Genomic DNA, 72,089 nt, shown 5'->3' with positions numbered 1-72,089 from the left:
TACAGTAGCTGTAGAATAGCTGCCTTGACAATACACTATAACCAGCTGCCTTAAATTAAAATCAGATCTAGACATCTAAAACTTGTCTGACCTTACCAATTGGCTTGAGCAGTTTTTCTTTCATACTGTTGTCCCTTTGGCCTGAGTGATAAGATACTATTTGGAGCCTTGCTTCCATGAGGAGAAGAAATTGGTACAAGTTAGGCATTTCTTAGGTGCAGTTGTTTTTATTCACAACTTCCAAGTCTGCCTTTCCAGTGAGTCCTGTGGCACAAGGAGCTCATGATTGGTTTCTCTTGCTGTCTTTTTCCTCTCACACACATACAGCTTGCCAAGCAATCTTAGGCTATGTTTACACTTACCATTTAAAGCGCAAAAAGCCCCCCCCCTTTTTTTTGCACTAAAATCGCGGGAGCGTCTATAATTAACGACTTTTTGCAGTGAAATTCAGAAGTTTCACCACAAAAAGAAAACCACCTTCACGAGAAGCATATAGCTCTTTTTGCGCTCTTGTGAAAGTGAAGACACGTTCTACCAGTGTAAATTCCTTTTGGCCTCTGAAGGATATCCCACAGTTCCAAAAGTGACCACTCTGGCCAGCATCTTGGCTGCTCTGATGCAAGATAAACGGACGTCTGCCCCTCCCCCTGTAAACCCCAGGAAGTTTGACGCTCCCTTTCCCTTTGTTTGTGGATGTGGCAGAGAGAGCAGCCAGACAGCAGGGTTGTTTTTTTGTTTTGTTTTTTTAAAAATACCATGAAAGAAACAAGGAAGTAATGGGGCTGCTGGGACATGAAGCAGGGCAGCACGGTGCACTTAGCAAGGATCCAGAATGTCTTCTGCTCACCCCGCCCCCCTTCCCACAAGACCTATCGGGAGAGCTGCGCTGTAGGATAGCTGCCCTACAGCGCTGTTCTTGTCGGCGATGGAAGTGCTAGTAGTGTAAACGCTCTCTGACGCCTGAGGAATTGAGTGAGTACACAAACCAGCGCTTTACTTTCAGCAGTTCCCTATCACAGCGCAAAAACTCTACAAGTGTAGACATACCCTTAGTCCCTGCATTTGCAACCAGTCCCAGGGAAACACCTTAAACCACACAGTTTAGCCCTGCTAAAGCTTTGTCTTGCAGTCAGTTGCCTTGGGCAGTAGCTTCAGTTGTCTCCTACTATCTCTCCCCATTAATGGGCTTAATTGCTTCGTCCATTTAGATTGAAAAGAAGGGTAGCGAGATTACCCATTGGCTTTCAGCAAGCCTATAGATCAACAACCCACTTGATGGCATCCATGAACATTTTCCAGCATAACAATACATTATGTTTGCCATAAAAGATGGCATCCTTGATTTTAAGTTAATATATCCCCACATCTTACTCTTAAACAATGTTACAGAGCCCACAAAATTAGTTTTCACAGACCATTCACTCCCACCTCCCTCCCTTTCATATAAAGAGTTCTATGGGAGATTTGTGCTAGTGATCTGTATACAGCACCTGAATACTAGCAAGTCCTGGGCAGGATGTACATGTAGAGATTTCTACATGTATATGGAATGTATAGAGAGATTACTATCTAGATCCATGTGTACATACATGCACACACAGTTTACTAGGAACACTTTTCAAGAAATATTTCAGTTTTTAAATCTTGTATTGACAGTATTTCATATCCGTCCACCTGTAAGGCTAGGCTCTCTTAGTATGAGGCATTCATGTATGCAGGTCTGAAGAAGACTTAAAATTCACTCATTTTCTTATCTCTAAAAAATTATCTGAAAGAGCTTTTCCAGTCATAATATTGTTGTTTTAAAGTACAATATCTTGAATCAAGGGCTAGAAGAAGGACAGTGTTGCCCACTGGGAAGCTCCTCCTCTCCAGTAATATAAAAACTCCCAATTCCAGCCCAAAGTGATACCAAGATATCAGCCCTTTAAACTTGCCACTGGTATGGAGTTGAATTTTGACCTACCAGCACCCCTGGCTAGTGTAATTATGTGGGGACAGCCCACATAAAGGATGTCAAAGGAGAAGGAAGTGCTTCTCTAAGAGATTGTTCTTTGTTGTTCTTTTCTTTAAGAAGACACCTATTAGAAATTGCTTCGAAGTGTGGAATGTTTAGAAGAGATCCTGACAGAGATGGATGAGTGAACAAAGTTTAGGGTAGATGGTAAAGTATATGATAAATGCTATTTCTTACCAGCACTACATATGGGATAGATGAATGGATAACAGTTTAGATACAAAGTCAGTGGAAATTCTGCCTGAGTAAGAAATTGTCACTGGGATCATAATTTCACATGTATGTAGCCATTAGAAGTGCATGTTTTCCTGTGAAATGGTAATAGAGAATTATTATAATGCATCAGTGCTGTACACATCATTCCCTGGACAAGAACAGTGCTGAAAGACAGACTGGGTAAAAGAAAAAAGTTCTGTGAATTTAATTTAATTCTTCTCATGCTGGCAAACTTCATTTATTGTGTTAAGCATATTAGACTTATTTTTAGTTAATGTAACAAGGCATATAGTATTCCAACAGTTTTTTATTTCACAATACAGTAATAAAAATATTAACACAATCTGACATTCTCACACAATGAAAAGTCGCTGAAACTGTTGAAAACAAATACAATAGACATCCCTTGGAAAATTTAGAATGGCCTCCCTATGCTTTGGTGGAACCACTTTCAACCTTGCTCCCAGGCAAATGGCAAAATGACAAATGTTTGAGTGGAAAACACTCAAACTAACCTGATGCTTGTTACTCAGAACTTGAACTAACGTGATCCATCAACTAATGATGTTTGCAATCATCCAGTGTCATGCTTTACGTACTAAATGGCCATGGCATGAACACAGAAATTTTTAACTGTGATGCTAGAGATTTTGTTTAATAATTACAAAATATACAAGTGTGTTGTTTTGCAGTTTAAAAACTGCAGATATTTGAATTATCAAGTAATAGTGCAGTGTAAGATAAATAGTATTTTATTATGATATATCGCAGATGTACAATTGATTTAGTACAGCATGGTCTCCATCTTAATCACTTAAAAAATAACAGAAATTAAAGACAATGCTCACCTGTTACCAGTGATGAGCTGCCAAAATCTTAACTGGTTCCCTATAAAAGTTCCAATTTAAGGGATGTGCCCCAGTATGTATTTTTTGTACCAACAGGGTTACCATACGTCCATATTTTCCCCGGGAGGAATTTTTAAAATTTAAAAATTCCTCCCGGACAGTGATTTAAGAACCAAAAAGCCTGACCTGTCCGGGAAAATACGAATGTATGTTAACCCTGCCTAAAGTTCTTGTTTAAAAAGATGGGCCTGAACTAGAAATGAGCTCCGTTTCACATGTGTGGGTCCCCGGGAGTGTGCTAGGGTGACCAGATGTCCCAATTTTATAGGTCTCTTTTGGGGTCTTTTTGCAGGCAGGGCAGGGGGAGTGACAGGGGCTGGCTGCAGGCAGGGGGCACGGGGCTGGCTGGAGGCGGGGGCTGGCTGCAGGCAGGGGGTGGCTGGAGGCAGGGCAGGGGGTGCGGCAGGTGCTGGCCGCAGGCAAGGGGTGCAGGGGTGGCTGGAGACGGGCTGGTGTGGGCAGGGGGTACTGGGGGTGCGGCAGGAGCTGGCTGCAGGCAGGGCAGGGGGTGGCTGGAGACACAGGCTGGCTGAGGGCAGGGTGGTGGGTGCTCACGGGCAGAGCAGCTCAAGCAGCAGGACGCAGCCCAGGCCCAGCAGGGCAGCTGGGGACCCACCAGGCAGCAGCAGGAGCCCCAGGGCCAGGGGAGGAGCAGCAGCAGCAACAGGGCTCGTGCCCAGGACCCACATGGCTCCTGCAGCGCAGCGCCCCCAGAGGCCGGAGGAGGAATTGCATCACTTCCCAGCAGGAGCCCATGAAGGCCTCAGCGCCCCCTGCAGGGAACCGGGTTAACAACCGGTTCTAAAACTGTTTCAAAATTTAACAGCCGTCGTGCGAACCGGCTCCAGCTCACCACTGCCTGTTACCCAAAACACCCAATACTAGTGCAAGACTAGGTCATACAGTGTATTCTCTCCAGTGCTTTATCTAGTCTAGTTTTTAAATGAGATGAGCAATGGCTCTTCCGTTGCTTCTCTTGGGAGACTATTACATAATGCATTCAGCTGTTTCTCTTGCTGTTCCTGATATTCAGCCAAAAATGTCTTTGCTTAATTCATTCTGTTCTTCCTAGTTTATACTCGGACCACTTTAAACTACTCCACTTCCTTCTTGGCAGCAGGTTGTGCAACCCCCTCAGAAATAAATGGGACTGGGGCAAGTAAGAATGCCCCAATGTACAGACTGGACATTTGGGCCCTGGGTAAGTGGTTAAATCTGCCAGCTCTGTATGGGGTGGACTTTCCAGGGCTAACTACTTAGCCCTTGCCTTGCAAGCCCTACTCATAATACAGTCTCAGGCTTACTTTGAATCCCAGTCTTTCTTTATTTAGAAATAAAACAGTAGGGGGTACTTAAGAACTGGAATGTAGAAGAGTAGATGGCAGGAGAAGTTCTAATGGCATAAAAGATGTGAGTAAGCGGAATGAGGATGTAGTGCCCCACCTTTAAAAGCTGTTGATTAAATAAGAAAAAATTCAAAGCTGGCATGCTAGAGGTGAATAGACTAACATTTAAAGCTTTATTAAAGCAGAGCCCTTTGCTACAGGTTCAAAACTGCAGCATGCACATTCTAAGTATAAACTATAGCTCCAGTAGTCTCCCTTATCAAGATAATGTGGTGATTGGAATGGAAAACCCGTGGAAAGGAATATGAAAGTCTCTTCAGAGGAAAACAGTGGTACTTTGTGTCATTGATACTACAGTTCCAGTACGAGTCTGAGGAACTATTGAATTCTAAATCAAGTCATCACAATCTTGGACTCTATTTAGAATTTACTGAGTAATTCCTAAAAATAATATGGTAATTGCTAATCCATAAATTGCGAAATGTACTATTCTTTCAGAATGTCTTTTCCATTTATGCAGCTTGGCATAAATAGAAAAGACATTGTATGTATCACACATTTTGATGTCTCTGATAATTGAAGGAGAATTTCATGTTATACTCGGACAATGGATACAACTGTATCTAACCAGGTTACTTCGTTTTGTAATCAGTTTAGAATAGCTATTGACGTCACTGAACAAAAACAGTGTCCTTAGATCAGATGCTGAGCTCTGTCCTTATGACTCCAATAAAGGAGAAAATTCAGACTGCATGCAATGTAGAACTGTTTTGCAAAGAAGGCTAACTGTGAATGTGTAAGCATTTGCTGTAGGAAAGGCAGAGTTCTGAATACAAACCAATTGATACAAAAGGTGTATTGGTAGGAAAAGTCTTGAAGGATGTATGTAAACACATATATTAAACACATTTAAACAAAATCTAGGGCTTTCATTCTCTTTATAATTTTTTTAATGGGTAAAGTCTAATGGAGAATATATCAACCTACTACCTGAACACAGGAAGAAGAGATGTAGTTAATAATGATTTTGATCTACCCACATAGTTAAAGCCTCAATGCCAAATTGCAAAAAAAAAAGTAAGTAAAATTACGCAGCTCATTTAAAATATTTAACAGCCTGATTATTTAATTGACAAACTGGCAGTTGGCTGAAGCTATGTGATCATATATACAGTATGATGATGAAGTCCTTAAGTATCACAACCTAAAGATATATGTAGCTGCATATCATTCTAATATGTTCACAGGCATCTCATTCCATCATATTCACTGAGAGTGGGTTTCAGTTAACCCAGTAGGTACATTCGATCATTATGAGACTGAGGCAGAGCACAGAATCTCGACTTTTATCTATACTAGACAGAACTTGCAGGTAAATTTATTTTAACTTACTGTTTCCATGCACACGAAGTTATCATGGCTTGTAGAACTCTTGTAATTTAGACTGACTTTTTCAGGGCTTTTACAGGAAGATCTCTTCCCCATGGCCTCCTGGAACTGGGAAAAGAGGGACCCCAACCCATCCTTCACTTTGAAGTTGTAATCTCAGGCCCTCTGAGGTGTCCAGAACTGGAGGTAGGGTTAGTGGAGGGGGCTAGGGCCAAAGCAGATGGATGTTTTCTGTTAACCAAATAGGAGGAATCAGTGATAAATGCCAGCCAGATGTGTGATAAAGATGAGGAGATCCTGATTTCCTAGTGGCATCAAGTTAGCACTACAGACTTTCTGGTTGGTAAGATGCTCTGTAGCATGAATAATAATTAGCATCGGTGGAGTCCCTTATGATTCATGAAGGAGCACCAGTGCCTTGGAGTTTGGCAGCATAAACCAGTCTCACTGTTGCCAGACAGAGAATGAGGATATTTGTTTCCTTGAAGAGTTTTGCCGCTGACAAAGATGGTGGGCTAAATCCTTGTGGTCCCCTCTTATCAACCACCTGCTTTTATCTCTGGGTGGCATTACGCCTGCATGGCTAGTTCTATGCCACCTGCTTCTAGCCCTGCCCCTCAGCATGGAAGGCATGTCAAGAGTGTGAAGAAAGCCTGAGCAGTAGAGGAGAGGGCATGGCCAGAGTGCACTGTGTTCCAGCGATTTTGGGTTGGTAGGATGGGCCCTAAGGATGGGCCCTTCCAGCCAATGCAAATTAGAGCAGCCTTGGGCTAAACTGGCCCCCCAGATCTGGGAGGGGCAAAAAGGTTATGGAAAACCACCTTCCCCCCTCACTCTACGTGCCATGCATAATTCAGGTGTACCTGAAATTCTTGGGATTTTTAATTGCCCAAAGAACTCCATGGTCTCAAAGAGTCTACATTTAGCACCAAAGTCACAAAAGAGATATTGGGAAATATTTACAGAGCTTTCCACATAGGATGATATTTTTAAAAAGTTGTTTGAATGGGAACTGTATACCAAAAAATCCTTTGCAGACAATTGGAATTCTCTGTGGGCGTGCATTCAAACCTTCAATTCTCTGAAAATCAGTATTTATTCTAGTAAGATAATGGTGCCTGGACAGATCATTTGACTTTTTAACAGCCTGTTACAAGTGCATACTGAAGGAATTATGGCACTTTCACACTTGTGGCAATGTACAATGAGTGCTGTTTTGGAAGTCTATAAAAATTTGGTAGAATCAGGCTCTGGAGTTAAATATGAAGCTCAGTCCAATACCTAGCCTTTTGGGACTATATGTATTAATGGAATCTCTGCCCCCACCCCCCAAAAAAACCTAATAAACCATCTACCACTAATATCTAGACCTGCAATCCAGCAAAGCACTTAAGCACGTGTGTTTAAGCATGTGAACTCAATGAGACTACTTGTCCTCTTAAAGTTATTTATATGCTTTGTTGGCTCAGGGCCTAGAAACTATTCAGTATAATGTTTGAGTCCCATTCTACCTTCTCAAAAAGTATGCTGCTCAGTTCATGATAAAACAGTGCTGTCATTATGAAAGTCTGAGTGTTCAATGTAAATACTGTACATTAGGATTCACTGAAAGACTAAACTTGTAGTGACTTCATTAGGGACTCCTGCTGTCCTGGAATTATATTTTTTGCTCAGTTGTAGAGGCCGTCCATTGACATGTATGATAAGCAGTTACCCAGTTGTGATGGAATAATGTTTTTATGCAGTATTGAATGGTAATAGTCACTTCAGATGATTATACAAAAAACCACAGCATTACAGAGAAATGTACAGCTACTTCACTGCCACAGAAGTACTTACATATTTGGTCCCCTTTGCTGCAATAAGAGTTCGATGTAGCAGGAACGGGGAAGTGGGGGAGCTTGCGGTTCACAAATTCCTTATCCTTTTCCAAGAAAGCAAAACAGTACCCCTACCAATTCCTTATATGGTTACATTCAGTCAAAGCTGGCTCTGCTCTAGTGCCTTATAAATGGTTTTTATTTCCCCTTATGCCTCTAGGAGGGCATCATAACAAGCTTACAAATGGCTCCAAAATTAATCTCCGTTAGAATGGGTAGGTGCTTCAGTCACAGTTCAGCCATTAGGACACCACCACTGAGCACTGCAGACCTACATCCTGATATCTAACCTGCTGACAGGACCAAGGCTCACATTGATTCCAGCGGTGATAACCTCGGAGTGTTTTAACCAATAGCCAGGGTTTTCTTTTGTCCGCTGTTCCTTTCTATCTCAATCACTTTTTGCTCAAGACTGTGGGCAGGAGCAGCCCAAGCAGTTTCACCAGCCAGGGTGGAAAAGGTTTTCAGCACCTCCCCACACCCTAGCTTAAAAAAAAGGAGGAGGAGGGAGGGCACTTAGAGAGCAGAAACATTTGGGCAATCACAATGAAGAGGAAAAAAAACAAAACAGTACACCACCCTGCTATTGCATCTCCTGGAAACTGATATCCAGGGCTACTGCCCTGTGTGCCCAACCCGAGAACTAGCCCTGACTGTGGGGAATAGGTGTTAGAGTGTAAATGGGGGTCACCCATAAGGTAAGATTGATCAGACCAATGGTCCACCTAATCCAGTATCATGCCTACCACACTGGCTTTATTCCAGATTTATCAAAGGGAGATTAAAACCCCATATAATGCACTGGCTGATCCTACCACATGGTAACAAAAGGGAAAATTCCCAGTTCTGATGTTTATGCACAGAAGCACATTGTCATTTTTATCTTTGTTAACTTCACTGCAGATGCTCCTTGTATTCACAGGAATTTCAACTCTTACAATACTGAACAGCAGTGAATTTCACAAGTGCTATTCTCTTTTCTTCCTGTGGGACTGTACCTACCAGTTCTGAGTTTTAGTCTGCTTTTTTTGAAGTCCATTGTCCTTATTCTGCAAGTCTCACTCCTTCCTTTCCTTAGAATCATGAAATCTATCATTTTGTGATCACTTCCATCCACATTCTCTTCCACTTTTAGATTCACAACCAATTCCTCTCTGTTAGTCAGAATCAAGTCTAAAATGGCTGTTCCCCTGGTTACTTGCTTTGTCTTCTCAAACAAGAAGTTGTCCCTACCACATTCCAGGAACTTGTTAGACATTTTGTGTTTTGCCATGTTACTTTTCCAACAGTGTCTGGGAGTTAAAGTCCCTATCATTACTACCAGGTCTTGTGTTTTGGATATTTCTGTTTGTTCTAGAAATGCCTCATCGACCACCTCCTCCTATATTAGACCCCCTTACCATGACATTACTGGTAGTTTTGGTGGGTTTTTTTTTAATTTTCACCCAGAGATTTTCAACGTGTTTGTCTCTCATTTCCTCTGGACTTCAGAACAAGTGTAGACATTCTTAATATAAAATGCTCCTCCCTTTTTTTCTGTCTGTCCTTCCTGAACAAGCTGTACCCCACTTATACCAATATTCTGGTCATGAGATTTATCACACCAAGTCTCTGTGATGCCAATTAAGTAATTTTGCTCATGTACTAAGACTTCCTGTTCATTCCCCATACCCCTTGTATTTGTGAATAGACATCTAAGATGTAGAACAGATTCCCCCCACTGTTTTCCTGAGGGGGAGAAGGGATTTGAACAGGGCTCTGCCACCTCTCAGGTGAGTGCTCAGAGGCTTTGGAACATTCTGAGGTAGGCTCCCCTCAATCTCTCCTATTGAAGTTGTTTCACTTTAATACTTCAATAATTGAATAATTAAATAATTGGGACAGTGAAAGAGTTACTATGACTGTGTAGCCTAGTGATTAGGGCATTCACCTGAGAGGTGGCAGAGCCCTGTTCAGATCCCTTCTCTTCTTCAGAAGGAGGTGGGATTTGAAGAGTGGGTGTCTCGCATCCTGGGTGAGAACCCTACCCAGTAGGCTAAAGGTTATAAGGGGAGCTCTTCATTTTGACCCCTACACACAACTTAGGTGGTCAAATGCCAATCTTCCCCAAGTTTGTGGATCACAAGCAAAGGTAGGCACCTATTTCCATGAGAGGGTTGGAGTTTAGCACACTCCCGTCTGGATGGCATCTGCTATAGGCTAGGTTAGGTGGTTCCCCACCTCATATGCTGGCTTTGTAGATTGCAGTCCAAGGCATGTATCTCTTCCCCATTCATAGTTAAGCACCTTAGCTCCTATACCCAAACTTTATGGATTGTAGTGTTTTTCCTGTGATTTTTCTAGGCACCTAAAAATTAAGTGCTGCAATGCTCAGCACTGCAACACCAAAGTCCCTTCATGGATTGGGGCCTCAGTGTTTTTTCTTCAAGTCCCAGCTCCCAGAATAGTATGACTATGTGATAACTTCAGATTTTATTTCAAACCAGTAACTGTCTAGCCCTTACATTTGCAGAGAAAAGGTTGCAAATGTAAACCCTGCATCCGATGAAGTGAGCTGTAGTTCACGAAAGCTTATGCTCAAATAAGTTGGTTAGTCTCTAAGGTGCCACAAGTCCTCCTTTTCTTTTAATGTAAACCCTATTACTCAAAGGCAAAAATTTAGTTTAAATCTCATTTTTAAACCAATTTCTTGATTTTTTTTTTTTTTATTATGACTCATGATTTACCATTTGGAGTTGACTGCAAGTCTATTATATTTGTTCAGATTTGCAAGATCGTATGTAGGATTTAGACCTCTTTTTAATTCATAAGGATCTTTCTTTACTATTTGTGTCAGGTACTGAGTTGGGGCTTGTCTACACTTGAAAGTTTTAGTGTGTGAAATTAAATCACAGTGGTGATTCCTAAATAACTCCATGTGTAGACAAGCCTTCAGTAAATACATAATTCATATTTGTAACATTTCATTCTAGGTTAGGACTACAGCCTCCTGTGGTATGGAATTGCAGACTATAAAGCTGCTTGACATAACTGCTCTGTCCAAAAGCATTATAGCCTGACCTGGTTAATGTGAGTTTGGCTTCTGAGCATTTGAAAAATGTAGTTGACTAAAGCCAAATGCAGGTATTGTTAATCTATTAAGGTGAAGAGTCTTTGTAAAAGGAGTTTAGAAGCTGTTCTCTAAAACTGATTGTATCATTATTAGAGGGCACTCCATTTCTATTAATCTCCAATTTGCTATAAGATTGTCTCCTTCCCTCTAGTAAAATTTGCATCAACATAGAGAAAGTGTTATTTAGCCACAATAGTTGTGCATATGCCTGTTACTAGGGGAAAGTGTTAGCTGCATGCTTGTGGAGGGCAAATGATTAGCCATTAGGTGTGAGGGCCACATATTAGCATGGTGCCTCTTAGTTTTGTAAGGGCAATCATTTCCCATTAACAGGTTCTTCCTGAGTTCATTAAATTGCCTCATTTAGAGGTGTATTTGGTCCTCCTTCTGGACTGGAAATGGACTAGATGACCTTAAGAGGTCACTTCCAGCCCTACATTTATATTATTCATTTGGATAGAAAGCCTCAAATTTAAACTAACCACTTTACTATAGAGACAAAGTGGGTGAGGTATTATCTTTCTTTGGACCAACCTCTGTCTAGTGAAAGACAAACTTTAAGCTACAGGGAGCTTGGTGTAGTTCAAAAGCTTTTGTTTTTCATCTCCTCTACCTTGGCTCTCTAATATGCTGGGACTAACAATGCAAACAATTTACTGTAGACTTTTAATGCAGAAGTGACGTGTTAATAAAAATTAAAGGGGAGAGATGTGGCCAAAACATCGCACCCGATACTGGTAAATTCAAATACTAAGACAGGGTGAGCACTGCTATGAAATGATCGGGTGAGAGCTAGGGCCGGTCCCAAGAGCACGGGGACTTGTACTCTTTTTTTACTTATGTGTTTGTGCCTGACAATACTTGACCTTTTCAACTCACGTGTGGGGAAAGGCCATAGCGCGACCTCCCCTGGTTAGTAAGGAACCGGGGCATAAAACTATAAACAAGATCACCTCCTTGTATTTAAGAAGGAGGGGCGCGTGCAGCGCTCACAGGGGCGGTGTTACACAGACTAGAGCCTGCACAATCAGCGGTGTTGCGGGCTCACTAGGCTGGAACTGGCTGTGCAGTTGTGCGTGCGCTGGTTGCGAGATGCGGCTGTACAATGATCCGTGCTTGCAGCACCCAGGCGAGCCTGGGGGTGCCCCTGTTCTTTGCACGGTGCCGTGCGGGGTGCCGACTGTTGCTCGGTGGTGTGGGGGCAGGCGCCCGGCAGTTGAGGGGCTGCTGTGCACGGTGGTGGCCCTGGCTGCAGGCGCTGGTCTCTGGAGCGCCTCCCTCCTCCCTTACACACACACCCGGCCCTGTTTTCATGAATGAAATCCAATGCTCCGCTATAAATAGCACGGAGGGGACAGACGTCACCAGGAGGAGAGTGGCAGCGGCTCCCGCCGCGGAGCGAGGAGCTTCGCTCCTGCCTCAGCCTCCTCGTGGGGCGGGCTGGGGAGGGAGGAGCGGGGCGGGAAGCGGCGCGCGCCCTGGCCGGACAGCAGCAGCGGTACAAAGGGGCGCGACGGCGCCATGCTGCCTCCTTGCAACGCCGCGGTGGCCCCTCGCCCTGCGCGCCCCGCCTGAGGAACAGCCGCCGCTGGGTCCGTCCGCCCCCCCTGCCCAGCCTGAGGGCGGCGAGGCAGCGCGGCCCCTCCCGGGTAGGTGCCGAGTCGCCCCGTGCGCGGTTGCCCTAAACTTCTCGGCACGCGGAGCCTCCCCGGCCGCCCGCCCCAGCGTGTGCGGGCACAGCCCTGGCTGGCTCGGCGTAACGGAGCCTCGGCTGCAGGGCTGGCTCGCTCTCCGTCGCCCCCTGAGCCTGCCCACGGCAGCCGGCTGGGGCGGGGGCAGGCCGGCGCCGGGAGGGAGCCCCCCGCAGGTGCACGGCCTCCCGGCAGCTTGAAGTGGAGGCGCTGCCCCATAGCAGAGGGTCCTGCTGTTGAGCAGGAAGGGCTCGGCGGGGCTCGTTTTCCCGCCAGTGAACGTGCCAAGCATAGGCAGAGGGGTGCAGTGCGGGCAACACCTGCTTGCACTTGGCACATGAACTGTAGCTTGCTAAGCAGCCCAGGGGCTGAAGGGTGGTTTTGTCCTGCTGTGTCTGCGGAGTCTGTTGTGGGTTGCTGTGACAACAGCTGGAGGCTGCCATGAGGGGCTTGCACGGCACAGATTATTTGGTGTCTGATCTGGCAGAGCCTGGTCTGGGGAAAGGTACCGCTATAAACTGATTATTAGGTTAACATTATGGCAGTTTGTCTACCTAGCCTGGCAGCAAACATCCAGACTGAAGAAATGTCCAGTTATTGAACTGGTGCAGGGTAGACACGCTGAGAGTTCAGACTTGACTTTCACTGGTCAAAACACCAGCTGTGTCTTTGGAGCTGGCCTTACACAACTACTTATTAAACAACAATATCCTTGAAGTTCTACATATGGTTACAGAGAGAACTACAAAGTGACGCCAAAGTCTTCTCAATGGCTCTGTTCATCCTCAGCTTGTGTACAATTCCTGGACATTCAGCTGAATCAAAGCCAACCATTCAGCCTGAGGTGGAAATTACTTTGTTCAGCAAGCTCTCAGATATTTATCAGGTTCAGAACTCTTTCTAGGAAAAAGGCTTTTGGGGAGAATCCTGCCAAATAGTGTGAGGTCTGGAAAACGAGTATGGACTATTTTCAGTATAAAGATTAGTAGAACAGAGCATATTAAATGTGAGTTACATTGCGGGGGGGGAGGGATGCTGGTGGACATACAGTATTACCCATGGAAAGAGAATTGGTTAATTTCTGCTTTATATTTTCTGCACTTCCTGTATGCCTGGTTCTGCAGTCATTGTACATGCAAATTGCCAGTTACCTCATCAGGAATTACACTCATGCTAGGGATGCAGAAATGGGCCTATTAACTTTTTTTAAATGATTATTTGGTGAACTGAGTGAATTCATATAGCGGAGTTCCCCATGATAGTAAATATTTTTGGGGGGAAAATCAACTTGGGGCCCTCTACTAGCTCTGGTAAAGTTCCTTTTGCTGCTTCAGGGTACTGTGTTTGGATCCCAGAATGGAAATGATTTATAGTCCGGTGCACATACCAGAGAGGGGGAGACCCAGGATCTAGTCCCCCTGCTCCAGTCACTCTTTCTTTATACGGAGTGCAACAGTTTCAGCTGGAGAGATTGAGGGAGCAACACATCAGAATATCCCGTGGCTCAGTGGTTAGATCACTCTCCTGAGAGGTGGGAGACCCCTGTTTATATCCCTTCTCCACATCTGGCAGAGAGGGGGGAATTGAACCTGGGTTTCCCACATCCGGTGTAAGATCTCTAACCACAGAATTAAAGGTTATCAGGTGGACAGCGTTTCTCCTCCAGCCATTTTGTGTGGAGTGAGGCAAGGGCCTCTGCTCCACTTTGTCACATAATCACCTCCTCGTGATCAGAGTCTTCCAGAAGTGATCTGTTGCTTAGGTACCAGCTCACCTGGCTAACTGTTTCTTCTGAATAGTTGCCAACTCTTTGTCCAAGGGTGCTCTGTGTGAATAGAGGACCATGAAGGTTTAACAGCCCTCCATTGTTAGCACAGTGTCATTATCCCTTGTAGGTTTCAGAGTGGTAGCCGTGTTAGTCTGTATCAGCAAAAACAACCAGGAGTCCTTGTGGTATGCCAACATTTTTATGGCTGACTTAGAACAATGCTTCCTCAGCTTTCATCCCCTAGCCCCCCTACTCTACTTGCGCTACACTGATGAAATCTTCAAAATCTCTACCCATGGGAAGGAGGTCCTTGAGGAATTCCACCAGGATTTCAACAATTTCCACCCCACCATCAACCTCAGCCTGGATCAGTCCACATAAGAGATCCACTTTCTGGACCTGAAACCTACTGACCACTATACTTACCTCCATGCCTCCAGCTTTCATCCAGACCACACCACATGATCCGTTGTCTACAGCCAAGCTCTAATATACAACCACATTTCCTCCAGTCCCTCAGACAGAGACAAACACGTACAAGATCTCTATCAAGCATTTTAAAAACTACAATACCTGCCTGGTGAAATGAAGAAACAGATGGACAGAACCAGAAGGGTACCTACTACAGGACAGGCCCAACAAAGAAAGTAACAGAACGCCACTAGCCGTCACCTAGAGCCCCCAACTAAACCTCTCTGGCGCATCATCAAGGATCTACAACCTATCCTGAAGGACGATCCCTCACTCTCACAGACCTTGGGAGACAGGCCAGTCCTCGCTTACAGATAGCCCCCCAACCTGAAGCAAATACTCACCAGCAACTACACACCACACAACAAAAACACTAACCCAGGAACCAATCCCTACAACAAACCCCATTACCAACTTTGTCCACATATTTATTCAAGGGACACCATCATAGGACCTAACCACATCAGCCACACCATCAGGGGCTCGTTCACCTGCATATCTACCAATGTGATATATGCCATCATGTGCCAGCAATGCCCCTCTGTCATGTACATTGGCTAAACTGGACAGTCTCTACACAAGAATAAATGGACACAAATCGGACATCAATAATTGTAACGTTCAAAAACCAGTAGGAGACTTCAATCTCCCTGGACACTCAATAACAGACTTAAAAGTGGCAGCTCTTCAACAAAAAAAACTTCAACAACAGACTTCAGTGAGAAACTCCAGAACTGGAATTAATTTGCAAACTGGACACCATCAAATTAGGCCTTTAATAAAGACTGGGAGTGGATGGGTCACTACGAAAAGTAATTTTCCCTCTGCTAATACTAGCACCTTCTTGTCAGCTGTTGAGAATAGGCCACTTCCACCTCAATTGAATTGGCCTCGTTAGCACTGAACCCCCAGTTGGTAGGGCAAGTCCCATCTTTTCATGTACTGTATATACAGTAACTCCTCACTTAAAGTCATCCCGGTTGACTTTGTTTCTTTGTTAAGTTGCTTATCAATTAGGAAACATGCTCATTTAAAGTTCTGCAATGCTCCCTTATAACGTTGTTTGGCAGCCACCTGCTTTGTCCACTGCTTGCAGGAAGAGCAGCCCGTTGCAGCGAGCTGGTGGGGGTTTGGAACCAGGGTGGACCAGCAGCTCCCCACTCCCCTAAGTTCCCTGTATAGCAGCCGCCCAGCAGGCTACCAGTTGCTGGCAGTTCAACTGCCCCTCTCCCCACTGCCATGGGCTGCTCCTGCCCTCTGTCTTGGAGCTGCTCCCGGGAGCCTCCTGTTTGCTGTGCAGGGAGGGAGGAAGAAGGGGGCTAATGTCAGGGTGTCCCCCTCCCCCATTCCTGCCCCCCGCTTACCCCTTCCTAGAGCAGGGTGGGGAAAGGACAGGGCTCAGGATGGAGAGATACTGCTGGCCGCAGCTGCTGTCTCAACTTCCTGATTTTTTTTTAAAGGCGCAATGCACCTCTCTCGCTCTCTCTCTCTCTCTCTCCCACACACAGGGTGTGTATCTCTGTGTGCCATGCTGTCTCCCCTCCCTCCATTTGTGCTGCCTTGTAGAGTGTGAGGCTACATTAACAACAATGTGTTAACCTTTGAGGGCTCAGATGAATGCTAGTTCATCATTTAGCAGTAAGGCATCCCCTGGGAAATATCCCACCCTCTAACTTCACCACCTCAGCCGAGCTTCACAATCATCATTGCTGTGAACAGTATTAAATTGTTTGTTTAAAACTTATACTGTGTGTGTTTGAGATATATATAGTTTTTTGTCTGGTGAAAAAAGTTTGCCTGGAACCTGACCCCCCTGTACTTACTTTAATTCTTATGGGGAAATTGGATTAACATTGTTTGTTTCGCTTAAAGTCACATTTTTCAGGAACATAACTACATTGTTAAGTGAGGAGTTCCTGTATATACTGCTTACTGTAGTTTTCACTCCATGCATCTTATGAAGTGGGTTTTAGCCCACAAAAGCTTATGCCCAAATAAATTTGTTAGTCTCTAAGGTGCCACAAGGACTCCTCATTGTTTTTTACTGTCCCTTGTAGTTTCAGTCAAACATGGAGGTAAAAAGACAAGCAGATAAGCTCCTCATTCAAAATTGAGTTTGTAGTTAAGGAAATATATATGCATGATATCAAACTGGAATTCATAAATTGTACAGAGGTAGATTCCCCAAATTGTCACAGGGTCCTGTAGAGATACAGCAAAGTACTAATATAAAAAGAAATAGATATCTCAAGAGAAATTAGCCCCACCTGAGTGAGTTTTGTAAAACTCCTGCCATGTTAATACCCCAAACTTTGCTATAGTACAATGGTTCTCAACCATGGGTACACTACATGCCCCGGGGGTACACAGAAGTCTTCCAGGGGGTAGATCAACTCACCTAGATATTTGCCAAGTTTTACAACAGGCTACATAAAAATCACTAGCAGAGTCAGTACAAACTAAAATTGCATACAGACAATGACTTGTTTATACTGCTTTAAGTACTATATTTTAATTGATTTATTTTTGAATTGTATGGTAAAAATTAGAAAATAAATTTTTCAGTAATAGTGTGCTGTGGCACTTTTGTATATTTGTCTGATTTTGTAAGCAAGTAGTTTTTAAGTGAGATGAAACTTGGGATTAAGCAAGTCAAATCAGACTCCTGAAAGGGGTACAGTAGTCTGGAAAGGTTGAGATCCACTGCAATAGTACAGAGGTGGGTAAACTATGGCCCACAGGCCACATCTGGCCCACCTGCTCGGCCCCTGAGCTCCTGGCCTGGGAGGCTAGCCCCCAGTCCCTCCCTCACTGTTTCCCCATCCTGCGCAGCCTCAGCTCAGCGGTCAGAGGGCGGGGAACAGGAGGGTTGAATGGGGGCTGGGGTCCTGGGGGTGGGTCAGGAAGAGGGGGGGGGTTGGATGGGGTGGCGGGGGACAGTCAAGCAGGGGTTCCAGGGGTGATCAGGGGACAGGGAGAAGGGGTGGTTGGATGGAGTAGGGGTTCTGGGTGGACAGTCAGGAATGGGGGGGGGAGTTGGGTGGGATGGCAGGGGGCAGTCGGGGCGGGGAGCAGGGGGTGGTAGATGGGACACCTGCCATGCTGTCTGTCTGCCATGCTGTCTTCCCTCCCTCCATTCGTGCTGCCTTGTAGAGTGTGAGGCTACATTAACAACGAGTTAACCCTTGAGGACTCAGCCAATTGCTAGTTCATCATTTAGCAATAAGACATCCCCTAAGAAATATCCCACCCTCTGACTTCACCACCTCAACCAAGCTTCACAATCATCATTGCTGTGTACAGTATTAAATCGTTTGTTTAAAACTTTATACTCTGTGTGTGTGTGTGTGTATATATATATATCTGGTGAAAAAAATTTCCTTGGAACCTTTCCCCCCTCCCCCTCCAGTTTACATTCATTCTTATGGGGAAGTTGGATTCGCTTAACATCGTTTTGCTTAAAGTCGCATTTTTCAGGGACATAACTACAGTGTTAAGCGAGGAGTTACTGTACTAGACATTACAAGCAAAATTGTCCACTGACTTTAGTTGCTGGGTTTGCACAGGGTGTAAGTGCACAACGTAGCCCTGAGCCTGGTAATATGATTGACCTAAAGTCAGCCATCACAAACCCCTCCAAGTGCTAAATATTCCAATGACTACGCAGGTCTATTGGGTTATTCCTGCCATCATTTAGGTGCATTGCTCATTATTTATATTTCTCTTATACACTTAAAAACAGGAGTGAATAAAACAGTAGCTAAGGTTTTTCCAAAACATTACTTATAAAACAAAAGGAAAAATATGAGAAATGTCACTTAGAGCTCAGCAACAAGGGTGAATTAGCATTTGAGAACAGAATTTTGCTCAAAATCTGCTGAGGATCTTCAGAAACTCCATGCTTTGGCTACTGCTATCCTCTGTTGTATTAACAGGGGCCAATTAGAAGGGGTTGATATAAGATAAAACATTCCATTATTAATCTAGCATATCTTCCCAACAGCCTAATTTAATATCTTCTAACTGGTCTCTTCTTCAGTACAAAATGACAGGTTTCAGAGTAGCAGCTGTGTTAGACTGTATCCGTAAAAAGAAAAGGAATACTTGTGGCACCTTAGAGACTAACACATTTATTAGAGCATAAGCTTTTGTGAGCTACAGCTGACTTGCATCCGATGAAGTGAGCTGTAGCTCACGAAAGCTTATGCGCTAATAAATGTGTTAGTCTCTAACGTGCCACAAGTACTCCTTTTCTCAGTACAAAATGAATCAGATCCTACTTTGGTGTAAATTGGTGTAACTCCATTGAAGCCAGTGGAGCTATTCCAATTTATACCAACTGAGGATCTGCCCCAAAATTACTGTTTGCCTTATCTTGTCATGTGATTTAACCCTCATTACACCTATCCCTTGTTGCCTGTCTTTGGTACTGGCTGATTCATTGATGCTAACAAAGTAAATTTGTTATTACTTCCCCTTTTGCCCTCTGCCATTTGATAATTTTCCTCTTCTAGGTTACACCTCATGAAAAGGTTTTGTGACAGTCTTTCACCAGCTGCTGCCGTCTGTCAGGTACTTGATACCTTGCTGTGGTTTCTTTCACCAATATATTTGGCATAGTTCTGAAATCATTAACTGAATTGTATCAGGTTTCTCAGACTGCAATTGGTTTTATGGCCCCTTCCTTCCCGCTCCTCCCCTTGAATCGAAGATGCCTGTGATTTCTGCCTTTTAAACAGATGTACCAAATCTATAAGTTCTTTTTCTCCTTTCACATATGCTTATAAATCCATTTAGTTTCTAAAACAAAAAAGGGTTTGTTTTATATTTCAAAGTGAAAACAACTCCTTTGCTTCCCTGGCTCTATTGCATATCTGCTTAGGCTTTTGCCAGCCTTCTGATACCCTAACAGTTTTCAATCTAATGCAATGACTTCAGTTCCCGTAGAATTTAACGCTTTTGCATTGATTCTAAATCTCCAGCTTCTGTGTTTGCACTTTGGTATGCATATATTAGGGTAACCAGATGTCCCGATTTTATAGGGACAGTCCCGATTTTTGGGTCTTTTTCTTATATAGGCTCTTATTACCCCCCACCCTTTGTCCCGATTTTTCACATTTGCTGTCTGGTCACCCTAATATATACACTCTGCTGCACTTCCTAATCACCATTTGTGGTACCAAGTTATATATTGCTTCTGTAAAGGACTCATAGTAAGAAAAGTACACCCTTAAAATAGATAGTACAGCCTTGCTGGGGGAAAAACCACAAATAAAGCCACTTCACGTATTTCCAGGTATCTGTTTCTCAGTGAGTGCTTTTCAAGGTCTCATTAATAGGTTTTGTGGTGGTTTTTTTTTTGTTTTGTTTTGTTTTGTTTCTTATGCTAGGATTTTCAAAGGCATCTGAGGAAGTGAAGCACCCATCTCCCATTGAATTGCATACATTCCGGTGTTGCTCTCCATTAGATTTCTTTGAAAATGCCAGCACTAGTCTCAGTAATGGAGGATCTGTTTGCTCAAGCGTATCCCTGTCCCCCGTGTCCAAAATTGTAAGTTGAGTCAGACAGGGTTGGAACTATTGACAGTTCACCTTTGGGAGAGAGGAAGGCAGGGCCGCCTTTGATGAGCATCTGAGGCTTTCAAATCCTCACTCGCAATCTTCAGCTCAAGGACTCGATCCTGCAAGTCCGTAGTACTAAGCCTAGTAATTACTATGCCATGAAGCAGCCTGGTGAAGTCAACTGAACTCCTCACAGTAATAATTACGAACCCTACTAGTAAGTGTTGCCAGGATCCGACATAAATCACTGAGTTGATGCTTGAGACCGGGGTTCTCAATTCGGGGGCCACAAGCAGATTTCAAGCAGGGCCAGAGTTAGACTTGCTGGGGCCCAGAGCAGAAAACTCAAGCTAAAGCCTGAGCAACTTAGCTTTGTAGGGTCCCCCCAGTAACGTGGGGCCACGGGCAATTGCCCTTCTTGCTACCCCCTAATGTCGGTCCTGGCTTTTACATGCAGAAAAACAGTTGGGGCACAGATGGGCCATGGAGTCTTTATAGTATGTTGGGCGGGGAGGGGCTCAGAAAGGAAAAGGTTGAGAACCGCTACTCTAGACTGTTGGTGAGTATTCTATGCTGGTGCGGGGCGGTTCATATTTGGCTACTGCTGTAAGAAAAATTGGGGTATGTTCTTTATTGGTTAACTTATGCTTTATAATCATCATAAACTGGTCACAGATCTCAAAACATTTTACAAAGGAGATCAGTATCATTACCTCCATTTTACAGATGGGGGAAACTGAGGAACAGAGGGGGAAGTGGCTTTGCGAGGTCATTCAGCAAAACAGACACAGCGCCAGGTCTCCTGAGTCCCTGTCCAGTGCCTATCCTCTAGGCCACACTTCCTCCCCATAGTTAAAGATATGCTATCAGTGTTAAAACCACTGCAATCTGATTTTTTTTGTCCTATCGATTCACGTATGGTTTAAGATGACTATAAATTAAATTGCTTAGAGATTTTTTCCCCCCTTTCTTTCGTTCATCTATTTTGTGTACTTGATAGGGAAACTAGTTATTATTTCTGGTTGGAAAATGGTAAATATTTTCTGTGAAAAGTTTCAGAAGAAATGAAAAAAATGGTTGTTTTTGGTTTCTGAAAACTGAAAATATGTATTTTTTTTAAAAAGAGAAAATTTGGAAAGAAATGAAAATTTTCCACAAAAATATTCACTTTAAATAAAGGCCATTCTTGTATTTTAGGAAAAAGTTTTCAAATGGAAAAAAATAACTAGCTCTATAGATTGTGTACAACGTGCATTTCTTCCCATGAAGTTAGCCAATCAATCCCTGATCCTGCAGTGAGATCTATGGAGGCAAATTCCTGTGCCCATGTAGTGCATCACATGGGGATAGGAGCATACCTGCCGGGATCTTCTTGCAGGATCATGGCTGTAGTACATCTCCTCTATTGTTTGTGTGGGTCCTTTACCCAGTGACAGGAGAGAGAGAATAACTTTTTAAAAGAAGAAATTTCACTTGTAAAATCACAGCTGTTGGCAGGCGGGTTCATGGGTAGGAACTGGAACTGCTTAAGTTTTCTTTTTTCTTGACTAGATTTTAAGATAATGTTTCTTTAACAGGCTTTTGGATAAAAGTGCTTTAGAAATGTAAACTTGTATTATTATTATTATTTATTATTAAGGCCAGTTGGTTGGAAGAATCTGCATGTTGTAGCAACAGCTCTGGTTTCCATGATAATAAAGGATACTCATTCAACAATGAGAAAAAGTAAGAAAAACCCCATCAGCAAATGGAGATAGAAGAGGAGAAAGAAACAGGTAGCCATAAGCATTAGTGCAGCCCATGAACTGGAGTTATAACTTTACACTTTATTGGACACTACCTGCTTTACATACCATACTTCAAGTCAAATAGATTTATCTAGGAACTTGGCGCTCTCTCCTCTCCTGTTTCCTCTTAATTTTCCAATAATCCCAGATGGTGATTTGAAAATATAAACATCCGAAGTGGTGTCTAAGATCCTTCCCAATATTTTCATCATTGATATCAGTCTGCTTCATTGTCCTCAGAAATGTACTAGCCAGATGAATTCTAAATTGCGTCCTTTGCAAAGAGCTATCTTTATCCAGTCTGACACTGTATCTTACTTCTGATAAATTTTTAAATGCTACTTGTTTGATCACAGTTACACTTTATGCTAGTTTTTCTGTCAAGTGATCTCTGTCCTTTGTCATTGCCACTGGGCACATTTGAACAACTTTGGGGGTTTTTGTTTTGTTCAACCCTATTTTCTTTCTAGATAGCATTGAAGCATAGTTTATTTCTTGGTCCTGGAATTTTTTTGCATGCCACTTTCTGCCATGTCATTTGCTTTCTCATCTAGCCCTAACTAAAAAGAACAGGAGTACTTGTGGCACCTTAGAGACTAACAAATTTATTAGAGCATAAGCTTTCATGGGCTACAGCTCACTTCATCGGATGCATAGAATGGAGGAACACACACACACACACACACAGTTGGAAGTTACCATAAAAACTCTGAGAAGCTAATTAGTTAAGATGAGCTAGTATCAGCAGGAGAAAAAAGCTTTTGTAGTGATAATCAAGATGGCCCATTTAGACAGTTGACAAGAATGTGTGAGGATACTTAACTTAAGGAAACAGATTCAATAAGTGTAATGACCCAGCCACTCCCAGTCTCTATTCAAACCCAAGTTAATGGTGTCTAGTTTGCATATTAATTCAAGCTCAGCAGTTTCTCATTGGAGTCTGTTTTTGAAGCTTTTCTGTTGCAAAATTGCCACCTTTAAGTCTGTTACTGAGTGGCCAGAGAGGTTGAAGTGTTCTCCTACCGGTTTTTGAATGTTATGATTCCTGATGTCAGATTTGTGTCCATTTATTCTTTTGCGTAGAGACTGTCCGGTTTGGCCAATGTACATGGCAGAGGGGCATTGCTGGCACTTGATGGCATATATCACATTGGTAGATGTTTCAGAGTAACAGCCGTGTTAGTCTGCTGCAGTTTCCACGGTATGCATCCGATGAAGTGAGCTGTAGCTCACGAAAGCTCATGCTCAAATAAATTGATTAGTCTCTAAGGTGCCACAAGTACTCCTTTTCTTATTGGTAGATGTGAGGTGAACAAGACCCTGATGGCGTGGCTAATGTGATTAGATCCTATGATGGTGTCACTTGAATAAATATGTGGACAGAGTTGGCATCATGCTTTGTTGCAAGGATAGGTTCCTGGGTTAGTGTTTTTGTTGTGTGGTTGCTGGTGAGTATTCGCTTCAGGTTAGGTGGCTGTCTGTAAGCGAGGACTGGTCTGTCTCCCAAGATCTGTGAGAGTGAGGGATCATCCTTCAGGATAGGTTGTAGATCCTTGATGTTGCACTGGAGAGGTTTTAGTTGGGGGCTGATAGTGACAGCTAGTGGCGTTCTGTTATTTTCTTTGTTGGGCCTGTCCTGTAGTAGATGACTTCTGGGTACCCTTCTGGCTCTGTCAGTCTGTTTTTTCACTTCAGCGGTGGGTATTGTAGTTTTAAGAATGCTTGATAGAGATCTTGTAGGTGTTTGTCTCTGTCTGAGGGATTGGAGCAAATGCGGTTGTATCTTAGAGCTTGGCTGTGGACAATGGATTGTGTGGTGTGTCCTGGATGGAAGCTGGAGGCATGTAGGTAAGTATAGTGGTCAGTAGGTTTCCGGTATAGGGTGGTGTTTATGTGACCATCGTTTATTAGCACAGTAGTGTCCAGGAAGTGGATCTCTTGTGTGGATTGGTCCAGGCTGAGGTTGATGGTGGGATGGAAATTGTTGAAATCATGGTGGAATTCTTCAAGGGCTTCTTTTCCATGGGTCCAGATGATGAAGATGTCATCAGTGTAGCACAAGTAGAGTAGGGGTGTTAGGTGACGAGAGCTAAGGAAGCGTTGTTCTAAGTCAGCCATAACTAGTTATCCTAACTCCAGTTTATATTCCCAGATATTACCAACCTTTCTACACTCAAATCTAGACACTTTCCTGTTTTGTTTTTTGTTTGGCATTTTCATAAATATAAAGAGAAGGGTAACCACCTTTCTGTATACAGTGCTATAAAATCCCTCCTGGCCAGAGGCAAAACCCTTTCACCTGTAAAGGGTTACGAAGCTATGGTAACCTCGCTGGCACCTGACCCAAATGACCAATGAGAGGTCAAGATACTTTCAAATCTGGGGGAGGGGGGCGGGAACAAAGGGCTTTTCTGTCTGTGTGATGCTTTTGCCAGGAAGAGATCAGGAAGGCAGCCTCAGAACTTCTGTTAGATTAGTAAGTAATCTAGCTAGAAATGCGTTAGATTTCGTTTTGTTTAATGGCTGGTAAAATAAGCTGTGCTGGATGGAATGTATATGTCTGTTTTTGTGTCTTTTTGTAATTTAAGATTTTGTCTAGAGGAATCTCTGTGTTTTGAATCTGATTACCCTGCAAGGTATTTGCCATCCTGATTTTACAGAGGTGATTCTTTTACCTTTTCTTTAATTAAAATTCTCCTTTTAAGAACCTGATTGATTTTTCATTGTTCTTAAGATCCAAGGGTTTGGGTCTGTGTTCACCTGTACAAATTGGTGAGGGTTCTTATCAAGCCTTCCCCAGGAAAGGGGGTGTAGGGTTTGGGGGGATATTTTGGGGGAAGACGTCTCTAAGTGGGCTCTTTCCCTGTTCTTTGCTTAAAATGCTTGGTGGTGGCAGCATACGGTTCAAGGCAAAGTTTGTACCTTGGGAATGTTTTAACCTATGCTGGTAAGAATAAGCTTAGGGGGTCTTTCATGCAGATCCCCACATCTGTACTCTAGAGTTCAGAGTGGGGAAGGAACCTTGACAGGAATATCAATAGTTACATAATTTATTACACTGTAACAATTGTATCTGAAGTTTAAACTGGTGAAAACCTTACCTGAAACAGAGTGTAGCTGTGACAATACAATTTCAAAATCTCATGTCTTGTACATACTCCTGGCTTTAGTCAAAGCTGTGCCTTAAGTTCTTTGGGTTGCATTTATAAGTAGTGAATCCACACCTTTTGGTAACTGTGGATGGTATAATTGAACACTGGAGCCTATTTTTATTGGAGGTTTCTAAGTGTTTGTTCAGACTTCTGGTTGTTGAAAACTTTCCAATAATTAGGAACCTTTTAAAAATTCCTTTTTAAAATCTAGAGAATAGCCATTATAGATGGTCTGCATTTCTTCATACATCTTGAGTGAAGTCTGGAGTGAATTTAAAAGAGCTGCAAATTTTTTCTGATTTATTTTAATCTCAGTTTTGTACAGTATTGAGTCAAGTTAAAAATGTCTTCACTAGGCTACTGTTGATCTACTACATAGAATTCAGGTTTTCTGGGACCAATCTCTGATACCTTTGCTTTAATTAAGTTAGTAAAAATATCAAAAAATAAAAAGAACTTTTTCATTTAATTGACGTTCTTCCCATATATTCCTTTTTAGGATTCTCAGATTTCTCTTGTGCTTTGTAGGTTTATTATTTTTTATCTAGACTTGCCTATTCATTTTAAACCTACCTTGTAATTATTTTGTTTTGTTTTTTTTAACATCATAGGCTCTTTTTTTACTTAACATCTATTTTGTGACAGGATCTAGCTTATTCTCACCAAACCAGTCATTTACATTTTTAATAAATTATGTTATAGTAAAAGTGATCCAAATAACAGCATTTGAGATAAAATTTTCAGTATGAGAAACATTGTTTTATCACAGACCCCTGTTCGTAGTTTTAACGAACAAAACACACTGGCTAGCTGTTCTTCTTCAGTTTCCTTTCCAGCACTTTAAACATTTCTACATTTCATCTGTGACGCCTCATCCATGCATGAATAAAATATGAAGTAATTTAATACTTCTTGTGATGTCAGGAGTTACTGCTTATACTGAGACCTGCAAGAAAAGGTATTTTTAAATGTTTCCAAGTAAATCGTATACTGTACTTTTTTTAGCTTGCTTTTTCTAAACTCATCAGTGCCCTGGGTCTGTCTTTCAGGCTGGGACACATAATTCCAAGAAAAAATGGCTTATTGTCTGTAATTTTGGGTAGATAAGGTGGTAACCATTGGTTCCTTTGCAGATAAGCCCTACAGCTGGAGAGTGAGGCAGCTGAGGAACTGAATGACCCGTTGTTCCCAGTGCTATTTACTGTGGCCTTGATCCTACATTTAGATCCATTTGAGCAGAGCCTAGCAACTGGTGGAGCCCCTTTGGTTCAAGGCTTCACGCAAAGGATCAGAGTCTTGTATGGGATTTGCTCAACGGCCAAGCAGCCAATAGGCAAGCACTCTTTCAAGTGTGTGGGGCAACAGACGGATAGTATGGCTTGCAGTTTTAACTTGGGCACAATTGGCCAGTTAGCCAAAAGTCCCTGTCACTCTCCCTAAGATGGCTGCTTTCCTACTGCTTGTGGAGGTGGAATGTAGGTTCGAATTCAGATCACACTTGTTAGGACTTACTCTGATGGCTTAATTTTCTCTAATGTACAAACTGTGCATATGCTGTGTCATTTTCTTTCATTCCCTGGAGACCTGTTGTTAAAGTTGCGCCAAGACACCCCATTGTGCTAGGTGCTGCAGAAACACCTATGAAAGCATGTTCCCTGCCCCAAATAACTTATTGGACTCAAAGGCCCCAATCTTGCAACTGTCTTTTCAGACAGATTCCTGTCCCCATATAGAACCCTCAGCCAGTGGCGGGTTAGTCACTGGGCCTACGGCACCTGTGCCCAGGGTCCCCAGCCAATTTTGGGTCCCAGGAAAAATGGGCACCCATATGCCCTGACCCGCTCTGCCCACCCGGTGCTCCTGCCGGGAAGCGGGGGAAGCCCCCATGCCCTGACCCCACTCCCCAGCAGGAGCACTGGGCGGGCGGAGGAAGCTCCCTGGCAGGAGCACTGAAAAGCTGTGGTGGGGCAAGCCCCAGTTCCCCAGCAGGAGTGGCTGGGCTGGGGGGGTGGGGGGAGAGGGGGGCTGCAGGTGGAAGGGGTGTGGACAGGTCCCCACTTGCTCTGGCCCAGGGACCCACGAAAGATTAATCCGCCTCTGCCTGTGCACATTCAGGTGTGAGATGAGGGCCTAAATTGTGTCCTCACTGTGAGAAAACCATCTATATGCTGGTGCAATATCAAAATATTTTGACAAGTTACCCTATACGAAATGTCTTCCAAAGTGTAATAGCTACATCAATAGATCAATGTGACAGAAGAGTGACACAGCCTCACTCTAGTCTGGTAATAAATGTCTGTGCTTCAGAAGATCCCTTTATTTCCCTCCTCCCCCCACCCCCAACACACACACAAATATGGTAAAAAATGTAACCATTATTTAAATTCTGCCTCCACAATGCACATCCAGTATCTTAATTGGTTGGGTAATATTTAGTCCCAACACTGACTTTTATTGCTGTAGGTCATATCAGCTGAAGTAATGAAAAAGCACAGTTAAAATTAGTCACAGTCCAATAGTTACTGAAAAATTGTACTTATTCTTAAGTGTCATAGAAAATAATGGATTTGAGACTGCAAAGAAAGAACAGCAAAATAGCATTTATTTTTTTAATTGGCGTTATGATTTAATGTTGGATGAATGAATTGTGGTTTAGAAAAAAGAACATGTAAAGTAGAATCATTCACTATCTTAATTATATCTGTTCCTTAATTTTAAATGCTTTCTTGTGAGGAAAAAATATTCTCTCTATAAAAGATTACCTGTATTTTGGCAATTAATGAAATCTGCATGTAGGTTCCTCGTTTGTTTGTATGTTTAAATCTGTTCGGCAACCCCTACTAAATATGGTTGTGCCTTGTATTTTCTCTTATTCTCCTTCCTTATTGATATTCAGCAGCAGACACTGTGTCAGTAAACAGATTACTAGAGATTAGGAGAGCAAAATCAGGTACTCTGAACGATGATCCTTCATTTATATCTCTCAGAGGGAAAAATGGCAGATTTTTCAAGGGACATATTGGACTTCATTTTAAAAAATATCATCTCCCCTTCTGATCCCCCCCCAACCCGCACTCCCCCTCACCGTCCCGGCAATATTCCCACCCACTCACTAATTTAACACACACACAAATGTTTATGAAGGAAATCTGTCCATTTTCAACTTTCCACAAGGACAGTGTTTTTAAAAAACAAATAATATATTTCTGCTTTTTAGCAAAACAATTCCAGTATCTTACAAACAGATTTTTCTAATGAGATGTACAAGTTCTAGTTAGACTGCTTGATTTTAATATAGACTTTAATCTGGTTTGTAAACATTCTAAAATGTTTTTTGTAGTTGTTTACTTTCATAAAAGAAAAATTGTTGACTGTAGAAATATATCTTATAAAAACAGAGAGAGGATATATGACATATGCAGGATACAGTAATCACTGAGTTGAATTGGATCAATATAAATTATGGGGTGCAGAAAGTCAGAGCTCTTCTGTCATCTCACAAGTAAGATATTTGTACATTTTTAGTTGTAATTTATATTGTGTATATATCTGGGTGATTCAGTTTTCATCGTGCTTTACGTACTTAAGAATATAGTTAGAACTTGTCTTTTTAGGTTGACTCTCATAATCCAAAACTTGAAAGGACAGAATGCAAGGCAAAACTTGTAGTACAAAAAAAGGTTTATGCCAGAATTCCTAAGGTCAAACCCACTGAAGTCTAGTCTCCTCCGCTTCTCAACATAAAAAGTAGTTAGTGAGATGTAAGTTTGTGCTAGCAGACCTAGCTTCACCAAGATTTATCTTGAGCAAGCAGGTCTGTGTTTACAGAAAACCAAGGAGATAATAACATGCTAACTGGAATAAGCCATTCAAGGTAAAAAATGTTTCAGTAACTGTGTGTCCTATATGAAGGAACTGTTCATCAACTTTAGTACAACTTGCATAAGCTTTGTCTTAAGACTTCTTTCTTGTCTTTAGCAAGTGGAAGGATCTTATTGTAAATAACACAACTTCTGTTATATTAGAAAACAAATGTAACTATTTTGTTGCAGTTCTTGATAAATGGACACTGACATGGACTACGAAAGACCCAACGTTGAAACCATAAAATGTGTGGTAGTTGGCGATAATGCAGTGGGGAAGACTCGCTTAATTTGCGCAAGGGCATGCAATACCACTTTGACACAGTATCAGCTCCTGGCAACTCACGTACCAACCGTCTGGGCAATTGATCAGTACCGTGTCTGCCAAGAGGTAAGGATTTTCCAGTTTATTAAATGTGTAGTGCACACAATAAGTTTGTATTGTTATTGATCAGCTCTTTAATGGTCAAGATATGGTAATGGGCAACTCAAAAATAAAAAGTATTTGAAGCTACCATCTAACATGCAAGGCATCCACTTTTTCTCTAAGCCCACAATTACATTCCGAATTTTTTTGTGACAAGAACATATTTAAAATACTCATATTGTGCTTACATATTATAAAGTTTAACACTGTGCTAGTTTGGTGTAGCATGCATCATATCTTTTTTACAAGGAGAGTAGCAATTTTACCTGTAGTGAGTTTTTTAATTGAGGGAGGAAAATATAATGTCTATTCTATTTTAGGTCCTTGAACGCTCCCGGGATGTTGTTGATGAAGTGAGCGTTTCTCTCAGACTCTGGGATACTTTTGGTGACCATCACAAAGACAGACGATTTGCTTATGGAAGGTAAAATGAGCCAAGTCTAACTTTTAAATAATAGGTGCAGTAATATTTAGTAGAGAGAAATTTGCAGCTCTGAATTTTGAAACATGAGGCCTTATAACCATCAAGGGTATTCATATTTCTGCCTATTACAAGGACGATAACTGTAAGGATTAAACAGATACGCATATTTAAAAGGCAGTACAGTTTTACTATTCTGCATTTACTTGAGAAAAATGTTAAGCCCTGTTAACAAAAATATTAACAAATACTGTAAAGTTTCAGACTATTGTGTTCACAAAAATGAGGCTGTGATTTTATGAAAATGAACACCAGTTTTCCTTGCTTAAGTAAGCATCATGAAGTATAATCAATTCACTTATTACTGAGCTAACAAACAGGTTTGTTGGGAAAACATAATCTCTTGTGTTGCAAAATATATATATAAACAACTGATCTGCCGAGTTGGGTGGGTCATTCTCTTAGGACCGGATTTAAATCCCAAATCGCTAAAAGATAGGAGTCTTTTTTTTTTTTTTTTTTTGGCTGTTTTCTTAATTAAAATAAAAGGGAAGTGTTCTCTTACATGAACACCAAAGTCTACACAGAGTTCTCATTGACACATTAATCTTGTAAATGTTGAGAATTTATCAGTAGGGTTTTATCAAAGTGCAAAATGTGGCCTAATTCTAACATCTCTGACAGTCTTTCCATTTAAATCAGAGGGAGTTGAATCTGGCCCTTGATCAATGCAAGCAGAAGCGCTGCTGAGTAGCAGGAAATTCAGTATATTATAATGTGAATCAGCTACCTGAAATAGGTATATAAAAGGCATATAAAACTAAAAATGGATGTCATAAACTTTTTTTTTATGATTGAGACACATACAAGGCCTTATTTTTTGCACGAACTGTCAGTATTTCTTTTCCTTCTGAAACTTCCTTTTTCTTTTCCCTGTCACATCTGCTCCTATCTTATTTCAGCTGATATTTTTCAAGACCTCTTTTCTCCAGTTAAAAATGTTATATGTATAGTATCTGCACCAGTTTTGCACTTCATGTCTGTAAATAGTTCTTTCTTTGTGGCTCCGTTTTCAATGCACCTGAAGTATAGAGAAGCCAGAGTTGTGTGAATCAGTGTTAGATAAAATGAGTAACTTTGAAGGGAGTTAGCCTACTCTGGTGTGTGTGTGTGTGTGTTTGTCTCTCTCTCTCTCAAGATCGCCATAACAAGATTGTCTATCAGCTGAACCAGCTGAGTAATGGTAACATCCCTTGAAATTTTCACATTGTAAAGCTCCATATGCAAGTTTATAGTTTTATGTATGTAAATCCTTCTTTATATCCAGTGTCATCTTAAAGGAATGTTTTATCAAGAGCTGTGAAGTAAAAAGTGCTTTCTATTGCAGAGACGTTGTCTTTTGGCCAGCAGTGTGATTTTTGAAAGACAGTTAAGTTCCCATTTCAACAAAGTACTTAAACATGTGTTTAAGTGCTCTGCTGAATCAGAACCTAAAGTATAGCATGTCTTGATTATATAAGGTGTCCATTTTAACAATAAGTTATTGATTTAAGATAAAATTGACCTTACTTTCCAAACTCATTCAAGTGTTTATGAAGGTTTCAGGTATAAACAATTTTTATTTTAATATTTAGAACTTTATGAAGCCTGACTTTGTAAATATGGTTGTACCTCGCGTTTCTTCTTCCTCCCTGAAGTACCGACGTGATATTCTGTAGCAGACACTTTGTCACTGAACAGATTACTAGAGACTAGCAGAACAAAATCAGGCATCTTCTGAACTGTGATCCAACGTTTACTGAGTGAATGGGGCAAACCACATACTTAACTTCTAATCTTTCACGCACAAAGGGACTTGAGTACCTTGAGTTCAGTGGGGCTAGTTACATGAGTAAAATGACTCTCACATATGTTTGCAGGATTGGGCCCGTCGTGTGAGACACATGGGAACAAGGTTTGCTGAAAAGAGTTTAGCTCCGAAAGAAACTGCTTTAGGGCTTGTCTACATTTAACAGGGGATCGATGCATGGCAATCGATACATTGGTAGTCAATTTATCGGGTCCAGTGAAGACCTACTAAATCAACCGCAGATCCCTCTCCCATCGACTCCTGTACTCCACCGGATCAAGAAGAGTAACAGGAATAGACGGGAGAGCGTCTCCTGTTGATATCGCGTAGTGTGGACCCCGCAGTAAGTAGATCTAAACTACGTTGACTTGAGTTACGCTATTCACGTAACTCAAATTGTGTAGCTTATATCGACTTTTCCCTGTAGTGTAGACAAGGCCTTAGAAACCTATCATGCTGGCAGTAGCGTTCCTTCTGCCAAGTCTCTTAATGCATTTGTGTGTAATAGCAAACTGGTGTATCTTAAGAAAACCATTTGGGATCCATTTTATTAATGGAATTTCACTGGTCAAATTTTATAATAGCAGGCTCTGCTTACCCTGTTCATTTCTATTCTGTTCTAAAATGATTTAATACAGTGTTAACATATTTAGTATGTTTCTTTTAATATTTTTTACAACTAGGAGCCTTTATAAATTGCAGATGAGTTTATTGCTTATATTCATTTACAGAATTTGTTTTCAAATTATCTTCTGTACTTTGAAGTGTGTTCTCATAATTAAGTCAAACCTTGCAGAACAGTGAAAAGCTGGCTAGTTCGAGAACACTTAATACTAAACCTAAAGGTGTCCAGTCTTCTCTGCCTGGAAGATTGTTTAATGAGATGTCCCTTCAAATACCCTTCAAAATTGTTGTTGTTTTATGCAAAGTAGATTCTGTTATGCTCGTGGTGCATGGAGAGGTCTGAGTCTGTCAGCCAAGACCTTTAATTGTCCTAACTGTGGCATAACAAGCGCTATCAAGTTCTCAGTGTATCTGCCTCTCTTTGGGGAAGACTGCTCCATTAATTTTGCAGAATTATATATAAATAGGTTATGCTGTAGGTGACATGATGAACAAGTGATAGGATTTATCTTGGGGAGAATTTCTTCCTGCTGCTTCATTTTTCATTGAGATGAGTAAAAAGATGGAACAGTTAATCCCTTTTTTTTTTTTTTTTTTTTAAAGATGAGGGGTTGGGGGGCAGAGTATCAATCCTAGCCTGTATTTTACTGCATGTTGTTTAATTACAGATCAAAATCATACAGGACATTGGGAGGGGGAAAGGGAAACTGACAGAAATATTAAGAAAAAAAGACTGAGAACAAAACTTGGTTGGAAAGATTTCTAAAAATGTTCTTTATTTCTTAACTCTGGATAGGTGGGTTTTCTCTGGGGTGCTTCTGTTCTTTCATTTCAAGTAGGTTCCAGTTTGTGGTGATGGATACTCATTAATTCCTATTGTCCTGAAGGATTCAATTTTATGCAAAATCTGATAAAGAAATGGTAAGATGGTATGGTCTGAGGTATAAGCAGACCATACCAGGTATGGTATAAACATAGGTTTCAGAGTAACAGCCGTGTTAGTCTGTATTCGCAAAAAGAAAAGGAGTACTTGTGGCACCTTAGAGACTAACCAATTTATTTGAGCATGAGCTTTCGTGAGCTACAGCTCACTTCATCGGATGCATACCGTGGAAACTGCAGCAGACTTTATATACACACAGAGATCATGAAACAATACCTCCTCCCGCCCCACTGTCCTGCTAGTAATAGCTTATCTAAAGTGATCATCAAGTTGGGCCATTTCCAGCACAAATCAAGGTTTTCTCACCCCCCCACCCCCATACACACACAAACTCACTCTCCTGCTGGTAATAGCTCATCCAAAGTGACCACTCTCCCTACAATGTGCATGGTAATCAAGGTGGGCCATGTCCAGCACAAATCCAGGCTTTCTCACCCACCCCCGCTTTTCCCGGGGGGACACACACACACACACACACACACACACACACACACACACACACTCTCCTGCTGGCAATAGCTCATCCAAACTGACCACTCTCCAAGTTTAAATCCAAGTTTGACCAGAACGTCTGGGGGGGGGGGGGGGGTGTTAGGAAAAAACAAGGGGAAATAGGCTACCTTGCATAATGACTTAGCCACTCCCAGTCTCTATTTAAGCCTAAATTAATGGTATCCAATTTGCAAATGAATTCCAATTCAGCAGTTTCTTGCTGGAGTCTGGATTTGAAGTTTTTTTGTTTTAAGATAGCGACCTTCATGTCTGTGATTGCGTGACCAGAGAGATTGAAGTGTTCTCCGACTGGTTTATGAATGTAATAATTCTTGACATCTGATTTGTGTCCATTTATTCTTTTACGTAGAGACTGTCCAGTTTGACCAATGTAAATGGCAGAGGGGCATTGCTGGCACATGATGGCATATGTCACATTGGTGGATGTGCAGGTGAACGAGCCTCTGATAGTGTGGCTGATGTTATTAGGCCCTGTGATGGTGTCCTCTGAATAGATATGTGGGGTGGGAGGAGGTATTGTTTAATGATCTCTGTGTGTATATAAAGTCTGCTGCAGTTTCCACGGTATGCATCCGATGAAGTGAGCTGTAGCTCATGAAAGTTCATGCTCAAATAAATTGGTTAGTCTCTAAGGTGCCACAAGTACTCCTTTGGTATAAACATAGAAACTTTGATATCCAGATCTGTGTCACTTTTTCATCCAACAACGATTCTGTCTCAGTACTGTACTGTCACCTAAGATTACAGCCTGGATGGGAGAAATGGATAAAGCTCAAGCTGCAACCACGTACAAATGTCCCTAAAACATACCTAACTCATTTTATGTAGGCATAACAATAAAGTATTGTACACTGTTTTTAATTTGGCATCATTCATAACTCTATAGCCTCTTATCGAGTCTAGTTTTGAAAAAGAGTGCTGGAAGTGAAAATGGAAAAAGAATTGGTTTGCCAGATTTTTTTTTGGGGGGGGGAAACATATTTGACTAAAATTCAGTTAATTTCCTGCAGTTATTTGATGTAGACAACACTAAAGCATGTGTGCACATGCACATCTGCAAGGAGTTAATTCCATTTCAATCAGATATTTACTTTCATATGAGTATGTGGTCTGTAAACTAGTTCAATCATGATAATTTATTTAATGAAACTTAAGTATAAGTTCTAGACCAAACAAAATCTGTTCAAACCATATGGTGGGAAATCATCTTTTCCCACATCACTTATTTATGAACATGTGGATGGGCCACTACAAGGCTGCTGACAGGACCTTTTTAAATATATGTTGACAATATTGCCTCCTCTGTGACCTGATTTCATCTGTCTTCCAAGTCTGGAATGTAATCAGTCATAGGAGCACATTCACTCAACTCTTAGGTGTTTAAGATTCCCTTTACCACTAAGTTCAACATAATTGAATCCATAGAAACATATCTCATTGGCATTGTAAGTCTGTATTCCTTGGCAGATGAATTCATCATCAACAATCTCTTTAGTTCTGAGGGACTTTAAATAAAGGAAGTGGTGGTGGTTGCTATCAAATCCACAATTTTTCACTCCCATGCAATGAGCAAAGGTTCCTGCCATAAACACTCCAACACCTTCACAGAATCTTGGTTCAGTGTGTTTTAGTTTGATCACTGCCCTCTATTATATCCTACCCATGCTTAAAGTCAGAGGGAGAGCAGCTCCATTGTCTCTGCTTCAAGGAGATGGAGGGCTCAACATCCTCTCGATTTCCTTGTTTTAATACATACTACTCTCTTACAGCATCCCCTCCACCTTGGCTGGTGAGGTGAGCAAGACCTGGTGACTGGCTGAGTTGCTTCTGGGGCCCTCTGCCTTCCCAGCTGTAAATAGAGCAGTAGCAGCACCTGAGAAGAGTGAATGACCAGCTGGGAGTTCACATCTTCCACCTCCTCTGAAGGAAGCTCTGTCTCACATCCTTCCTTCTGGCTCCTTATCCCCCACAGAGGAAGGTGGAAGAGGGAAACCCTGCCACCAGCTCCCTTTCACCTTTCAGGGGGAAGAAAGACAGATCCACAAATCTATACTTTGCTTAAAACTCTACTGTATGTTTTAAAATGTCTTGCAACAGCCTGCAGTCTGAGAAGTTTTATCAGAGTTTCTCAGATGCTCTGAGCTAAGGCCTCTTCCTGCACCTCAGACCAGCTATATTTATTTCTGCGTCAGTACAGTTTCTCCTTCTGATCAAGTATAAATGTGAGAGACGAGGTGTGTGAGGTAATATCGTTTATTGGACCAGCTTCTGTTGGTGAGAGAGAGAAGGTTTCAAGCCACACAGAGCTATTAAAGCTTGTCTCTTTCACCAACAGAATTTGGTCCAATAAACGATATTACCTCACACACCTTGTCTCTCTAATATCCTGGGACCAACATGGCTACAAGTACACTACATACAGGTATATATACCATATATCTTTTTAGAGGAATTGGGGATCGTCTTCAAAGCAGTAAATGCTTCACACAAGCAGATACTCTTTTGCTTGTCTGGCAGTGGGCCAGCTACTGGGGACAGAAACTACTTTCAGATCTATTTAATCTTTTGTTCCCATTCTTTTCCTCTTGCTATGTCTCGTCACCACAGATGATGTTGCGCAGCATCACTGTATCATGTTAAGATGTGATGACAGCCAACAAAATTGGTGAACTTCCCCTTCTACTCTAATCTATTTTAAAAACTAAAAATACCCAAATATAGAGGGCTGTGTTTTATAGGCCATTCAAGTTCTTCATCAGGTAGTCTTGGAGGAGACCTACAGAGAAGTGTTTAACATTTGAGACAGTCATCCTTTTTTGTACTATTTTAATTGGGCTCAGTTTGGACCCAAGGAAGATTGCATAGTAGACAGATCAAGTTTAGTGGTGATGACATTCAAATGAGCTTCTGAAATCAAATTTTATTTTTCATTTATGTCTTTGTGTCTCATATTGTGTGTGTACATACAAGCACACACTCATTAAAGTCTTTTCTGTCATCACATGTATTAGAATTGGAGGCTCTCAACCTGTCCACTGAAATGTTTGAATACCTAGACCATTCAAATTGGTGAAGTCCAGTTATTTGTCCTCCCCACATTACACCTGTGTCTTATCTTACTGTAAGTAGTGAATTTTTATGAAAATCTGTTATGGAATTCCTATTAGAGATCAGCAATTCTTTCTCCTTTTAAAAGACCTGGTGCCAAATGAATGTCAGTAGTGTATGATGTGGCTTATCTTGAGACCTGTATAACATAGCTAGAATAGAGAGGCTCTGTTGCAATAGTGCAGAACTTCTTTGACTGCAATGAAAATGTTTATATACATAAAATACACGCATATATATACGCCCTTCTTTGTTTATGCTAGTACATCTCTTCCATTCTTGCTCTTATAAAAGTGGTTTATTCTAAAAGCCTTCATTTATAGCAGAGATAAAAATATCTTTTGAATATGCTAAACCGGAGAAGGGACATCAGAGATGACTTTGGCCACCATAAGTAGCTCTGAATTGATAAGATGCAATATTAGGATCTGTTGAACCCACTAGACATCTAAGACTCCAAGATTCTGGGTCTAGATTTCCTCAGAGGTGTATAGGGTAGTAGAAATATATATGGACACAACTATCTACCTCAGACTGAGTGCACAAGTCCATTGCTATTTGATACCAGTGCACCATTTGAAATTTCATGGCTTCAGCTGTCATAAATAATTCAGAAAGCTATTGTTTGCAATAGCCCAGACAATAAGATTTTTCATTATTGAAGAAAGATAAAGTTCTGTGATGCAGTCACATGAGGGTTTCTTACCACTAAATTCATCTAATTTTGCTTTGCTTTGCTTTCAAGTCTTCCCCAATTTCATTTTTAATGGCTTCCTATCCCTGTGTAAAAATCACACTCTTACACTCAGTGATTGTGCCGAAGCCAGTCATTATTCCCTTTAATCTCCAACATCCTGGCCTCTTTGTCTTCTCGCAATCTTCCTACTGTGGCTAGCTGTGTAATTCATTATTCTGTTGCCATTTACAAAGATCATGCTTTACTCTGTTGTACTCCCACATCTTTGGAACTCCCATTTCTCTTTGCTTCCCTGACTTTCCTCATCATTGCAGACCCTATCTTAAAATGTTCTTTTCCCTTTCTTAATACTGTTGCTTCAAATGATTTGACATTTAATCTCTTCTTCATCTCTTGAAAAATGAATATTTTGTTTACTGTGGAAACTGCTTGTGGACTTGGGTTTTTTGGTGTATTTATTGCTGAGTCTTTCTGTTACTCTTCCTCCTGTGCATTTGATTAAAGTCTATTAAATCTAGAGAGAGACTTTTGAAATATTGTTCCTATCCATGAATCAACTGCTTGCAAATGTAACAAAATTAGTCTAAAAGTGCTCATTCTCCAGGCTGTCTGCTCTCTCTTCTTTTGGGAGTTCCCCAACTGCTGTTTTTTATCATGCTCAGGAAGTAGCTCCCAGACCAATACCTGGTCCCATTTCCAAGGTTGTCGGTTGCTCTCTTGAACACTTGTTTCCTTAAAGGGGATGTGTCATGAAACAGGGCTGTCCAGTCCAAGGCTTTATGCCCCACTCCTGTTTACAGTGAACAAACCACCCCATTACAATACACCTTTAAACAAACATTATCTGAGTATTTACCAGACTCTTCCCAACACATCCTGAGTTTTGGAGTTTGCTGTAAGTTGTTCAGATGGTCTGTTGCATCAAGAGCTGAAACCACTGTCTTCCTGGTTGCCATTTGTTCTTGGTTCCTCACCTTTTCATTCTGTGTTGAAACAGAAGGCCCAATCTTTCTTTCTGCATGGTGTACAGATCCTGTAAATATTCTTTAGTGTCAAAGCACTCCTACTATATGGAATTATATGTAGCACAGCATCCCTGTTCCTAAATTAGGAACGGACCACACAAGCTCTGTGTTCCTTAAAAAGAAAGATAGATTGAGCCCAGTTCTGTGGAACTGAATTGTGCAAAATGCCAACTGACTTCAGTGGAAGTTTTACTCAATTCAGGGCTGTAGAATTCAGCCCGAGAGAAAAGTTAAAGCAGTTTCCAGGTGAATTGGTTCATTTCTATGCTCTGTGTTCGGTGCTAAAATGATCTCATCCTTAATCAGGCCTTCCATCTGTTGTCTGTGTGCAGACAGGTCCTTCATCTTTGGGTCATTTTGTTATGCTTACTTGTCACTTATAATTCCTTTCCATCTCATATGAAGGCTGCTATTGCATTTACTAAACTCTGAGTCCACTTAAAACTCTGTCTTGCTTATATCTATCTGCAGGGGGTTTTTTCCAGCTCTTTGAAATGCATGCATGAAAGATACCTTTATAACTGAATAAAAATTTCTTTTACATAGTTGAGTTGATAGCAGTATGTTTTATGCTGCCACAAAGGAGATCTTGGGTTTAATTCTTGGATTCAGTCTGTCAGTGCATGAACTGACAAGGCTTGGGAGTCTTGTACAGCTAGTGTGCTAAATCCAGGCTGAGGGAAAGACTTAATTTGAATTAAAACGAGTCCCTTTCAGATGGTTAAGTGTTATTTGGATAATTCTCCTCCAGTCCCACTTCAGCCAGAAGAATTGCAGCTGACATGCAGGTTTCAAAGGATGTGGTAAAACTGAGGGGGACATTTGTGGGGATATTTCTATATATGGCACTAAAATGATCCAGGGAATGGAAGGAAAACTATTGGTGATTAATGGACTTCAAAGGGTTCAGTAGTTCAGATAAATTCTAAGGAATGTGAATGTTTGTTTGAAATTACTCAGAATTCTCTGTTTCACAAAACATCCTCCCTCGCTGAAATCTGGCATTTCTGTTTCTGCTTGCAGGGAAAGCTCAGAAGTAGGGAAATTTAAATAAATTATTAAATTTAAAAAAAATAAAAGGAGGGAAATTACCTGAACTTTTTGTCAAATGTATTCTAAAAAACATTTGCTGTGGGTAAATTTGTACAATAACTTTTTGTGTTAAACTGAAATGTTTCTGATTTAGTTCAGCTACCCATAAAATTATTCTGTCAGATTTGGCTTTTGGATCTCTTTATAAGCCATCTAAAAACAATTGGCATTTTTGGCTTGTCCTTCTAAAAGGAAAGAAGATAATAGGACAGTAGTGCTAGACTTTTTCTCTTTTTTTTCACCAGTGTGGTGTCAGCATTGATTTCCAGATCAGTGAGTACCACAGAGGCAGGGCTTTTTCTCAGGCAGATCCTCCTCGTTTTACTGCCTTGCAAGTTCTCTGCCCCTTTCCTGCATCACAGCTCTGCCTTCTGCTTGAAAGGACTCCCTTCCAAACCCATCAATATTTCTTTTTGGTTGGTTGGCAGGTGACTCTAGAGAGCAATACAAGGCCCCCTTGCTTGGGGCTAAATCACCTAGAATCATAGAAGATGAGGGTTGGAAGAGACCTCAGGAGGTCATCTAGTCCAACCCCCTGCTCAAAGCAGGACCAATCCCCAACTAAATCATCCCAGCCACGGCTTTGTCAAGGTGAACAAAGTCTTGCATGTACCACTTTCATTTATTCCCTCCAAAATGTCTTGAGACCATAAATTAAATGCTGAAGTGATGAAGCAGAAATACTTAAACATGTTTTTCTTTTAATTTCTACAACAGGTATATTTCCAAATTCAGCCAGTCTTTTAGGTAGAAATCGACCCAAATCAAAGCATCTACAAACATTAGGAAAGGTCTGACCTACGGGACCAGGACCTTGCAGTTGAGAGTCATGTACAGTTTTAGCCCTTTCACAAAGTCTCCATGCAGTGAGTCTGTCAATGTCCCTTCCCCACTCTGAAATCTAGGGTACAGATGTGGGGACCTGCATGAAAAACCCCCTAAGCTTATTTTTACCAGCTTAGGTTAAAACTTCCCCAAGGTACAAACTATTTTACCTTTTGCCCTTGGACTTTATTGCTGCCACCACCAAGCGTCTAACAAATATATAACAGGGAAAGAGCCTGCTTGGAAACGTCTTTCCCCCCCCAAAATCCTCCCAAACCCTATACCCCCTTTCCTGGGGAAGGCTTGATAAAAATCTTCACCAATTTGCATAGGTGAACACAGATCCAAACCCTTGGATCTTAAGAACAATGAAAAAACAATCAGGTTCTTAAAAGAAGGACTTTAATTGAAGAAAAAGTAAAAGAATCACCTCTGTAAAATCAGGATGGTAAATACCTTACAGGCTAACCAGATTCAAAACATAGAGAATCCCTCTAGGCAAAACCTTAAGTTACAAAAAGAGACAAAAACAGGAATATACATTCCATTCAGCACAGCTTATTTTCTCAGCCATTTAAACAAAACAGAATCGAACGCATATCTAACTAGATTACTTACTAAGTTGTGAGACTCCATTCCTTTTCTGTTCCTGGAAAAAGCAACACAGAGACCGAGAACCTTTGTTTCTCCCCCCCTCCAGCTTTGAAAGTATCTTGTCTCCTCATGGGTCATTTTGGTCAGGTGCCAGTGAGGTTATCCTATCTTCTTAACCCTTTACAGGTGAAAGGATTTTTCCTCTGGCCAGCAGGGATTTTAAAGGTGTTTACCCTTCCCTTTATATTTATGACAGTGTCTCATGACAAATTATTGGATGTCTCTGTTTTCTTGAAATTCTGCCTCAAATGGGGATAGTGTTGCCTCTGTGTCACTAGCAGATGTCTGGGCCTTGCAGTTGGTTTCCCTTTGGAAGAGAAATCAGTGATGGGGAGTCCGGGTATATTTTTAGTACAAGTTGTTATGCCAGTTCATGAACAAAGGTGGTCACAAATGGCATGCAAGCAAATGTCTCTTTAAAAAATCTGAGTCCCAAAAATAATGCTCAGTTTTACAGAGGCAACTCTGCCTCAGGGATGGACTCTAGTTAGATTAATACAAAGAGGACGCTCTCCTATTTGCAGTACCTCCCCTTGAAATAATACACATCACAGAATAACAGTACAGCATTTCTTTTAAGGGTAGGCCTTCACTTGAAGCAGTAGCAAGCGAAAAATGCAGCGTAGAAGTGTCAGCACAGACAACGGGAGGGGCTGGGGCCCTGAGTGTGTGCCAAACTGAGACTCTAGGTGCATACTTGAGGCAGCTAGCCCTCACACGGCTGCGGCCACACTCTATTTTTATCGCACTAGCCGAATGAGGGCTAGCACGAGTACATCTCCCTGAACTGGGAATCACACTCCCAGCTTGAACTGTAGATCTACCTTAAGGTTGAACATGGCTTGCATGCTGGGAACAACTTGGTAAGACTGTGTAACAGCACCATCTGGCGCCATAACAGTATTTTATAGCTGCGGGACCTGTTCGATTGTCGAAGGAAAAACTTCTTTGCATTCTAGAAAGAGCAAATTGTTCTCCAGAAATAATACTGTGCTTTTGTCACTAAACACACTGATATAATAACCATGTAAATTAGTGGATTTTGTATTTTAAAAGTTCAGTAAGTATATTCTTTGTCCATGGCAACATCTTGTGTGTCCATGATTGTGGTTAGGGTCAGAAAGACAGGCTAAGACATGCCCATTTTGCTCTTAAAAATTATTTCTCTCATTTCATAGTCAGTATTTGAAAAGCTCCTATCCAGAGCTCTAATTGCCTCTGACACAATTAAAAGTACAGTAACTTTAAAAAATAAAGCAGCAGCCCACACTTAAAAAACAAAGTAACTAACACGATGAAATCAAACCTAAACAGCAGCCTGTCTAATCCACAGATAGTTTTTAGCATGTCCCTCTTCTCCCCCACCCCCCAAGTCAGGGGAAAGAGATGGGCCTTTCAACATGCCCTGATGATCAACAAATTGGGATATTTCAGACTGAGGGGACTGCAGAGGAAGAGAGAATTTTAATGTGTTGCCTCATGTAGCATGCCTTGCAGTCATCCAGTGAGGAGGTGACATGGTAGCTGGATCTCCATCTAAAAGAAATGTTCATAATTTCGATCTATCAATTTTTTCAGATTTATGTTCCATTCTCTCCTGTTCAACAGCCTGAGTGGGGGGGAACTAAGTTGTTTTGCCTCTTTTGGAGGTACAAAACCCTTCCTTCAACCATAGTATGTCAGTTATTTTGCAATTATTAGTGCTACCCATAGCCAGTGTGGATGGTTTAGGCTAATATTTAATGTGGTTGAGACATTCCAAACCATAAGGCAGATGAGGATTTCAGATCCATATTTAATATAGTTTTGGTTTTTATTAATAATTTATCTCTTACTTTTGATATATCCACAGAACCAGAAAATAAGGATTTCATATTTGAGTCAATGACATCACTTAACTTTGTATCCAGTGGTCTTTGCCACTGAATCTCAGGATATGTAATAAGTCTAATTATACACCATCATTAGTAGTTGACAAAAATCTGGTTACTTGTTACCCAGCTAAATTTTATGATGCACTTTGAAGAATGCTCCATAATAGAAGTTCTAGACTAGCCCTTAATGCTAAAGGAAATAGAAATGCTTCCATTGATAATTCTTAAATTAAAGTTGAAAGATTTTCCCTCTTATTTGTCTTAAATAAAATTTTACCTACAATGTTTAAAATCCACACACTGCTGCATCAATAGAAAGTAGAATAAAACTTGATTGTAAATAAAAGTGGAACTGACTAGTCCTTTTTCTTTGTCCAAGCTGAGAGTGATGCCAAAGTAAACAAACCACATAAAAATCTAACTTCTCTTTGGAAATGTTTTTTTTCCATTTTAATTGTCTGAGGTGGTTTTAATAACTTTGGTAAGGATTTTAATGTTTGGGAATGTTAATGCATGGCTTTCAACCAGTTTCCCTTTTAATTAACAAAAATTACGCTGTCTGTTTTACTTCAGTGTATAAATAAATGAGTAAATTTGTGTAGCCCCTATGTTACAAGAAGAGTTGCCCATTTAAAATAAGTGCCCAAACAATGTTCTGCTTATGTTGACAATTCCTCTTCCCTGCATTTTACCCCAACAAATCTATTTTGGTGGTAGAAATCCTCCCAGCCTTACTGACTTCCGTGAAGCTGCTTGCATATGAGTATGGTAAGCAAGATTTGTCCGTCTACTTGGGAACCAGCAGACCCGAGTCCTATTCCCAGCTCTACCACCACTGGCCTGTTGTGTGGCATGAGCAACTCTCTTGTGCCTCTGTTTCTGTTCCTGTCCTTTATCTATCTTCTCTGTTTAGCTTTTAAGCTCTTTATAACAAGGACTGTTTTTTACTATGTGTTTGCACAGCACCAAGCACAACAGAGATCCAATCTTGGTGACACTAGCCCGTAAGGCAATATAAAGAATAAATCTGTAACATATGTATTTTCCTTCATGCTTTTTTTGCACTCCACTAGAAATACAACAGAAAATGTTAGATCCCATAATTCCCAACAAACATAGTATCATACTGATATAGTTGAAGGAACCAACTTCCCCCACACCTCAACATTATGCTTGTACTGCTTGGGTGGTTCATCCAGCTATATATTAAGTTTTAAATGGTAACCTCTGGGGCTGTCAAGTGATTAAAAAAGATTAATCATGCGATTAAAAAGATTAATAGAACAATTAATAATAGAATACCATTTATTTAAATATTTTTGTATGTTTTCTACATTTTCAAATATATTGATTTCAACTACAGCACAGAATACTAAGTGTACAGTGCTCACTTTATATTGTTGTTTTTTATTACAATATTTGTACTATAAAAAAGAAACAAAAGAATTATTTTTCAATTCACCTAATAAAAGTACTGTAGTGCAAGCTCTTTATCATGAAAGTTAAACTTACAAATATAGAATTATGTACAAAAAATAACTACACTCAAAAACAAAACAATGTAAACATTTAGCGCCTACAAGTCCACTCAGTCCTGCTTCTTGGTCAGCCAATCACTCAGACAAACAAGTTTGTCTATGTTTGCAGGAGATCATGCTGCCAGCTTCTTGTTTACAATATCACCTGAAAGTGAGAACAGGTGTTCACATGGCACTGTTGTAGCTGGCATTGCAAGATACTTACGTGCCAGATGTGCTAAAGATTCATATGTCCCTTCATGTTTCAACCAATTCCAGGGGATTAAATGATGCTGATGATGGGTTCTGCTCCGTAGCAATCCAAAGCAATGCAGACCGATGCATGTTCATTTTCATTATCTGAGTCAGATGACACTAGCAGAAGGTTGATTTTCTTTTTTGGTGGCTGGAGTTCTGTAGTTTCCGCATTGGAGTAATGCTCTTTTAAGACTTCTGAAAGCATGCTCCACACCTCCTTCCCTCTCAGATTTTGGACTGCACTTCAGATTCTTAAACCTTGGGTCAAGTGCTGTAGCTATCTTTAGAAATCTCACATTGGTACCTTCTTTGGTTTTTTTCAAATCTGCAGTGAAAGTATTTTTAAAATGAACAGCATGCTGGGTCATCATCCAAGACTGCTGTAACATGAAACATATGGCAGAATGTGAGTAAAACAGAGTAGGAGACCTACAGTTCTCCCTCAAGGAGTTCAGTCATAAAATTAATTAATGCTTTTTTTTTTTAACGAACATAATCATAGATTCGTAGATATTTAGGTCAGAAGGGACCATTATGATCATCTAGTCTGACCTCCTGCACAACACAGGCCACAGAATTTCACCCACCACTCCTGCAAAAAACCTCACACCTATATCTGTGCTATTGAAGTCCTCAAATCGTAGTTTAAAGACTTCAAGGAGCAGAGAATCCTCCAGCAAGTGACCCGTGCCCCATGCTACAGAGGAAAGTGAAAAACCTCCAGGGCCTCTTCCAATCTGCCCTGGAGGAAAATTCCTTTCCGACCCCAAATATGGTGATCAGCTAAACCCTGAGCAGATGGGCAAAATTCATCAGCCAGATACTACAGAAAATTCTTTCCTGGGTAACTCGGATCCCACCCCATCTAATATCCCATCACAGGCCATTGGGCCTATTTACCATGAATATTTAATTACCAAAACCATCTTATTCCATCATACCATCTCCTCCATAAACTTATCGAGTTTAATCTTAAAGCCAGATAGATCTTTTGCTCCCACTGCTTCCCTTGGAAGGCTATTCCAAAACTTCACTCCTCTGATGGTTAGAAACCTTAGTCTAATTTCTAGTCTAAATTTCCTGGTGGCCAGTTTATATCCATTTGTTCTTGTGTCCACATTGGTACTGAGATTAAAAAATTCCTCTCCCTCTCTGGTATTTATCCCTCTGATATATTTATAGAGAGCAGTCATATCTCCCCTCAACTTTCTTTTGGTTAGGCTAAACAAGCCAAGCTCCTTGAGTCTCCCTTCATAAGACAAGTTTTCCATTCCTCGGATCATCCTAGTAGCCCTTCTCTGTACCTGTTCCAGTTTGAATTCATCCTTCTTAAATATGGGAGACCAGAACTGCACACAGTATTTCAGGTGAGGTCTCACCAGTGCCTTGTATAATGGTACTAAAACCTCCTTATCCCTACTGGAAATACCTCTCCTGATGCATCCCAAGACCGCATTAGCTTTTTTCACGGCCATATCACATTGGCAGCTCATAGTCATCCTATGATCAACCAATAGTCCAAGGTCCTTTTCCTCCTCCGTTACTTCTAATTGATGCGTCCCTAGCTTATAACTAAAATTCTTGTTATTAATCCCTAAATGCATGATCTTACACTTCTCACTATTAAATTTCATCCTATTACTATTACTCCAGTTTACAAGGTCATCCAGATCCTCCTGTAGAATATCCCTGTCCTTCTCTAAATTGGCAATACCTCCCAGCTTTGTATCATCCGCAAACTTTATTAGCACGCTCCCACTTTTTGTGCCAAGGTCAGTTATAAAAAGATTAAATGAGATTGGTCCCAAAACTGATCCTTGAGGAACTCCACTGGTAACCTCCCTCCAGCCTGACAGTTCACCTTTCAGTAGGACCCGTTGTAGTCTCCCCTTTAACCAATTCCTTATCCACCTTTCAATTTTCCTATTGATCCCCATCTTATCCAATTTGACTAATAATTCCCCATATGGCACGGTATCAAATGCCTTACTAAAATCTAGGTAAATTAGATCCACTGCGTTTCCTTTGTCTAAAAAATCTGTTACTTTCTCAAAGAAGGAGATCAGGTTGGTTTGGCACGATCTACCTTTTGTAAAACCATGTTGTATTTTGTCCATTTACTATTGACTTCAATGTCCTGAACTACCTTCTCCTTCAAAATTTTTTCCAAGACCTTGCATACTACAGATGTCAAACTAACAGGCCTATAATTACCCAGATCACTTTTTTTCCCTTTCTTAAAAATAGGAACTATGTTAGCAATTCTCCAATCATACGGTGCAATCCCTTGAGTTTACAGATTAATTAAAAATTCTTGCTAATGGGCTTGCAATTTCATGTGCCAATTCCTTTAATATTCTTGGATGAGGATTATCTGGGCTCCCTGATTTAGTCCCATTAAGCTGTTTGAGTTTCGCTTCTACCTCGAATATGGTAATGTCTACCTCCATACCCTCATTCGTCATGCTACCATTATCCCTAAGATCCTCTTGAGTCTTATTAAAGACTGAGGCAAAGTATTTGTTTAGATATTGGGCCATGCCTAGATTATCCTTGATCTCCACTCCATCCTCCGTGTTTAGCGGTCCCACTTCTTCTTTCTTTGTTTTCTTCTTATTTATATGACTATAGAACATTTTACTATTGGTTTTAATTCCCTTTGCAAGGTCCAGCTCTACTTGACTTTTAGCCTGTCTCACTTTATCCCTAAATGTTCTGACCTCAAGAAGGTAGCTTTCCTTGCTGATGCCTCCCTGTTTCCACTCCCTGTATGCTTTCTGCTTTTTCTTAATCACCTCTCTGAGATGCTTGCTCATCCAGCTTGGTCTACAACTCCTCCCTATGAATTTTTTCCCCTTTCTTGGGATGCAGGCTTCCGATAGCTTCTGCAACTTTGATTTAAAATAATCCCAGGCCTCCTTCTACCTTTAGATCTATAAATTCTTCAGTCCAATCCACTTCCCTAACTAATTTCCTTAATTTTTGAAAGTCAGCCCTTTTGAAATCAAAAACCCTAGTTGCAGATTTATTTTTGTTCATCCTTCCGTTCAGTTTGAACTGAATTAGCTCATGATCACTTGAGCCAAGACTATCCCCTACAACCATTTCTTCTATGAGGTCCTCACTACTCACCAAAACCAAATCTAAAATGGCATCCCCTCTAGTCGGTTCAGCAACTACTTGCTGAAGGAATCCATCAGCTATCGCATCTAGGAATCGCACTCGTGCTCCAGTCTATATCTGGGAAGTTAAAGTCTCCCATGATCACACAGTTTCCATTAGTATTTACTTTATTAAAAATATTGAAAAGGGCTCTATCCATATCCAAATTAGATCCTGGTGGTCTATAGCACACCCCAAGCACTATCCCAGGGGAGGCTCTAATAGTTTTCTTCCCCAATGTAATTTTTGCCCAGACGGACTTAGTCATGTCCATTTCATTGCTTCTTATTTCTTTACATTGTACCTCATCACTGATATACAATGCTACTCCACGACCTTTACCTTTACTTCGGTCTTTCCTAAACAGCACATACCCCTCAATACCTGTAGTCCAGTCATGACTACTATTCCATCATGTTTCCGTTATCCCTATAATATCTGGTTTCACTTCCTGCACCAGTAGCTCTAGTTCCTCCATTTTGTTACCTAGGCTCCTTGCATTAGTGTACAAACATCTTAATTTTTGCTGTTTGGCCTCGCTCACATTCTGTACCCTATTAGGCACGGTCATTCTACAGCCAGTATAACCTATTAGACTGGTATCTACACTGCCCTTCCTCCTACCCATGGCTGTGTCCTCTCTTACTTCGTTTTCTTTCCTCTCAATGCTAGAATCTGGCGTGGAGATTACCTGGACAGCTCCCAACCATCTCCCCCAGATTCCTAGTTTAAAGCTCTCTTAATCAGTTTTGCCAGCCTCCATCCTAGAAGTCTATTTCCTTCCCTACTGAGATGAAGTCCGTCCCGAGAGAACTGTCCTCTGTCCATGAATGCCTCCCAGTGGCCGTACATCCCAAAGCCCTCCTTATAGCACCACTGCCTAAGCCATCTGTTGATAGTCATAATCTTGTCACACCTTTGTTGCCCTTCTCTAGGAACAGGCAGAATCCCACTAAAGATCACCTGAGCCTCGATATCTTTAAGCGTCTTCCCCAGCCTAGCATAGTCTCCCTTAATACTTTCCAGCGAGAATCTAGCCGTATCATTTGTTCCCACATGAAGGATAATTAGGGGACTCTTTCCTGCTCCCTTTAGAATCCTTTTCAACCTCAGATCTACATCCTGTATCAGCATGGAAGCATATCCTCTGGAATGGTGGCCGAAGCATGAAGGGGCATACAAATGTTTAACGTAACTGGCACATAAATGCATTGCAATGCTGGCTACAAAAATGCCATGCGAACGTCTCTTCTCACTTTTAGGTGACATTGTAAATAAGAAGCAGGCAGCATAATCTCCCGTAAATGTAAATGAACTTCTTGGTCAGCCAGTCACTCAGACAGACAAGTAGGACTGAGTGGACTTGTAGGCTCCTAAATGTTTACATTGTTTTGAGTGCAGTTATGTAACAAAAAAAATCTACATTTGTAAGGAGCACTTACACAATAAAGAGATGCACTACAGTACTTGTATGAGGTGAATTTAAAAAATACTATTTTTGTTTATCATTTTTACAGTGCAAATATTTGTAATCAAAAACAATAATATAAAGTGACCACTGTCAACTTTATATACTGTGTTGTAAGTGAAATCAATGTATTTGAAAATGTAGAAAAACGTGCAAAAATATTAATACATTTCAGTTGGTATTCTATTGTTTAACAGTGAGATTAAAACTGTGATTAATTGCGATTAATTTTTTTTTAGTTAATCGCATGAGTTAACTGCGATTAATCAACAGCTCTAGTAACCTCTGATAATCAAGCCGAGACTGACTTTACGTTTTGTCCTGTTTCACTATAAAATCTGTTAGATGTTTAGTTACAGTTAGCATGATTCAGCTGTCAGATATTCATACAGTAAGATACACTTTTCTGTCTGGCAACACTAATGAATTTGAATTTAAACAGTCATAGCAGAGATTGAAGCCAGGCATTTCATGAGTACGCACTACACAGTTTTCCCCCTTTCTCTCACTTTGTCAATGTTCCTCAGCCCCCATCACTTCACCTTACTATTTTCATTGTCAACTGCCAAACTGTATGATGGTTTTGTGACCTGGACAAATGCCCACTAGGGACTAGGTTGGCTCTGTCAAACTTATTGCACGTGAGACCATCTGAATTTGGAGCAAGCGCCCAAAAGTATATGGAAAGGTAGAGTATATGCCACCTACCCCTCTTTGTTTAACTGATAACTTTTTTTAAAAAATGTAGAATGCCTTTCCTCTAGATATTATGGATATGCTGTAGTTTATATAAGGTATAAATTCAGAGCTAGAGCACTTCTGTTGTTTTAAATGTAAGCTCTCAGCAGTATCTGCATTGCATGTGGCTATTTTTAGAAACTGTAAGTCTTGCTAGATATGTGTCCTCAATGAAATGAAGAAAGCAGCAGTACTGAACAGTTTCATTAATGATTTAAAAGGCCAGTGTTGAGATTTACAGGTCTTGCTTTATCTATTCATTACACAAACTGCATACACAATAAATTTGTGCTAAATTAAAGTTTAATAGAAATGAGATGAGAAGCTTATTGCTGAGTTTAGCTGCTACTATTCTGTTGATGACTCTTTAGGGATAACTCTTTGTTTTTAAAAAAATGAGTCCCCTTTCTCTCAATTCTTCTTAAAGCTATTATTCAGCACTTTCCTTTCCCTAAGAGGGGTATGCAACTTATATTACATTCATGATGCTTCAAGCATCTATCAGCTGAGGGACCAAGAGCTGGGAGCCAGTTTCTAATAGCACTCTCTCAAATAACAGAACAATGATTTAGGCCCAATTCAGGAAAATACTTAAGTGCATACTTAAAATTGTGCTTTACATGTTGTGCATACTTAAAATTGTGCTTTACATGTTTTCCTGAGTCGGTCCCCTAGTTTTTGGCAGAAGAGTGGTACATGAAACAAAACAGTTGTATAGATAATTATTTGCTACAAAAAATTATCTTGATCCTTACAATTGCATGCTCATGGACCCATACACGCACACTGACAATCTCTTACGATAAAAGAATGAGGAGTACTTGTGGCACCTTAGAGACTAACATTTATTTGAGCATAAGCTTTCGTGGGCTAAAACCCACTTCATCGGACGCATGCTGTGGAAAATACAGTAGGTAGATAGATAGATATACACACACAGAACATGAAAAAATGGGTGTTTCCCACCCATCACACCCTGTAATGTGTGATCAATTAAGGTGGGGTATAATCAGCAGGAGGAAAAAAAAAACTTTTGTAATGATGATCAGGATGTCCCATTTCCAACGGTTGACAGGAAGGTGAGAGTAACGGTGGGGGGGAGGGAATAAGCCTGGGGAAATAGGTTTAGTTTGTGTAATGACCCATCCACTCCCACTTTATTCAAGCCTAATTTAATGTCTTATGATAAAGTATTTTTCCTCATAGCTACAAATGTCAATGAATTTTATCAGATCTCATTTTAGTTGTTAATTGTTTCCCAACACTGTTGTTTTTTGTTTTGTTTTTTTATTTATCTGTTCCATTATATCGTTTGGGGGGTGAGAGGTGTTTAGTCCATGTTAAAGAAATGGTCAATACTGGAAATTCTTCATCAATTACAATTTTGAAGACTTTAATTAAGATCTTGGAGGTACTGCCTTGCAGTCACTCCACACAACAAATATTTTATCATTGTATAGAGGTGTGTGGTGGTTGTATTTCTTCATTACAGTTTCAGAAATGTGACCTGTGTGTTCATTTGTCTATCCTGAAGCCTTTCACATTTTTACTCAACTGCTAGGTGATGCTTTGGGGTTCAACCCAGACCAGTAAGGGGCTGTGCCCTGTACCCCTGACATCTCTATGCTGTGCAGCCTTGTTTCAGAGTGTTACCAAATATGCCTGTTACTTTGGGGTATGCTTGTTTATTAGGGTTACTCTTCTGTGGGGGAGAGGGGGTTCTGTAATTCTATTAATGTACTGCTTATGTCACTTGTGTGTTCATATGGAGCTCTACTCCTTCCTTCTGCAAGTCCCCTCCCAATGGGGCTATCCTGAAGGACCTAGGTTCCCCAGGACTGGGTTCCTCCAGCCCTAGAACTCGATGAGCGTGTGTGTGCGCACACACCCCCACACACACACTAACAGAGCAAGTCTGAGTGGACCGGGTCAATCAGCACCCTCAGGCTGATCCCCTCGTATGTCCCTGTACTCAATGGGCTGGCTTAAGCCGAACCTTCAAGCTGTCACCCTGGTGTGCCCCGGTCTCAATAGGCTGGGCTGAGCAGCACTGTCAGCTGCCCCCACTCCTCCCTGCCCACCCCCCGATGTGCCACAGGTTTAACACATCCCTATCCCGCTTTCATGTCACAATTGTACTGGTAGTAACCCACTTGATGAGCAAACCCCACAGGATTTTTGGGCACTACAGGGATCTTTAGCTTAGGTAAAAGAAGTGTTGCTGCAGAGTAAATGGTGGAAGCTAAAAACACAAAAGAGTAAAGTTCAGAGAGAGAGAAAGAAGCAACCAGCTTAACCATAAAAGTTATTTATTGAATAATAGTGATAACTACACAAGGAGAGCCTAAACCAACATAACATACATTTTTAAAAGTTAATACCTGAGGTAGAAAGGAAAACAGAGAGAGAGGGAAAAAAAGGATCTCACCGCACCCTGAAGCATGAACTGGTCGGGATTCCCAGGTGATGGTGGTAGCTCTGGGTCCTGAGTGCAAGAGACAGGCAGAGACCCCAACACGATCAGTCAGGAGATGGAGTCCCAGTGGCACTGATGCAGAGTTTGAGTCTATGCATCAGAACACTTACTTGGGCATAGGTAGGGGTTTTTGCAGAGAAAATACAGTGCTTCAAGGGAGAACACTAGATTTGTTTATGGGTAAACTGATGGCTTAAGGGTTTTCTTTAGGCTAGACAATAGGAGCTGATCACTCTTGGCTATGGGTGGTGTTTTCTTCCAGGGAGCTCACAATTGAATTAGGCTCCTTCAGTATTTTGGATATCTATCAAGAATTTATTACTAGAATTGGTCTGATAATTGCTGAGCTGGCTGTGTGCAGGCATACATTCATTAACATCTGGAGCAGAGATTCCCATGATGCAGTGCGTCCCTGCTTTTCTGGTCCCAGAGTTCAGTGCGGTTCTCTGTTCTTCATTCTTTATGCTAATCCCTGTCCCATCTTTCATGCAGATGAGGCTAGGGGAGTTGTCTCTGTTCTTCATTCTGTATGCTAATGGAGATGTCTTAATCTTGTCACCCTTGTCAGAAGGGGTCTAGGTGTGTCTCCCAACGCCCTTCACTGCTCTCTGCAAGCCTTTTCTCTGATCAGTTTTGGTTCAAGCAAGAGATTGGTGTGTGGGGGGTATCTTTCATGAGTCAGACAGGCTAGATACTGCGCCCTGGTTCCCCAAAAATACAGAGCTGACTGGTATCAAGTGCCTGACACCAACAGCATGCTCTCACAGCATGACTTAACAGATTACAGTCTGTTGTTCAAAATGTTTTTCACCAAGTCTCTTTTCCAACATGGCTGACCAGACTTTCTGGCCTGGACCCTGCACAAAGCTCAAAGTGCTTGGTTCCTTCATCTCTTTAGGTGAAGGATGCCAAAATGGCTTTTTCTTCTCTCTGCTTATATCTGCCAAAGTTTGCTGATCCTGCTTCAAGAGTCAGGAAGGCTTCCTGAGGATGAAGTCTCCACCACTCAATCAAGATTAAGTGGTCATATTTCCCCACTTGCTCTCCTGTGGGCTTTGCTTACCTTGCGTGTAAATGTGCTTTTCTTTGTCCTTGGTCATACCTTGCTTAATTTACATTGGAGACACATTCAAGCAGGTAGAGCAACATTCCTTTATCTGGAACAGGCATGGCTTAGGCACTTGTTGCCAAATACATGTTAAGAGCATATTTCCATTACATATCTGTGAAGTCGTTTTGTGGGTTTACCATACATACATCATGCAAGAAGATTAATGATCAGTGAATTATTAGTTTTCTAGTGATATACTGCATGCCAGCTTTTGAGTATATATCAAGACCACAGTGTGCCAACTGGCATTGGGATGCCCTTAGGGTGACAGTGACCTGATAATATGAAATTTTGGTGTCAGTGACCAGAAATGTTTTTGCAGGTGATGACAATCCCTCAGAGTCAAAATAGAGAATAGCAAACTCTAGCTACTGTAAACTTCTGCAGAATAGACGAACACTCTGCTTGTACATGCACATAACTTACATTGAATCTGGAATTAAGAAGCTTTCTGTGTCTGATATTTTGTGTTCACATGCTGTTGTGATGGACTGTATAACTTTTATCAATCTTATGAATAAGATGTATCCTAATATCAGGGATTTAGTGTGTTTTTGAAAGTGTGGTTGAGCAGTGTCAGTTAGTATTAATGAAAATCATGAAGCTACAATGGAAAGATTGATTTTGATTACGTGTGTGTGTGTGTATATATATATATTTTTTTTTTTTCTTCTTGATTTCATTTTAGGTCTGATGTAGTTGTTCTGTGTTTTTCAATTGCTAATCCTAATTCCTTGAATCATGTGAAAACAATGTGGTATCAAGAAATCAAGCACTTTTGTCCTCGCACACCTGTTATTTTGGTTGGCTGCCAGCTGGATCTTCGTTACGCTGATCTTGAAGCTGTTAATCGAGCCAGACGGCCTTTAGCAAGGTAAAGTTTTAAAAAAATTCACATTTTAAAAGGTTCTGGGTTTTAATCAAATATACTATTTTTCTGAAAAGAAATTATATTATCACCCAGTATGGTCTGTTTGCCTTAGTTTTCCATCTTATAAAATGAAGATAAATAACACTGTTTCACATCCTGTCTGTTCTCTTGTCTGTTCATACTGTAAGCTCTTAATAAGTGAAATGCTGTTTGACAATGCATTTTCTAAAGTGCCTAGTACAATAGAGCCTGATATTGGTTGAGCCATCTGGGCATTATAGTAATATTTAAATAGTGAGCAGCAGAGATTTGACATTGATTCCAGTGGCAAAACACATATGCATCATGCCATAATGTATTATTCCTGCCAATTGTCACTTTGGCATTTGGGGGTTAGTTTGGTTTTTGGAAATGTAACCCTAGAGCACAGCACAGAGCAAAGTGGGTATATATTTTACATGGGGAAAAAACACATTAAAAGAAAGTTATTTATGTTGCGAAGTCAAGCACGGATGCATCAGATGAAGTGAGCTGTAGCTCACGAAAGCTTATGCTCAAATAAATTGGTTAGTCTCTAAGGTGCCACAAGTACTCCTTTTCTTTTTGCGAATACAGACTAACACGGCTGTTACTCTGAAACCTGCCATAATGCATGGGGGGTCTGAATTAAGGTTTCATGAGCACCTGTAAATCCTGTCATTCCCTAACTTTCAAATGCTTGACTGTCCAATCTAAACAATAGCCTCTTCACATCTGTAATATTATTTCCTAATAATCTGATTTTTTTAAAGAATTTTTTTTTAAAGTATAACAGCCCTCCGTCACCATTGCATCATCAACAGGATTTGAACCCTGAACCTGTAGCACAGACTTTTACTGCGTGACTTATGGGGCTAACTACATTAGCTGGCAACAGGAGAAGGCTCTTAAACCAGAGCGGGAATGAGCCCCGGGGTCATTTGAGTGGTCCAGTTCACTCCTGCCCCATGTGCCCCACGGGAATGGGAGTAACCTGCTAGTATTGTATGCTGAGTCTGGGGAAAGGGGATGCGGCCAGGTGGAGTGGACCCAAGCCCAGCTTTCTTTTCTTTTTCCCTCCCACTCTTTCCTGTAGCTGCGCGGCCAGTTCTCAGGCAGTCAATGTATATGCTGATGCTGCTGTTTTTGGCAATGTCATGCGCCTGGCTCCTCAGAATGTCCATGTTCAGCTATTATTTTAGCAGGCTGCCAGGTTTTTTTGAGAAGCATAAGTGACAGAAGGGGAACAAAAAGAAAAGGAGTACTTGTGGCACCTTAGAGACTAACCAATTTATTTGAGCATGAGCTTTCGTGAGCTACAGCTCACTTCATCAGTGGAACAGTGATTTTTAAACAGTTCATAATTCAGATAAATGTAAATGGGATTTGAAGGTTTGCTTCACATTGTGAAATATTGCCTACCTATATTTAAGTAATAGGGTTATATTACAAAGTATCTACCAAATATAAACATTATTACCAGCCCATCTATTAGGTAATATTTTTGAAGTGTATAGTACAATGGTTGCAGATTTTTAGGGGTCTCCATGAGCCATGCCAGCTACCATTTTTATTTTTATGAACTGAATAATATGGATAATACATGTTCTTCTTTGTGCTCTAGATTTTCTGGACTGTGGTTAATGACAGCCCTGCTTTGTGTGTGATTTTTTGTTTTTGTTGTTTGTTTGAATTGTATTTTATTTTAATCCTAGGCCTATAAAAAGGGGAGATATTTTACCACCAGAAAGAGGCAGAGAGGTTGCCAAGGAGCTTGGGTTACCATATTATGAAACTAGTGTATTTGACCAGTTTGGAATTAAGGATGTTTTTGATAATGCGATCAGGGCTGCACTAATATCCAGGAGACACCTGCAGTTCTGGAAGTCACATTTAAAGAAGGTCCAAAAACCTTTACTTCAGGCTCCATTCCTACCTCCAAAGGCACCTCCTCCAGTTATTAAAATCCCAGAGTGTCCTGTAACCAGTATGAATGAGGCTGAATATTTGTTAGACAATCCATTGTGTGCAGATGTTATGTTTGTTCTTCAGGAGCAGAATCACATTTTTGCTCACAAGATTTACCTAGCTACCTCCTCTTCAAAGTTTTATGACCTTTTTTTAATGGAATGTGAAGAATCTCCAGACTTCAGTGAAATACAGTGTAGTACAGAAAAGACCAGTAGGGACTTCCTGTCTAGATCAAGTCAACTTGAAACAGATGGTGACAGTGATGAAGCAAATTTAAAAACCTCTGATGCCAAACTTCCAACACTAGAAACTGATGGGACTTTAAAGATGCTAGAACTTGAAACTGAAGAAACTAGTTCTACAAGGGGAGCTTTGTCCTCCTTGGGCAAAGGGTTTGTTAGTATGCATAAGGAAATACAAATCAACCCTGTATCTAATAGGAAATGTCCTGTAACTGTGGTCAAAATGGATTCCTCTGTTCAGCCTGGGCCTTTTAAAACTGTTTTACAATTTCTATATGCTGGGCAACTGGATGAAAATGAAAAAGATTTGACAAGATTAGCACAGATTGCTGAAATCTTAGAGGTATTTGACTTGCGGATGATGGTGGAAAATATTATGAATAAAGAAGCCTTCATGAATCAAGAGATTACTAAAGCCTTTCATGTCAGGAAAGCTAACCGGATAAAAGAGTGTCTTTGCAAAGGGACATTTTCTGGTGAGTAAATAAACTCTCATAGAAAAGGCCACAATTCTCCTCTCTCTTATACCAGTGTAACTCCACCCACTTCAATAGTTATTCCTGACTTAAGTCAGTGTGAGAGGGGCAATGGGCCCAAAGTTTACTATAAACTGAAAGCCAACATTTTCGACAATGGGAACCTAAAATTAGGCTCCTAGATTTAGATTGCTAAATAAGGGGCCAGATTCTCAAAAGTGCTGAGCTCCCATCGTCTCCTATGAGATTTCATAATTGCTCTTCACTTACCTCTATAAAATCTGAGAAACATAAAGGAAGCAATTCCTTACTAACAAGTATGTGCTCCTTTCTATGTCTTGAACTAGTAATAGGTTCCACTTCAAGCACTGACTATTGTAGTTATGATTGTTTCTTGATTCCATGGCAGATGTGACATTTAAGGTGGATGATGGAAGCATAAATGCCCACAAGCCACTGCTGATATGTAGCTGTGAATGGATGTCTGCGATGTTTGGAGGATCATTTGTTGAAAGCTCAAACAGTGAGGTATTTGTCCACTCTGATCATTGTATTTCATGTATGTTTTAGGGGTCGCTATTTTAAGCATTGTGGTATTTCCTGAAACAATTATTTATTCAAGACTTAGCAGTCTTTTGTGTGTTTATGTTTAGACCAGAAGTGTCCTTTATTTATTGGGACATTAAGTTAGAATACGTTGAACAATAGCTTGTCCTCAGCAGTACTGTTACGTTGCCACCACTGCTTGCTGTGTCGGCAACTTCAAAATGTTTTATGGATCTCTACTTTTAATAAAACTTTTTTTTAAAAGTTAGGCATGTAAAAAACTGTCTTGAGGCTTCTTGACTTATATCCAGTTACCTGAAAACAACTTTGAGTTCAAAATTAAATTTTTAAGTTATTTTTCCATGATCTAATCACTTCTAGTATTTTTAAAAAGAGAGGGGGAAATAAATGTAGGTCAACTTATAAGAGAGGGAAACAACTTAAATATAAGCCTTTATCTCCCTCCCCTCCCACCCCAAGCAAAAGTTCTATCTGGTTGCCCTGTTTTAAATGGGTTTGCTCCATCTTTCCTTTAGTGCCTCCCTTCAAAAAAGTGTTTCATTGCCAATTAAGGAACAGCTCCTGGGCCCACATAACTGCTTTTCAGGAGGAATATTTTTCTCCAAACTGTGTAAGTGTTTATATGACTGCATAACAGCTCCCAAGTAGTCAGTGTTGTGGGTTTCTTTAAAAGTGTTTCAAAAAGTTGGGTAAATATATATTTGCATAATCAGGGCCATTACAAATTAAATCATTCTGCTAGCCCTTTGAGAGGGTTTATGGGATTCGGTTTAAAAAAAGGCAATAGACTTGTGACCTGGTGCCTGGATGGGCCACACTGAGAATGCCACAGTCAGAGCAGACTGCAAGAAATAGGGCAGACAATTCCCCCAAACTAGTGGTTTCTTCTATAATTAGATTCACCAAGCCAGTAACAAAGGAGCTTCTGCAATCCCACACTGGTTAACAAGGAACCAAGCACAGTCCCCTTTAGGCATTCCAGCCCTTGGCTCCCACCTAGACAGCCGAGTCTAATACAGTGAGAGGTTACTGAAAACCTGATTCACCATATGTGAAGCTCACCAAACCCAAAGGACCAGGCACTTATCCACAGGTTAATGAGAGTCTTAGATCCTACCCAATAATCATGCTGATGCCAATCCTTAAGTAACTAAAAACTAAAGGTTTAATAATATAAAAAAGAAAGAAAAGAAGAGAGTTATTGAATGGTTAAAGGATCATATACATACAAGTGATTGTCGGTGTTCATAGTCAGGATCATAGCAATGATAGAATAAACTGCTGGCTTATAAAAGTCTCTCTGGAATCATCCCAACAAGTCAGAATCCAAAGGCAGCTTAGATGTAAAGCCTTTCCATGTATTTTCCAGAATATTCCAAATAACTATTTGGAAGATCTCAGTCTCAAGGCATAAACTTTCCCTGTTCAAAGTTCAGCAGACTTGAGATGACAGGATCTGGCCTGAGGCTTCTCTTTTATAGCTCTCTAGCAGACTGACAAGGCTCCTCACAGAAATTGTCATAGCAGGTAGGGATGTAAATATTAAAAAGTTAACCATTTAAACGATTAAAAATATTTCATTTAAACGGTTAACCTATTAAAGGGCCAGTGCGGCCAGGGCTGGGGCCGATCCAGCTGGGGCCAGCATAGCCGGCCAGCCCGGGGGTTAACAGTTAAGGCAGGTTAACTGGTAAGCCTAATGCTTACCAGTTAATTACATTCCTAATAGTAGTGCCTTTCCCCAAGGAGGAGTAGGCAATGCAGATCACCTTTGCTTTGAAGCTAACCTTCTATTTCCTATGCATACACAGCTAAACTAGTACATTTATTCACATAAGGCAATTAGCAGGTCCTCCATTATAATGTAGATAGTTAAGCTGAAGATAATGTAGATGATATTATTAGTTTTCCTGCAGTATCTCACATTTTTTATATTAAGGTTAACTGAACCATTTGCATACGTAACATAAGGCAATTAAGACAGTAAAGTGAATTAGTATCTACAAGCTAATTTGGTTACGTTGTTAAACTTCTAACAGGATATTTGTAAACACAGAGAAATACTCTTAGCATCTGTCACATTCAAGTAAATTGTCTTGATTACAATTGTAATACTGCCTGTTAAGTTGTTATGGGTCATACACAGTTCGGCTGGTCTGTCAGTGTCACAAGACTATATATACAACCCAATGTGTTAAACTAATAGAATGGACCTGGCATACAGTACATCAACAAAAACTAGGGACTTAATACTGACGCAGTCTCCTTGTTCTCTTGTGTAGGGCATGTATGAGATGCTGTGTAAACTGTCTCAACAGTGGAGTAGATCATGGCAAAGGCCTCTTTTAGGCAGTCCAGTAACGCGGGAAGGGCTGTGTGTGCATTAAGCTGATTGTTTGGATCAGTCTTTGCAGAGTTCTTTTTTCAAATTTATGGATTTTCTGATTTTTGTCATGTTGTTGTCATCTTTAATATTAATGAGACTTGCATTAATGTCAAGGGGAAAATATGCCCCTTAGTGTTGTTATAACTGTACTTTTTTGTATTTAATATTCTAGAAGACTGTGTCCTATTTAAATTGTTCTCATTACTTTTAATATAGCAGTAAGCACAGTTCCCTCCCCAGAGGCACACTCAGCAAGTTGGTCATTAAAAATACATACCTCAATTGTAGTAAGCAATACATAGCAATAAGAATATATATTCATTTTACACAAGCCTATTTCTAATGATAAATGTAATAGTCTTAGCTCATCTTTTGCAATTTAATATTTTAAATGTACTAAACATTAGTTTTCTGGAGTTTGTGAAATACAGTACTTGGACCGGAGAGCTTTAAAAGTATAAATTGGAATGTGTGTATATAGCATATTACCTCAGTCTAGTTTACAGAAACATAATGATTTGCTTCTCAATGAAATTTGCCTGAATTCTGTAGGTAGAACACAGATTTTTATAACATAAGCACTAAATGGTCAATATGCAAGTTAACAAAAAAATCATCTATGTTACAAAACCAACTCTTCTTAGTGTAACTTGCATTTGGACTGACAAGTGACTACTGTAGATCCAATGTTGCAGATGCTTCGTCAAATGACACGTGATAAAGGGTCTGATCCAAACCCTATTGAAATTATTGAAAGGCTGAAGCTGACTTCAGTGAATTTTGGATCCAGTGGCTGCAGGGTCAGACATATTAAGTTTGTCACTATTGTAAGAGTAGCAGCCGTGTTAGTCTGTATTCACAAAAAGAAAAGGAGTACTTGTGGCACCTTAGAGACTAACAAATTTATTTGAGCATAAGCTTTCGTGAGCTACAGCTCACGATGCATCCGATGAAGTGAGCTATAGCTCACGAAAGCTTATGCTCAAATAAATTGTTAGTCTCTAAGGTGCCATAAGTACACAAAATAATCTACTCCAGTAAATAGAAAAGGAGTATTTTCTTCTTCACCTACAGCAAAACAAGGGAAATTAATTTTGTTTTGCTACTTTAAAAACAAAAAATCATGGACTAATGTTTTCCAGGTAACTAGTGATTCTGTGTGTGTGTCATTTTGGTTGCCTAACTTAAGACACCCTTGAAGGTACCTGAATTTCAGAAAATGCCCATCACTCACCTTCTGAAAACCAGATCCCTTAAAGTGTTGCAAGTGGAGCTCTTAAAAATTGAGGTGCCCAAAATCACTAGTCATTTTGTGAAAATCTTTGCCCTATTCTATAATTTATCTTAGTCCCTTTTATGTGAAAAGGTTTGGATGCCATCACTAACAAAGGTTGGAATAGTAAACACAATTCTCAATGCCTGTTTAAGTGTACTGCTGGGATTTTTAAAGGAAAGTAAGGGAATTAGGCACCCAACTCCCATTGACTTGATAGGGAATTGGGCACCCAAATCACTTAAACCCCTTAAAAATTCCAGCCTATGTTTATGTTAATTGGGGGAGGAGTTGGGCTTTCTTCCTTTTTGATACCTGCTATGGCTACATTCATCGGTATTGCATCAGCCACACCCTTGCTGTTCTCTGCTTTCATTCATTATTAATTAACTGAAAGTGTTAAGAGCAATGGAGATGCAAATTAGAGCTATCGAAAGCAATCCCTGTAGAAAAAGAAGTACTGCTAGCTACTGAAAAATAATTAGCAGTAGAAGAATATTTTCTGAATTGTTTTTAGCTCAATAGTATTTATATTAGGAGCACCAATTAGCTAATACTGACAAGTGGTACAAAGCCATAAAGGAACAACCTACTCATAAGGCTTCTGTGTGTTTTTCTCCATCCTCTAGGCTAACCAATATTTGAGTCTTTTATGGAGTGCCTCGGCGTATGTGACTTTGGATAGGAAAATAGAAAGCTTTAACCACTGTTGATTATACAAATATAACCATAAGCCAGGATCACTTCTGATCAATCAGACTGAAGTACATTAATGCCTGTTTGTAACTATTTTTTGTATTACTGATTTTTTCTACCTGTTAGTTGACTTACTGCATGTTCTCCAAAATATCTCTGCCCAAAGCATTGGCATTTCTTTTCCTATTGCTATTATCTGATTGCTATTGAAAGGAGAGTTAGGCTTCATTATTCAAGGTGTATGTGTTTTCACAATCGACTATGGGGATGCAGCTCTGGGACTTATTTGGCCATAACCCACTGACTGCCCCTGAACACTTGAGTCTATGCAAGTAAGAAACAATTCTAATATTCCAAACAGTATTCAAAACAGCAGTGCCAGCTGCACTGTTTATAAAGGAAAAAGTGGTTGCTTTATTGATAGCCATGAAATATTACCATACCAGCCATTGATCTTCACTGGTAACTGCTCTGACATCAAACAGTCCCACTTTTTAAAAGTGTGGCCCAGATCATCTGCTGGTTCAATTTATATTGCACTTACATTAATTTAGGTAGAGCTGCATACATTTTAAACTGGCTGAGTTCATGTACATACATAACTAGAATCTGACAGATTTGTTGGTAGCTCTTCAGCTTTTTAGATTTAATGTGGAGTCTCTCTTTAATATTTTACTATATTGCTAAAACATGACAGAAGGAGAAAGGATAGCAAGGTGGGAGAGGAAGCATATGGCCTGCGTTAAGTGCTTGACTACATATCTTTCACTAGAGCACATTTTTTAAAATACCTTTTTTCAGGTTGTTCTTCCCAACATAAACAAGATTTCTATGCAGGCAGTTCTGGATTATTTGTATACCAAGCAATTATCATCAAGTCAGGAGTTGGACATGCTTGAATTAATTGCACTGGCAAACAGATTTTGCCTCCCACACTTGGTTGCACTGGCAGGTAAGGATTCTGACTCTTTACAGGTGCAATGCTTTCATGGACTGCTGTATTGCTTCTTAGTGATTTTTTTTTAACATATACAATTTTTTTGCCGTGAATGCTGAGGGAAAGAAATGCCATTCCTTTATATAAAGACAAATTGTATTACAATGTGGTATTTTCACTTTTAAAAAATGTACTTGCCTTTTTCTTTCCACTCTCTAGGACTTGTGCTAAATTAATGCAGTCCTTTTAAAATGTTCCATACTTTAGAAATAGGAAGTGAAAACCTTCTCTTCAGCATTAATATAATGTCGCAATTCATAATGTCCATTTGATTATTCTTAACTTACAGCAAAACAGTAGGGACACTAAGCTTTCAATTATAATGAACTAGGCTTTCCATGATAAAATCCATCTAGAGAGCATAATAACTGAGCCAGTTTAAAATTGATCTGATTCAAACTCTTTGTAGAAGAGCTGTTCAAATCTATTTTTATTGCCCAAACTAGAGTCCATTAGTTATTCTCCTATAGATGTGGGGGATGTTGATTTCAAGAAAATCAACTTTTCCATCTTTAAGTTAGACCAGAACAGCAGCATGGGATACTTTAATACTAAATCCACATGCACCAAACTTCTAGATAGTGGGTTTTTTTCTGTTTCCTAGTATCGTACCAAAATACTGTAGGGTGGAGATTCTGAGAGATGGGACGACCAAGTTGAACAAATTCACAAGATAAGTTTTAGTCATTTCCTTGAGTGTCATTTACCCAAGCCCCCAGGTAGCTTTAAGTTGTGCAACAAGACATTTGATTGTTGACAGCATTACAGAACTAACTTAGGCCCTGCTCCAACCAAAGTTTTTGTGGGGCCTTATACAGATATCCTTCTCAGCATTTGTGGAACAAATGTGCTTTTAATGGTAAGAACATCTTATTCTGTCTCATTTAGTGAAATATTTATTGTGAACTCAAAGGCTACTTTTTGTCCCGTTGCTATGATTGCACATAATGGAGTTGAATTAGGCCACCTTTGGTTGTCTCTAACATTCTGTCAAAAGGAATGTCTGCTCTGTTGCACTGTCTTCTGGCCAAGTGTGGCTCTGCTGAGGCCTGTCTCAGTTCCCTGTTCACTCAGGCTCCTTTTAGAAGCTGTTGAGATATTCAAACCACTCCCCCTTCTGGGGTCTCATTTATTAAGTCCTGCACAAAGTCTTTCAAAACAGAATTCAAACTTACAAAGTCATCAACACAGTTTCATCACAGAGCGCCCAGTCCTCTCCCCCCTCGCCCCCGGGTCAGTCCTTTCCTTAAAGTTCCTTTCTTTCAACCCAGTCCCATGCTGGGCATACCCCCTTCTCCTTAGGGTCTGTCTTCCTGCTCTCCCAGCACCTCTTGCCTGGAGTTTGGCATTTTCCACAGCCCTTTCCCCTGCTAATTCAGGGCCAGAAGGAGCCTTCTTACTCCCTGAAGTGTCTGCAGGCATCTGCAAAGAACCACCTGCAGCTGTACCCACACCCTTTTATAAGGCCTAGGCACCTCTCATTAATGGTGCACTGGACCCCGATATATCTTAGAGGGGCCAGTCGCACACTCCATCCTGTTATTGATGTTGATCCTTCTAGGAAAGGGCTAAGTGAGTTCTGCTGACTTACCGAGGCAGGTGGCTTACCTCACCTAGATACAAGAAACCAGGGGTGGCTCTCTGAGGAGAGAGGGTGTATTCTGGAGGAGGAGCATCCCTAAGGGGGGAACCATAGGAGCAGCCACTCCTGAGAAGACTCAAAGTGAACTTTGCTGTCGTCATTAATTTCTTCATTAATAGAGCCAAACCATAACAATGGGGATGGTGGCAAGGTTTTGATTCTGTGTAGTACCTGGACTCTGTTCTAGGGCAGGTTGGGAACAACACTTACTCAGAGGTATCCATTGTAGGGTATCCAAGGAGGTATCCATTGTAGGGAATCCAACTACTAGGGAATCAGGAGTGATTATTGCATAAACATAAGCACATGCAAGATCTGTGTGTACAAAGGGACATATACTCACATAGGGGGCAGATCCTCAGCTAGTGTAAACTGTCCTAGCGCTCTTGGCTGGGGATCTGCTCCTAGATGTATGAGGGCAACTCAAGAGATCACAGTGAAGCTGCACTTGCTTACGCCAGCTCTGACTCTGATCAGAAGTTCGAATGGATCTGCTGCTGGTGCAGTAGTTGCTGTATTTATCTTTCATGCTAACACACACGTTCTTTGGTTCTTGATTCCCTAAATGAACTGCATTTATAAATGTTACCCTGAAATATGTATTTTTACAGTGTCGGTTATTAGTTTTCTACTTTAACAGAGCAGCATGCTGTGCAGGAGCTGACTAAAGCCTCAGGGAATGGCATTGGCATAGATGGTGAAGTACTCTCCTATTTGGAATTGGCCCAGGTTAGTAGTGACTGATTTTTAACCTTTTTAAAGGCATTCTGCCCAACTGCAGTACTCTGAAAAATGATGGTGTTGAGCATTATACCTGCATAAATAAAGCCTTTCAAACAAAGGACCCCTTGTTTCCACTGCAAAGAATTGAGGGACCACAGTTATCATACTGTACTAAGTCTTCTGCATCTTAATTTTTAAAACTTAATTGCTGTGATAATAACACTATCTTTTAAAATGTTTAATGTCCTTTGCAGAACAGATTTATCTTCTCCACATCAGTTGAGAAATCAGGCTCTCTATATTGAGGCTTAGTTTTGTGTCTATCAAATACATATTTCAGTTTTTGCTTGTGGGGAAGCTTCTGTAAGGTGGCAGAGCCTAGCGCCTCCAGCCTTGTGTCTAACGCCATGAAGTAAAGTTCTTGAGCTTTCTCACACTCAGGCATTCTCCGTGGGTGTCACCATTTTATGCCCATGTGCCCCTTAAATCTTTCTCCATTAGGTTGCTAGGGACGAAGTAGTACCTGTCCAGCATTGGGAGGGCAGAGTTAGGCTATGTCTACACTGCGCACCTTACAGCAGTATGGCTGTGCCGCTGCAGTCATGCCATTGTAACGTGCGCAGTGTAGCTGCTCTTTGTCAGCTGGAGAAAGCTCTCCCGGTGACAAAATAAAACCACCTCCAACAAGGAGTGGCAGCTTTGTCAGTGGGAACCAACAAAGCACTGTCTACACCGATGTTTCTCGTCATCAAAACTTTTGTCATTCAGAGGGGTTTTTTTTTTTTTCACACCCCTGCACGACAAAAGTTTTAACCACAAAAGTGCAGTGTAGGCCTGGCCTAATTGGCCACCCTCAAGGGGGACATCTCTGCAACACCCAGCCATTCCTTTGTGACTCTGAGTGAATTGCCTATCGTGCTACCTTACTTTCATGCACATCACTTTTCTGTCTGAGCTCCAGAGACCCTGAGAGACAGAGTCCAAAGTTGACTCTTTGTTTTTAAATATGTGATTGAGTTTTCCCTAAAGGAATTTGCAATATGGTTTCTTTAGGGATGCGGTAGTACAAGATATTTTGCTTGTTATATGAGAAATTGAGTTATAGAGTTTAAGGCCAGAAGGGACCATCAGATCATCTAGGCTGACCTCCTGTATATCACAGGCCTTGTAACATCACCTAGGCAAAGTTAGAAAAAATATTACAGTCCACAAATGATTCTTCAAAACACCCTAATGACTAGGTCTGGCTTCTGCCTGTGCTTTCATGACTGGCATGTAGCACCTACTGTCCACTGCAAGCTTCCCATCATCTGCTTTCAGCTCTGTCGGGACCCATAACACCCTTACTAACCCAGTTCTGAATCTCTTCCGATAAAAGAATGCTAGTTCTGCTAAACTGTGGGGGTTGTTGGGGTGGTGGTTGGGTACAGAAGTCATAAGTTCAAATCCTGTTATGATTTGATCTGTGTCCTATTAAGGTTTTAAACAATCAGAATGCCAAATAGATGCACATACTTTACCAATCTGACTCACATAATAGCTATACTTTCCTCTGAGCAGACTGCCTGTCCCAAGTTTTGTACTATGCTTTCAACAGTGCCTTAAGCTCTTTCATTGAGAACACTTCTCTGGGGAGTGAGTTACTACAGGGTAAGATTTGTAATAACTTGATGGCAGCTGCAAACCTAGATTTAAGTGCATAGGATCACAGTTAGAACCCAATCCTATGAATCATAGAATATCAGGGTTGGAAGAGACCTCAGGAGGTCATCTAGTCCAACCCCCTGGTCAAAGCAGGACCAATCCCCAATTTTTGCCCCAGATCCCAAATGGCCCCCTCAAGGATTGAACTCAAACCCTGGGTTTCGCAGGCCAATGCTCAAACCACTGAGCTATCTCTCCCCTCCTGCCAGATGGTAAGGGCCTTAAACTCCCATTGAAGTGAAATAAAGTTGGAGCTGTTCACACCTCTCCGGAGGTGCTCAGCACATTGCAGAAAGAGTAAGAACCCTAACTCAGCTACTCCCACTGACAATCCCATTTTGGCCACTGAGAGTGCCAGTGGATTTTTGTGTAAAAGGAACAGTAACTCTAAATCCACATGGTGCCGCTAGAAGCATCCTCTGAGCAGCTGCTCAGTCTCTGCTGAGTGTTATGCAATAATCCCCAGTGCTGAAAGCATGACAGGATAGATTCATTTAGGGATCACGCTTGCCTTAACTTGTAGCTTTTGTGCAAGATGACCAGTAGTATCAGGAAATGTAAACTGACTGTCTTTGCTTGTAGTTTCACAATGCTAATCAGCTGGCAGCGTGGTGCTTGCACTACATCTGCACCAACTACAACAGTGTTTGCTCCAAATTCCGCAAAGAAATAAAAGCTAAGTCTTCAGGTAAGACCATCTTCAACTTTCCCCCCATCTTTTCTTGACCTTTTTCTTTCTGTCCTTGGAACATGAACAAGTGAATTAGCTCAACTAAACTATGATGGAAACCCAGTGTTCTCTCCATCCTGAGTTCTTCTGATCAGGTAACCAAAGAGTTAGAATTCTTCCTCTGCCTCACGGACCAAGAGTTACACATATAACTCCTATCAACTGAACTAAGAATGGCGTGAATGACTCCCTGTGCTTCACCTCGAAAAATATATTCGGTGTCTGACTGTATTTTACATTATTTTGTCATAGAACAGTAAACAGTGTGCTTTGCTTAAGTTGCTTTCATTTGAGCCTCTAGGCACTTTACAAACATTTAGTTAATCCATAACATTATTGCATTGAGACAGGTGAGTATCCTTCTGTCCATTTTGTTGGTGGTTAAACTGAGGCACAGAAAGGATAGTGAGTTTACCAGGGTAAATAAATGTCTTACATGCCCTACTTTATTTGTGTTGCAGTTTTAGTATCTAAGTATCTTATTACTTCTCTTTTTTTAATCAGATAATCAAGAATATTTTGAGAGACATCGCTGGCCTCCTGTATGGTACTTAAAGGAAGAAGATCACTACCAGCGTGCTAAAAAGGAAAGAGAAAAGGAAGATATTGCACTGAATAAACATCATTCAAAACGGAAGTGGTGCTTCTGGAATTCCTCCGCTCTAGTTGCCTGAGCGAAGCAAATACATGTAAACACTTCAACGGTGTAATTATAACACTGCTCTAAAATTAGTCTTATTGTCAGAAATAAGATGTAGTTCAGGTTCCCGACACTGATTTTATTCCATGTTTTGCATTTATCATTGTTAGGGTCAAAAGCACAAGCTCAGCTATAGTGAGCCTGGAATAGTTCCTGATATGTATATTTTTGCTTAGTAAGCAAAATCAGCATCTACCATTATTACATTTCTTTTTATACAAAAACAAATCCAGCATTAATGTTTCAAACTCCAAATTGGGAAATATTTTTATACTGTCTTGTGTATTTTGTTTAAATAAAAATTCTGGGTATAACTTTATTTTACAAACCACAAAATAACCACATAGCAGCTTTGTAATTAGATTTTAACTATTTTTCTTATGTGTGTAAAGTGAAATATAAACTAACACCCCCTCTTAATAGATAACCTTCTGTCTTAAGTGACCGGTTTAAAACTACCCCATGCAAATTATCATCTTAGTTAAAAAAAAGCTTCTACTAGGAAACCAGTTTTTGTCCCTACATTCCATGTACTCATAACATATATAGATGGCTATTCCTTCTTTCTAAAGTAAAGGGTTATAATAAGATCAAATAACTGCAAGTTATAGAGCATTTAATCTTTGTTCAGCTGAATAATAGGCAGTATAATTACCTGTTCAACTGCAGGAACATGTATTTCTAATATTTGCCATGTGAGTGCATATAATTTTGGTTATATGGGCCATGTGAAATCTAGTGATTCTAAGTATTCAGAGGTTTTAAAGGTCTAGATTGAAGAGGATAATTTTAAAATCATCAGAAGGGCTTATTAATTTATATCTTTATCCAGGGCAAACTCAGTATGGATCTGAATTCAAAAAGCAGATATGCTGGTAGTATTGGAATTACTGTATTATAGTTGGTTACTCTTTGAGGGCCTAATTCTGCAGTCAGTCCTCTTTCAAAACTCCTTTTTGCTTCTACAGGAGTTATGCAAATGAAAGGCTGCTGAAACAAATAGATACATTCCTCTATTGTTGATGTAGCAGCTTGCAAATGAAGAATGATATTTTAAATTAGATTATACATTCCTTCTGGAAGCAGATATCCAAGAAAGCACAAAGCTGGAATCTCAGTGAATAAAAATCCCAGCATTGTTTAAATCATAGGAGGGGAAAAAACCTCCAGTGTTTTGAAATTTCCTTTGGGTTTATGATTTTCTAATAACTGTCACTCTGAACTTGCAGTGTTGCATTAGAAAAATATAAGGCTGGGTGTGCTTTAAAAAGACCAAACTAAAACACTTCTAAAATTATACTATAGAGCATATGCAGGCCTATGAAGTGTCTCAGGCACCGTTCTGTAATTGAGGTAGTATTATGTTATCAGTTTTGTTAATGCTGTTTTCTGCAGGCAGCTCAGCATACTAATGTGAAAAGCTTTTGATTTTTATTTTTCCTGTATTCATAGACAAGGCAGTAAGTTCAAACCCCAGTGCTGCGAGTCAGGAAAGGTTTCAGACTGAAAGCCATACACACTTCCAAATACTCAGCTTCAAGTCAGAGCTTGTTCTTGGGAGATGCCACCCTAGGGTGGTGGAAGCTGCTTAGCATGGGTGCTGAAGAGACTCCTGTAAAGAAAACAGGTGACAGACTCCATCACCTACAAGATTTATCACTGTACAGTGATAAAGAAGGGCTATAGAGAAAGGATGGCTGCAAGTGTATCCGCATTAATTCCTGGCCAGTAGTATTGTAAATTGTGGAGGGATGAAAAAATGAGGGAATAAATATCAAGACTAGGATGGAATTAACATCTGTTCAGTCATAAAATGTTAACAGATCATGTTTAATAACTATTGCTACTAGGTTTTACATAACCAAAGCTTCTGTATGATTGTAATTTTGCCAAACTGTAATGGATAGATAAATGAACCTGGGGGTATATGCAATAATATCCAGTTGTATTAGTTGTCAGCTACTATAACCAAGTGGCTGGTTCATTTGGTTAATGCCGTCTATGGCCTTTAATCTTGGTGGTTATTTGTGTTTTTTATTTTGAAAAAAAAGTCAATAAAACTGTTTAGCTATAAAATGTCTCCTAGTTCTTTGAATCAGCTTTCTAAATATTGTATAAAGCGCTTCACTTTTTATGGTGTTTGTCAACACTCAATAGTAGTAAAATATGTCTAACAAAACAGTGTATTGAATTTGTGATCACATGGCATATCAAAACTTACAGTTCAGAATGTTATAGGAGAGCCACTTGCATTTGTATTTCTTGATTGGAAAAAAGAATATGGTAGGTGCTTGTCATTTAATGTAAAGCTACAAACCAAACTTTCCTGTCACTTTTTCACACTGTTCCTAATTCTTAATCACCAGGCTGTCACCTGTGTGATGAGAAAGAAACTCTACGTGACAAAAAACAGGAAGAGTCACCAGCAGTTCTTGTAGGGATTTTGGTTGGTGGGTGTTTTGTTTTATTATGTATACTATGAGCTTGCTAAATTGACTACTTTTCTTCAGTTAGTTTCCACTAGCAGATATTTTTCAACAAGCAAAACCTCTAATTACAAGTTAGTGAACTTGTAGCAACAATTCCTCTTGATAGATCTATGCAGTTAAATTGACAAAGCTAAAAAGTTGGTTTTTTTTAGAGAACTTGCAAGATGATGCGTGAAGGGTGCCTTGTTCATATTTTGTTTAAAGCTATTAGACAATACCAAGGGCATTGAAAATAAGCACTTTCAGCACTTAGTGTTCTTAGCGAAAGTGCTAATTTATGAATACTACATATCATAATAATTTGATTTATGAAGCAAGAATTTTTTCCCTTGAATTTGCTATTAGAATTTAGGTAATATATTCAGTAAGAGAAGAATAATGTAGCAAGAGAAACAATGCCACTCTGATTATGCTAAGATAGTAATGTGTAGACAAAACCACTGAAGTGTGCTCCTGTTGTTGCTGATTGTTTTTAATAATTCACAGCCATTTAGATTCCTGGTAAATAATCTGGATGTGACTCACCGTAAAACAGAAGGGGGGTTACCTATTAGTGTTGTAAAATATAGAAATAATTTTGAGAAAACTCATTGTGACTTAGAAATCAGCACTTTGGAGCTAGTCCTGCTCCCACTGTGGTCAATAGGAGTTTTGCCACAG

General features: G+C 40.6%; 1 protein-coding gene across 1 annotated transcript; it reads left to right on the top strand.

Annotated features, from left to right (window-relative positions):
- The first annotated feature begins 29,361 nt into the window (after window positions 1–29,361).
- On the top strand, window positions 29,362–68,914 carry RHOBTB1 (Rho related BTB domain containing 1). Its single transcript, XM_077822593.1, has 9 exons — window positions 29,362–29,553; window positions 29,910–30,013; window positions 54,633–54,818; window positions 56,549–57,522; window positions 57,932–58,050; window positions 63,246–63,396; window positions 65,724–65,812; window positions 68,093–68,198; window positions 68,745–68,914. The coding sequence occupies exons 1-9, from the start codon at window positions 29,362–29,364 to the stop codon at window positions 68,912–68,914; spliced, it is 2,091 nt and encodes a 696-aa protein (XP_077678719.1).
- Window positions 68,915–72,089: the final 3,175 nt, after the last annotated feature.

This window comes from Eretmochelys imbricata, chromosome 7, assembly GCF_965152235.1.
Source record: "Eretmochelys imbricata isolate rEreImb1 chromosome 7, rEreImb1.hap1, whole genome shotgun sequence".
NCBI classification, from domain to species: Eukaryota; Metazoa; Chordata; order Testudines; family Cheloniidae; genus Eretmochelys; species Eretmochelys imbricata.
The sequence above is the reverse complement of the archived record's forward strand: the minus strand, read 5'-3'. Positions and strand labels throughout refer to the sequence as shown.

Coding starts and splice junctions, on each gene's coding strand:
- RHOBTB1 (XM_077822593.1), top strand. CDS start 29,362: ATGGACACTGACATGGACTACGAAAGACCCAACGTTGAAACCATAAAA. Junction 30,014..54,632: donor AGACGATTTGCTTATGGAAG/GTAAAATGAGCC, acceptor ATTTCATTTTAG/GTCTGATGTAGTTGTTCTGT. Junction 63,397..65,723: donor ACACTTGGTTGCACTGGCAG/GTAAGGATTCTG, acceptor CTACTTTAACAG/AGCAGCATGCTGTGCAGGAG.